Genomic DNA, 72,089 nt, shown 5'->3' on the forward strand with positions numbered 1-72,089 from the left:
CAGGCGTGCCCAAAAGGCCACATCTCATTTAGCATCAGGTGGGATTGTTGCCAAACGTCTGTATAAGAATATAGATTGCCTAGACTTCTCTAGACATCAGATATATGGTAGAAGCATTGGCAGTCGTACGTATTATTACGACTCTGCCAGCTGTAGTCCACTGCGAACCAGCTTTTAATTTTCAGTTTATTAGCATATTTCAGTTTATTATGGCCGTTGATATGAATTATATTTGAATGTCGCTACCTCTACCAACTACTGACAAGATTTTTATGGACTGAAGTAATGTTACGTTTCCTAAATCATGTTCATATAAATCATCATGTCGTTCCACAACCGAGCGTTTTTAAGTTTTTGCCGTGCACCACCACTATGTGGAACCATCTGCCAACTGAAGTATTTTCGTACCAATTCGTCTTAGGGTCCTTCAAGTAAAGAGCGTTACATTTCTTAATATGACAGCAACGCTCTCTCGAGCCTTCTGGCATTGGCCATCCGTGGACACTCCATGGACGGCGATATTACTTAACATCAGGGGAGCCTCCTGCCCGTTCGCCCCCTGCTTAATAAAAAAGGCACTAGAGCAGCTTGAAGGAGGCAGAACAAGAGATGATGAAGGTCACGCAATGACAGATTAGTGAAACAGCTTGTGTAGGCTTTGTCAGTATCGCCGCATGTATGGAAAACGAGTCCTAGACTATATTACTGTAACCTAATATTTGAAATCTCGATCCCCGGCTATATATCAATGGACTTTGTTTGTTTAATTTTTGGAATATAAGGTAAATATAGAAGCTCTGAGGCGAAATATATTTAAAAAAAAAGTCATAAGGTCATTTACGTTGTACAGCAAGCTTGATTCAATTCTCTATGGTATTGTCATGGTCCAGACGCTATATTTGTATTAATTGGACGACAGTATGGGAACGAATAACAGATTAAAGCTGACAATTGTAGGAAATTCCTTTGTGCCAAGGTATGTCTAACAAATCCCGGCGATGAGCGGCGGATGAAAAATAATATGGATTGTTTGTGTCGCGAGGACTTGTGATGAATAATTGGGGTGATTTTTATTTGCCCTTTTATATTGCGCTGTTTTATTCCAAGCCTTTATTGAGGGATATTATTGTTAATGTGGTTATAGATAAACTTTTTGATGATTTCTAACAAGATATTTTGTAAGATTTATAATCTCATAGGATTTGATTCTCCGCTTCTTTTGATGGACTGGTGTACATCATAGAATTACTTCTATTTTGTTTAAGAAAGTAACATTGTTACCTTTATTTATTTACACTTCATTACCTTAAACATACATATAAAATAAGAGGTTGAATGAGTTATTAGGCAACGTGCGGCCTTATAGCTAGTGTTTTCTTCTAGGCAATCATAATATGGATTCTTCTCTAACTTCTTGTACCTCTATACACCTCTAAAAAAGAGAATTAAGTGACATATAACACTAAGTAAAACGTCATCAAAGGAATCCTAATTAAAAAAGCGTATTATAATATCCAAGACTATGTTGACGTTAAAGATGTATGGCGCTAATTCATCTCTGCAAGTGTGTGTATGTCATTTTACACTAATACTAAAAACTCAATTTTCTTTTGCATTGTATAGAATCTCTGTATACCTTGCATTATATAAACTTCTCAGCCGATTATTACTATTGTAACCGAGTCTGTAAGCTAAACCATTGTTGAAAAGAGTGTTCATGGAGTTTCTTTCCGGTTCTTCTCCATGAGACCCACTTTTTGGAACCGTGAAACTAGACGTTTCATGAGAGCCTGCAAAGGCCTATTTGAAATAAAAAACTTTTGATTTTGATTTAAACTAAACTGTAAAAAATAAACCTAATCTTAGGGTTTGAGTGACAATTCATATATTTATATATATTTTTATTTTTTATTTTTTATTAGACAGAAGAGTATTACTCAAAAAGAAGATCTTCTTCGTATAGGATCTTAATATAAGAAACATTCATTTAACCATCTCTGTAGAAACAATTTCAATAGTAAAATCAGTTCAGTGGTTAAAATAAAAGTCACAAGAGTCCCCTTTAATTGCAGACTCTATGTAATAGAATCTATTCTAAATTCCCCGTAATTAAGCGGCGTTTTTCAGTTCAAAGTACCCGTATTCAGGCTATAATCTAAAACACAGCCAATTTAGCCTTGATAGGCTACTTTTTAAGCTTGCGAATATTCCTTTGTACGTATCAGCAGCTGTACATTCATCGAATTCTCGACTGAATAGCTTTGATTTTTATTTTTATTGGTAATTAAACAATTAAACTGGTAGGTACAAAGGCCCTGTACCCTTTTGATAGGGAGAAATTTTATCCCCATTGAAGGCATTGTTGGATTTTAGGTCGTCCATTCATGTTGGAACGCTTCGTACCTTATTTGGGAAAATAAAACTGTTCGGGTATTGAAATGTTTTCACACTATACAGTAGGAATATTTATTTATTTGTTAACACTTAGTTGCATTAAATGATAAGGAGGGCAACTGGAGGCCTCTTCGAGCGATGTCTTCCAGTCAACCACTATGAAAAATTTTAATTAGATAAGGTAAGCAAGAAGCGCAATGAGTGTATAATACATATAGGTGTTTAGAGAAATCTTAACTGATAAGAGGACGCACGAAAAAGAAAAAGGTGCACATGAATCACGATAATTTTAGATCAGTCTCACGTTAGTTTGTACGAAAGTTACTACGGATAGGATGTGGACAGGAAATGTTTGTATAGTAGAAATTTAAGGGAAGATAGAGAAGGATCTAAGCGAATAAGGACGGGAAGTGAAAGCCTAACTGCCTGAGACCTTAAAGGAATCGCCAAGAAAGGAGGAGTTATGAGATGAGATTTCAAGGATATAGTTTTCTGAAGAGCGTAGATTATAGCTATCTATGGACTTCCAAAAAATTAAAATCGATTTTTACATAGAAGGAAGTTTTGGGTTGAACAGGATGGAATATAAGAGATGCAGATGCTCCCGGCATCACGCTAACGAATGGGTAATCAGCCTAGTCGCTTACGGAACGCAGAGATATGGTTGTTCATTTTCACCGACCGAATATAAACCCAATACAAAAATATTCCTAGTCTGTAGTATATTTTTATACGTTATGCAATATTTTTTGAAATCGCTGCAGAGGTTTTTGAGATACGTTACGAAAATATAAATAATTACAATACATATTAACATGAAAGCAAAATGCTAGGAGGATATTAAACCAAGTAATATTAACTGCAATAGAGAAAAGTTTGGGGTAGAGGTATTTCTATTTTTTCTAGGTTATTAGACATGTAATTTTGTATTATACGTAACTTCTGCGTTCGTGGACCGATCCGGATAATCTTGATAGCCAAAATCATATTTATTTTATATAAATAAACTAATTTACACATAAATCTTAGTAATACAAAATCAACAAATACAAATTAAAATATTGTTATTTTAAATATTGCTGAAGCCCACTAACAAATGCCTACCAAGTGAATGTCGAAATTATTCAACTCCTTTACACCACGAGCCTAGCGACAAGATTGAAAAGGATAAAACCATTTGAATTAGTGTTAGTCCACATTAGTATCAAGTGGTAAGTAAATAGTGTTAAGTGGAAAAACTGAACAATAGAACAGTGTGTCTTCCTCTTAATAGAGACTGTAAGTAGTGTTGGTTGGACACTTTAGTCTTATGTTAGACTATATCTTATCCATGTCTCAGTGAATACCAGCCACACTGCCAGATGGCTATTTAAAGTGCTCAGCCTTCTTTGCCTAAGTCCTAGATCTTTGGGGCGAACTCCTATACTGAATCTGAATCTTTGAAATCCTAATCTGAAACTGAATTAAAGATAACATAGCTTAATACAAGCTATATACTTAACACTAATTACTACTTAATGTGATGATGTGCATGACGCAATTTCACATCTTAATTGCAATAGACATTCTATTTGTGTGGGCCTTGATATCCGAAAGCTATATCCAGGATGCTCCCTTCCTTCGGTAAAATAATATGCGCAGGTTCGGCTGTCGCGTGTCAGTATAATAAAAAAAGGAATCCAATAATCGATAAGACTAAAACTAGCATCAACGGTGGCGTATCTCACTCCAAACACTGATGATGATGATAATCCTTCAATGATGAAAAAAAAATGCTTTACGGTATGCGGTATATAATTAGAGCGCACGCGACAGCGGTAAAAATTTAACTCCCTTGCGCCACTACGCCGTTACACCACCTACCATCTCCGGTTCGTGTGACAACGTCAAATCGACAACTGTCATCCTTCTTTGATTGACATCGATTTAGCGCGAGCACTATTGTACGCATCGTTACAAAATACATACAAAATTAAGCCTATGAAATTGTAAACAGCTATCAAACTGAAATTATTATTTCGTCGAGGAATAACCCAGAATTATCTGGTTATGGTATCAACCACTTTACTACATGTGTAGTTGTAGTCGTAGTTGTAGCATTTAATTTGGGATTTATTGAAAGATGATGTCCAGTTTTAAAGTAATTGAAAAAACCATCAGCAATTTGGACGCTTAACTCGTCTGGTGTGCCACCAAAAGTCAAAAAGCCGTACTAATGGCAAACAGTCATTTCTAACAGTCGAACAAATCTGTTCTGTTACAAATACTGATTTAAAAACTTTACTTATAAAAGAATTCTTGTCTTTTTTGATTCGCTGTGTCGTTTCGAAGAAGACTGGCACAACGCAAATACACTGAATGCCTTCCAATACCTTCAAGCACCTACTCACTGTCGAAACAAAATAACAAAGAATTTCAAAGTGCCCACTGTACGACGAAGAACTGGCTGTAAGTGGATAAAAACAACAAGTTGGCAAATGTACAGAAAGATTATTACTATTTATTTATGTCGCCCCCCTACAGCTAATTTAAATTTAAAAATGATACCGCCGCCCATGGACACTTACATATGTATATACAGAGGGCTCGTAAGTGCGTTCCTGGTCTTAAATAGATTTAGAGACAAAACGCCAATGGAGCCTGTGTTGACTATGTTGGCATTCAACCTTCAAAATGGCTTATCGTTAAACTAAAACTGAACCAATCTGTCCATTTGAAACCGTAAGGCGAAGGACAAATTTGCGGTACTTGGCAAAGACAAGGGTAGGTACTGAGGATACTGCCACAGCCGTTGAGACCTTGTAAACTTAATTTAAATTGTTTTTAAAAATACCTTTTTAGCTACCTTCACTTAGATTAACTTAAAATCTCACAGAATGCATTATAAAAGTGTTAACGCTTAACTAACGAGCCAGCGTATGCTGACCTGTATTGGGACCTGGACTTAAATGAAACAAAATTGATTTTTAATATTTAATAAAAATCTCTTTTGACTTGAACACAATCACTAAATTACAGACAAATGTGTAACATTGATTATTCGTTTTAACATCAGTCGAGCTTACAGTACGTACAAAATAATAACTCGCTGATTAGAACAATTATAAATACTATATTACATTTTATTATATAAAGCGTGATAAATAAAATATTTACAGTGTTTGATCACATTGATAATTTCATAGTGCTACGCCTTCTTAATGCTATATTGGTTCGGCATTATATGAAAGCGTAATATTATTTATTTCATACTGTCCTGTGTATTAATTTACATAGACAGTATTTATATCTATTGTAAAACCAAAATATCTCCACTGAATTCATACCACTTTGGCCGAATTATAAAACGTGGACCGGAGACCGCGTTACCATGATTTTTATAAATTATCAGGATATCCAGCAATACTTTAATATTTAATAAAATTTCCGTGTTACCATGGTGACAAATATAGTATGAGGATCCATATTTTATAATTACGTGTACTTTCGTATGGTATATAAAATATTATTTATATTTTATGTGCTTTCATTCAATACAAGATTTAATTATCTTCTTTATTTCTTTCCAATAATGTGTACACAAAGAACTTAATACAAAATACCAAGTGTTTGTCGTATTGAGTAGATTTATAAAATAATAAATAACTTTATTCAGATCTACTTCACACCAATAGTATTTAAAATGGCAGCAATTGTATTTACATAACCATATATCTATTTACATAATATACAAGTTCCAACAACTATAAACAATTTCTGATACAAACTACTTAAGTTTAAGGTTATGTTGGACCATAAGATTTATTAAAAGTGCAAACCTTACTCAGGTAAAAATTACGCATTTTTATTGCTTGTCACAGATATAGTATTCGAAATTTCTTATTTGATGAAAAGTAAATGTTAAAATAATAAACACAATTTTGAGATCGTAAAGTTAGAAAAGCAATTCTCACGAATAGTCTTCCTTGTCTATATAGATGTATGTGTCGTTTTATTTGACAATTTATGTAAATTAACTTCACACTGATATATAAAAAGTATTCCGATCTTACAGTCAATCACTGACCTGGTCTTTAAAAGCAAGTTTAAGATTTTTTATTAAAATTATATCTCAAAAACTGTATTTGTTACCTGAATGTGGCTTATTTATCAGCAAAGCACCAAACATATGTAAAAAAGCCGAAAATAGTAACGTGATTATATTCGTAGAAAATACTATAGAGCCTTTAAACCAACGTTAAATGAACTGAACAAATTAAAGGTTCAGCCTTTCTGATTTATCCACAATTACTGTTTCTATGAAACTTGCAATGATTAACGTATACTTGACGTTTATTTACAATATTTACACGGTCTTTAAGACAATATTAGACATATTTTCGCTACTTGTTTGGAATGTCTATAAATATACACTAATGTCCAAATACATTTAAAAGTAAATTAACCGCCTGATTAGATAGTTTTACGACGGTGTAGCTAGATACAGACCTTCTAATGGTTATCAAAAATGATCAAAGATGCAGAAATATCCCATTAGGAGTAAGGAAGAAAAGTAAATTAACTTATAATTAAATTTTAAAAAGCTTACAATTTTATAATATTATATTCCAATGATAACATCAATTTGTTGCCCGCTTAGGTAATCATGTATTACAATTCGCACTTATCTCATTTAAAAATCGATTTAGCGACTCACAGACCGTAACATTTATTATCCTTTTATTGTTTTTGAATCCAAATAGTATTCAACTCTGCGCTAGGGAATCCAACGGCACCACCAGTTTTCCGTTTGAGTAGCTGAAACAAAGAATAACATTAATTGATTTAAGATAAAAGTGTGACCTTTGTGACCTAACCTAACCTAACAATGTGCATGTAGACTTGTGCAAAAATTTAGGAAAATACCTGTAAGGTATAGTGGCTGTTCTGGATTTAGCTCTGCTTGGCCTACAGGCTTCATCTGGAACCAAGAGAATTCTACTTCAGTTTAACAAAAGATCGACAACTAAAGCAACGAAAAATAAATCAAGTGTGAAGTATGTATATGAAAAGTTGGATAACATTAGCTGTTTATCGACAGGGATTAATTAACTAGAAGTGCATGCTTCATTGTAGAGTAACGTAACAATACTTAAGACAAAGTTTGCAGAAGTAATATCTGCGATACCTTAATGAGAGAAGTTTGTATGGACTTTGTAGCGGTTCCTCCCACCGTATCTTTGTTAGGATTCGCTTTGGTTCTCGGGAGAGTCAGCCAGTTTATGAGTTGTTATAATGGATAGATAATGAAACAATCCATAGTATTGGTTAAAATTGTAGGGTTGTGTTCCATTTATGGAAAGAATGACCGACGTGGACGCGCTCAATTTTATATTGGTTTTTGATGTTTTGTACTTAAACGAATCAGATGTCTTCGGCGCCTACATCTATGGGATATCTTGTACAGTGGACGTATAGTGTTGCCTTACCATTGACCGGCTAACATCGTTGAGAGAGGCATGCATCGCATTTGACGGGCTCAGGTCTTCGCTTGCCTTGAGAGCCCTGCGATCCGGATTTACGCCGGAAAGTGTACCTAACGAGTAGACCTGCAATAAAACGGCGTACCGTTAACAAAACAAACAAAATACAGCGAGCGCGTCCAAACGAAATACGCCCCTGGGCAGACGAAAGCGGACGAAAAAGATTTCATGACTCGATACCACTAGGATTCATTTGCGTTTGTGGGAATTTAATGTATGTAGGATTTTTTGAGTAATTGGAGTGTTACTAAGTATGTACTTGAGCTATATATAGAATGAATGAAATGTTTATGAACAAATTAAAATAATTATGATTTACGCTTGTGAAGTAAGGTATGATTAAGTGAAATTAAAATGAGAGCAAAATAAAGGGACTGGATGAAATCGTTACAACTCACCAGTAAGGCCGGCTTTGTTAATGCTGTTAGAACTTGAAAAACCAGATATCTTTTTCCATGCTTTCTTATTCCAAAAACCTGTTGACTTAGCGTCACCACAACTTGAGCTACGAGGTGAAGGAATTTCTCTAGGGCATCGTAATTGACAATCGTCAGCGCCTAAAATTCGAACTCCTGCTCCGCGGGTTCCATAGGCCACAGCAGGTAAATGAGGCACAGAGCCTGTAGGTTTTCTTCGCAGGCTACCCACATAACTAGCCCCACTGCTACTTCCACTAAAACCACTGTCTAAATCTGGAGGATTACAACTTGCTGGTGATAGTAGTTCATCCGTAGGCCCCACTCTCAATAGTTCCTCTATATTGTCTCTATCTTCAGCCCTTTCTGAGTCAGGTGACTCGCATTCAGGCATAAGCATAGCTTCTACGCTTAAGTTTAACTCGCCTAATATTCTTTTATGTCTTGATTCTACTCGACGTACTTCTTCTTCGACAACACTTCTATCAAGAGAAATAAGAGATTGTCTTGGTGCGTGTCTATGTTTTGGACATGTTCTTGAACCATCTGTAATTTCTTCATAAATATTTTCCTCTGTACCATACCGTGTTACGTAATTATGGCGAGCAGATCGCTCTCTAGGTAAGCCGCGTCCACGCTGTCGATTCGCTTTTCTCGACGACGATGGCATTGATAAATGATGGTCATAATAGGCGTATGAATAATCGACGGGCTCAAATCGCTCCATAGTAGCAGCAATATTGCTACGGTTCCATGATTGCGATGGTTGATCGCGTAATAAATTTATACCGGCGAGTCGGGCGGGTAAAATTTCATCAAGATCACGGGCACATCGCTCATCGAGAGATTGCGCACCATCATCTTCTTCTCGCCTGTGTTTTCTATGCGGTCTACGACTTGTTTGACAACGGGGATGTCCTCTATCACTATCTGAGCCGTGCTCATGATAATCTGGAGTGTGACTCCGATGAAATTCCGAAAGATGCTTATTACAGTCACTTGTGTGATTAAAGTTATGTCTCAGACTGTAGCTTGAATTACCTTCATAATCTGAGCGATCATAACATGGGCTATCATCAGCATTGCTACTATGGGCATGTGGACAGTCTGCTGCAATGCCTGATTCTGATGAGGGATAGTCGTGTACTTCGGCCGTAGTGAAAACTCTTTCATCCGGGCGAGCCGGTTCTGACACTGCATGCCGATGATGAGGTCGGGGCCTTGTGTTTTCTCTGCAGCTCGCAAATGTCCTCTGTAGAGGCGTTTGATGAGAATATTGAAGACAACGAGAGTTGAACACCGCCTCCCCAGACTCGTCGGGGCTCGGCGGCGCACTGCGTGATTCCATGGCTCATCCTCTCATTTCAACATGTATACCTGTAAAAACAAACAGTAAAAATAAACATACAAAGAAAATGTAAATAAAATTTTGCAATACTGTAAGTAAAAGCCCGGGGGCATTGAATCCGAAATTACAAGCCCCTGATAAGGGTAGGGTAAGTGACGATCAACACGGCAGCCGACGTCGATATATCATCATCAGTCGCCGCGTAATAAATTGGGGCTTTGCTCCGTGTTTATTGTTGCATATTGTATAAATAAAAATATTGAATAAAACATACGTGATGTTACCATGTTCGTATGTCTCTATGTGCGATTTTTGTTAGATATAAAACGGACAAATATTGTGAATAGGCATACACGTAATGCAGTAAATCATAATAGCGGGGTTTTTGAAAATTATGCAAAGTATAATGATAACAAATCTTATCATAAAATAATACCGCATTGCAATTTTATTGCGATCTCGCTTAAAGTTATTGTACGCATTCCAGACCAATTTATTACGATAACGATAATAAGTGTCCGTGAACTAGACGCCGAGGGAGCGAGGTTTACCCTCGAGTGTCGCCCGTTGTCATGACAACGGATCTGTTCCCGTGGTATTGTGGCGCTTCCGCCCAATATTCCTTGCATCTAAATCATCATCAACGTTGGGAATAAGGGCCCGTTGACCGCTCGCAATGACAATTTGTTGTAATACACTGAGATTTCTCGGCCCAATAAAGACATCCTATGGTACACATTCTAGAACTTTTTATGAACATCTATCTAGTCGTATTATAAATTGTAGCTTTATAAGAGCATCATAAGCACATTGACATGAAACTGTAAAAAATATATAAAGAAATAACGAAAATAAAAACGTTAATTGATCATTTTCGTAAAAATTATTTAATTTTATCGTGTACTTTGTAGCTTCGTGCCACGGAAGACTACCCTGGGTAATTTGATAATAGTAATTTATTGCTTGGCAAAACACTTCCAAAACCAGCTACTTTGGTAAATGTTTTTACTGAATTAAGCATGATTTATAATTAAATTTTACTATAATTAGATACGATATTGGGGTCTTGGACTTATTAAAGATTCGAATAATATCTTATCTTTATATATGTTAGTTATGTATAGTTATAATTTTTTTTAAATAAATTGTTTGATTGATGCTAATGAGTAATGGTGTCCATGTACATGTCGATCCGTTATGTCGTCGAATATCCATTCTGTATATTTTTTTGGCATGAGAAATGGCCAAAATCTATTAAAAACCTTATTTATCGAAGAAGAGTATCTTTGCGTAGAAGAAACGCATCTAAAATTACGAAGTAAATCTAGTAATATACTGTAAAAATTAGGCCTCTATTAAAATTTAAAAAATCCTATTTCGCGGCAACTAAAATGTTCATGTGTATTAAAAAATTATACTTATTCAACTGACAAGGTGACATATGAATAGAGTTGCAATAAAAGTATGTATTTGTAAACACAGTATATTATTAGATTGCGATATCAGCACATTTGGTCCCCCCATCCACCCTCGCCATATAGACAAGTTATGAGCCTGGTTTGGGGTAAAAATATGCAATATTGCTTTTCAAGTCACATTCACGATCGAATATATTTTAAACATAGATTGAACTTTCTCTTATTCAATTCTACGGATTTAAAAAATATCGCTTCGGAGCACCTTTAAAAAGCGACTTTTGAGTTATGAGTGCTTGTTGTTACCGGTTAGTATCAGTAATTTCAGATATGAACAGCTGTCGTGTTTAGTTTTAAATAGAAGAAATTTTTGCTCTTTTATTAGAATGTATTAAATCATTATTTTTTAGGTCTTGGCCTCAGATTTCTGTTTCATGATCAAGTTAATAGGCAAGTAGGTGATCAGCCTCCCGCTTGACGCAAACACTTTCATTCTGGGTCTAAAGTCGGTTTTCTTCACCGTTTGATTGAATATTAAATGCACACATAGAAAGAAAGTACACAGCCGAGGATCGAACCTACGACCTCAGAGATTTTTCACTTAAGTCCAATATAGTTAAGTATATTGCAAGGTATTTTTTTACAGAATAGCAGTCAAACTGGCAGGTGTCTCACCTGATGTTACGTAATACCACCGCCCATTGACACTCCCAATGCTAGAAGGCGCGCAACTGCGTTGCCGGTCTTTTAAGAATACAATTGGTTCGAAAATCGAAACCTGTTTCGACCTAAAATTAAAATTTTTATCACAGTCGAGTTTCACTCACGACATTTGAAAATCGCTTAAATTCGGCAAGACTTAAATATTTTACTAAAGCTTATTCCTTCGGGGTTTTACCGCTATAATAAAAAAACAATCAATCATTGCTTGATAAGATAATGAGGCGCGTTTATATTTTTATGCACCCTCGGTTTATTTAATGAAATGGGAATTTGGGGCACGAAATGGTCTATAAAATACATATTTAGAATATTAATAATATATTTCCGTTACAGTACCTCAGTTGGTCGTATTCAATACGTTTTAACATACATTAAAGATTATATTTTATGTTAGACTGTTTATTTAAACAAGTGTTGGCCTAGCGGCTTCAGCGTGCTACTATCATCTCTGAAGGTTAGAGCCCCGAATTGGCACAATGGACTTTCTGTCTATGGGCGTGTTTAACACTCGCTGGTAATGTGAAGGAAACTATGGTGATGATACAGGCATATCTTAGACTCAAACGGCGAGTCAGGCACAAAAGCCCAATCACCTACTTGCCTATTAAGAAAATTATATATCGAAACAAATATAGATACTTGAGGCCCTAGCCTATTTTCTTAATCACAGTTTAGCTTAAATAGGTTAGATTATAGTTAAAGAAATGATACATGTAAACCAACAACTGAGATTCCGCCAGAAGCTTTCCATTTTTGTGTATTACTTTTTAAAACAGGGAGCAAACGGGCAGGAGACTCATCTGATGTTTAGTGATATCGCCGCCCATGGAGACTTGCGAGTGCGTTGCAGGCCTTTTAAAAATCATTTTTATTCTTTTCAATCAATTTACAGAGAACGGTAATTATATACGTAAATTTCAGGATGACATTAGGGGAAATATGTACAGATATTTGTTACATTCGGTTTAATAGGAGTCTCCTGGAAAATTGTGCCCTCCATTAGTCTCATCTTCCTTAACTTCAGGGATTTTGGCCAGGTATCTGAATTTAAAAAAAAAATATGTGCGTCTCGGGACGCCCGACAGCAGTGATAACTTAACCTAATCTAAGTTTAACTAATTAATTCGGAGTTCCGAGGATTATCTTCAGCTTCGTCCATTATATTTCTTTATAATCCCATAAGAAGTAATACTTTTTTTTAAAAATCACACAGACATACGCCGTTCATTTTAATGTATATGTTATTGAACGGTACAAATTTAAAAGCTTTTTTTGTTTAAAGGTTTTGATAGCACAATGAAGAATAGGACTGTGAATTGAATTATTGAAGTGAAACTTTTTTATCGGCGTTTCAACAAAATTAACCGTCACATTATTCCGTTACGCGTCACATTTCTCCGTTATGCGCCATATTTTTCTTGTCCCTAACACGGATGATTTGAAGAGATTCGAAGCCATTAATAACAAAAATATATAATAACGATAACAATGATAGTAATAATTCTATTACAATAAATGAAATTCTGTAATAATCTTAGTAGTAAATAAGGTAAAATTAAATAATTGTATTATTTGTATTCATATCTATGATAGTAAAAGTTTATCTTATTTAACTTTATTTAACCAATTGCAGTAAAGTTGCATATAGAAGATCATTTTTCGAAAAAGAATGTTCACTTTTTATGTGTGTACACGCACACATTTTTTTATGTTAAGCTGATAATCAGTATTTTATGCCTCCTATATTAAAGTCTGCTAAATAGTTAACAATTTTCACATATTTATTACATAAGCTCTATATTTTGAAACAATTTCCAGTAAATATCAATAAAAACTTATAATGAGCCGGTAAATAATGTGATACGGTCGAGAATTGTATTTTTTACAATGGGTGTAATGAGAGCGTGCGTGTCGAATGTCATCTTGCTGACTCACTGATTGATTTCGGCTCTTTTGTGTTGGCTTTTGTGACGAAACCATCATTATAAAATGTTACAAGTATTATAAATTAAAAACAAAAACCTCAGCGCTACTTTTATCGTAATAGTTGAGATCGAGGAAGGCCAAAGGAAGGATAAAAATTCAGGATATAATAAATTCTAACGCTGTCTGTATGAACCCCGAGATCGGTCGTTAAACTAGTATAAACTATAATACTAATACCTCTTTTATAGAACAGAGGGTAAACATGCAGGAGGCCTCCTGATGTCAGAGGTTTCAGAAGTCGCAGTTTAAACCTTTTAAGTATTGGTACGCTCTTTTCTTGAGTGACCCTAAGTTGAGTTGGTTCGGAAATACAGCGGCTGGTTCCACATAGTGGTGCTGCGCGATAAAAACCGCCTAAAGAACGCTCAGCTGTGGAACGACAGCAGTTGAGGTGACACGGATGGAATTTGCTATTCTGCGTCGATGTCTGATGATGAACTCAAGTGCAGGTATTAATCCTAATAGGTATTATTATCTACATTTATTGTACGTTAGCTAACATTAATAAATATAATTTTTAAATTGTTTGATTCATTTCATCAAAGACTATTCAATACTGTGGCAACACTGAAATAGCTAAAACCAGTCAATGCGCCCCCAGTGTGTTCTTTGAATAGACTTTTAGTGCTAAATTAACTGGTTCGCCGTAGCGTTTGTTAGTTTATGAGGCTTTTAACTAACCGCCCTGTTATTGTTTTTTTTATCAACATTTATTCCTTTGAAACCATTTATCTACATTTAAATAAAACTTAAATGGCCTTCAGAAAACATAATTACGTTTCCTTTTTAAGCATTTATCTAGATTTAAATATTGTAAATTAAATTTACACTTTATAAAACACTAGCGGATCCGGCAGACATTGTCCTGTACACAACCAATTTAACTTTAAATCGTATATTAAAGTAAAACTGCTTGCTAAGGCCTATATATAATATAAATTAATAATTAAACGATCCCAGAGCTTGGATATTGCTCCAGTATAAAGAGTTAACGCGACTGAATCTCTCGGCTACATTTCCAGACACTGGGGCGATCGTCAACATCCACGACTGTTTTAATGTAAAAGAACAAACCGTGATCCATGTGGTATCAAATTATTTCAGTATAATTTGTATTATTATTATTTTCTTATGTAGCCATGTTCACTTTTGAAGCATAGTCATGCACGCTTAAAAGTCATTGCTTGTGGCGGCGTCCATGCGTCGGGTTGTTTTTGTCCCTAAAATATGGCCAACAGTCCGATGGCTGGCCATGCGTGATACTCGTGAACGGGTGCTACGTGAGTGGTCGTACTTGAATTCATGTATGCGGTCATGTTAGTTATTTCGACTATGTATTTGTGTATTGTTCCCATGAGATCACGCATGCCATTTTTCACCATGCCTCCTGATGATGTCATGTGGAACATGGTGTAATGCTTGCAGCTCCTTACAAACGTTGTGTTATACGAAAAAATACCTGGCGATTAAAAAGCGTGGCGGAGGGTTTATTGCCAGTTCTTCTCTTTCGTTCTACGCCCATGATTTGTAAATGTAAAATTAGAAGCATTTAATGTATATATTTTTCTGACGTTCTTAAGTGTATATTGTGTTACCTATATGAATAAATGATTTTTGAGCTTTTTTAAGCCACTTTTTGCACTGGAACCTGCCCAATGATATATTTCCGAACCCATTCGACTGAGGGTCACTCAAAAAAATAGCGTACCTATTTTTAAAAGGTGTCTTTTAACTTGCGACTTTCAAGCCCTCTCGCAATGTCAGTGTCCAAAGTATCACTAAACATCAGATGGGCCTGCTGCCCGTTTGCCCGGTTATATTTATAAAAAAAAACATGAATTGTTATCACATTCATAAAATATTTTGGTATTTAAGAGCTACGTTACTCATTTGCCTGTCATAAGATAATTCCTTAAGCTTTAAGAAAATCTTCGTGTCGTAATCTATATTAATATTCATAACTGTTAAATTAGGTCCGTTAAAATAACGATTCTAACAGGAATTGTCTTTTAAAATGGTTTCTTCCTAATCGACAGTGGCTTCTTCTCTTGATAGAAGAGAAGATACAATAACAATGTCTATTTAACTATGAAAATTACGTAATAGTGGATGTCGCGAGAATTCATAAAGCGTGCCAGGTAGAGAAGAGATTCAGAAAGCCTCGATTACCGCATAACGTTGGCCGTGAGTTACAGGTGAAATGGATGTAACATTAAAACAGTATATAGACATATTGCTTTGGTGTTATCAATAATTTGGCATATAACTATTGTAGCATCGTCAGACCGAAACGGCGTCTATTGGAGTATTATAAAATCAATCACCCGTTTTACAGTTTCTATCTCGGGACTCGTCTAAGCTGGGCTTAGGACGCAAAACAGTTTATATTTATTGCTGAAATCGACGTGAAATTTATATTAAAGTTTATTTTATGTGACCATACAATATAATTTTAAATATAATTCAACACAAAACAAATAGCTACTGTGTGACCTGGGACACGTAAGCCTCTTTTGTCTCTCTACACTTGATTTCTTACCCCGGGCAAAGCTAGTCAAACCCACGCCGTGGTTTGCAGATCTTGGCTCTATCGCCTGATCTGTCTATCTCTTCTTCTATCTCGTTCGTTCTATTCATCCAAAAGTCTCACGTAGTAGATTATTATCTGGTTATTAAGCTTTATAGCACAGACCATTGTGTCAGATGGTTTATAGACAGAAAGTACCACTAACACCCTCAGGGATGGGTTCATAATGTCACTAGTCTAACGCTGAATCACATTCAAGTAATCGTGGTAATAATTTTACCTGAAAATCATCTTTCTATATCACTTCCCACTGTCTATCTTAGATCTTTTGTACTAGAAGTACACGTTTTATTTGCGAAAGAATGGTTAATAATATTAAATTGATTCATTATTGATATGGAATAATAGGATATAGACATTTTGGCGAAGATAATAAAATGGAGAAAATATATTACAGAATGGCAACTACGAGATGGCTATAGAAAAAGAGAAAGACAGAGCAAGATATAGGCAGACGATATAAAGAGAAAAGGAAGAACAAGAAGAGCTAACAATAGAAAAGAATGGACGCAGCTGAAAGAGGCCTATGTGTCACAGGGCACGCTGATTACCAAAACCAACAGATCTGATGTTACGTTGGGTTATGTGATATGAAGGTCTTAAAAAGCTTGCAATGTAATCAAACACATACATAAAAAACTTTATATAATTAGTTCAAGTTTATTTTTTAACAATCTAACCCGGGAAACATTTTATATAACTTATTTCCAGTGAGAATTTAGTGTACTATTATCATTATTGATCAAAGTCGATGAGTAGTTGGAGAAATTGGTCGTGGTTGGTAACACCAGATGGACCTATCAAGTGAAAGAGTCATCGTCCTCAAAACTATATACTGTTATTAAAGAGGCACTGGACTGAAACCAGTGGAAGGAAATTCTAGGCTCCAGATGTTTACTTCCTGACCACGACATGCAGACGTGAGGTACCGATAAAATATATCATTACAATAAATTACGACCTATTTTCAGACTAACACACACATACACAAAAGGAAGGTTGAAATAGATTTGGAGTGAGTTTCAAGTACAAAAAAATTATATATTTTTCTTACATTTTAAGTATATTTTATTTATTAACACTTAATTACATTACAATATAAAAATTGAACATAATTAAATGTAAAGGAGGGCAACTGGCGACCTTATCGCTTGCGAGCGATCTCTTCCAGGCAACCACTGTGAGTAAAGAAAAAAAAATATTAAATTACATAAGGTAGGCAAGAAGTGCAAATTTACATATAGCTATAAAGAAGAAACTAGACAGGAACAAAAAATAAATTAAACTGATACTGGATACATGAAAAACAAAAAGTAAAAAGTGCACATGAATCACCATAATCCAATTCAAGATCAGTCTCACGTTAGTTAGTACGAAAGTTAGGGATACGATGTGGACAGGTAATGTTTGTACAGAATAGATTTAAAGGAAGATAGAGAAGGAGCTAAGCGAATAAGGGATAGGAAGTGAATTCCATAGCCTAACTGCATTATATTTTCTTTCATGAGATAATTAATGAAAAATTGTGGATGTCGTTGGTACGAAATGACCCGACGAATTGGCCAAGCTATAAAATGTACAGTCATTTGCAATTCAACGTTCATCACTTTGTGTTATGCCTAATAAAATTTACATATTTAAATTAAACAGAGGAATAACAAGATACTTCAGACCGGGCCTATGTCGACTAAAAGCTTACTTTCACGTTTTCACAAAAACAGTTTCCAGCAAATCGTCAGGTATCTGTATATGTCTGGTGATATAACTTCTAATAGGTAGGTGATTAGCCTTCTGTGCCTGACACGTCGTCGACTTTTTGGGACAAGGCGTTGGTACAATGTCCCCATATGTATATTTATACTAAACTATATTAACATTAAAATAAATTACGATTATTTAATGTAAATTTAGTACATCGTGACGAAATTCTAAGTTTTTTTAAAACAAATAAGCCAGTATTTCCCCAGCCAGTAAGTCAATAAAAACAATATTAAACTTTTAAGACAAAGAGGATTTAGACAAGATGCAAACACAAAATAAATATCTTATTTTTTAAATTATCACACTGTTCTTTGAACTCTGTGATAAGCCACTGTCAGTCTGCCCTTAACCAATCAGTCTAAGATAATAAATAATAGGCCAATTATCTTTATATGTTCAGTAGTAAAATACATTACATTCATGCTGTTATATTTTCTATTAAGAATGAGAAAATCATCATCAATCATCTGTATTTATTATAAGTTTAATACAAATTTAATATCTATTAGTAAGAGATCGCTCGAAAGCGATAAAGCCGCCAATTGCCCTCCTATTAATTTAATTATGTCCAATTTTTATATTGTAATGCAACGAACCGTGATAAATAAAAATAAATAAGAAATATTTGTGTTTGTAACAAATACACACACAAACAGATTGATTCAAAAATAACATTTTGGGAACAGGATATTTTCAAAATATGACACTAAATAAAATATTTTAATGTTAATGTAAATTTAGCCAATACTCAGAAACAATAAAATTAGTTTGACTAATTAGTTAATAGTTGGAATTAGGACCTCAGTTACATATATATTTAATTATTCAATAAGCCAAATTAGTTTTTTGTTAATCCAGCGTCGCAACCCCTAACGTAATCTTAGTTATAAGCTCATGTTTTAAACAATTAAACCAAGTTGTTACACAACTTCAAACAAACTGTTTAATTTAACTTATATCAAAACATATCCATACAACAACCGCCAACGCTTAATTCGTGTAACGGCGAAATTTAAGTTCTATCTAGTTATTTCACAATCCAGGCCAGCGTACGGGACGATGTAAATTCTAATAGGGATACCAATATCGACGTGTTAATGCAATTTCGATTTAGTTCTCTCAACATTCGTAGCACAACACTACTCTGGCAACCTCGGGATGGCGCGGTACAAAAACTTAACCTTAAATGTTTTTCTTTGTTTTTTAGCTTATCGAAATGCCTTAAAATTAGTTGTTTATCGGGTACTAGAATAAAAGTTTGTTTATTTGGTAATTTTTACAATATTTTGCCAATTCCTACAAATCGGCTTGACCACAAAATATACCTTTATTTATTTAAGTTAATCGTAAGTTTTAATTTAATTGATATAGTTGCTGTTACTATATCCTGTGCTAATTTTGTTTTTTTTTACAATAATAACTCGTAACAAAACTTCGATGAGGTAAGAAGACCCATCCTCCCAATCGCTATCGAGGTAATTATATTTAATAGAATCAAATGAATGACTAAAAAGGGCAGGTTAAGATAGTTCAGTAATAACCGTCTCTGAATGACAGGGATTAATCTTTGATCTTATTCGTTTGAGTTGTAAATCTTGACGTTTATTTGATTTGATTTCTCTAGCAATAGATTTTGCCAAAAGTAATTTCTTTTATAGTAAAAAGAAGATAGAGTGTCAGTATTTTCACCACATAATACGCAAGGGCGTACCAATTCTTAAAAGGCCAGAAACACACTCACAAGCCCTCTGGCATTGATGGAGTGTTCATGGGCGGTATTACACTTAACATCTGACAAGTGTCCTGCCCGTTTGCACTTTGTTCTGTATATAAAAATAATAATAAGGATAGCCAAACCTGATAGGCGTGAGGTATCTTGGAAAGTACGGAACATCCGAGGGCAGATGGAGCTCAGTAAATCTATTGTTTAGATTGGCAATGATCATGGAATTTCTGTAGTGATTGGAGTAGTACCACAAGAAGTCGTAGTTGTATCATGTCGTGTCTGTGGTGTCTATCTCTAACAGTCTGTTTATCAACAAGAATTTTGTATTACAAGCTTCTCAGAAGCTGTAACTTTTTACAGCCTTTTTTTAAAGGACAGAAAGCAAATGGTCATCCAAGTTCGAACCGCCACCCAAGGACACCTACAACGCCGGGGGGCATGCCAGCCTATATCGATTCGGAAATCTCTACAAAAAGCTATGGTTTGATTCAATGATATGATAGTATAAGCCTCAAAATATAGGACGCACTGGAATTATAGTGATAGCAATATGTTAACGCAATACGTCAAAACTGTACTTGTATGATACTTATAATTTTCGCACGATCTATGGCATTTTCCTTTTTAATTGGGTAAGGGATAATAAGGGTAATCATCGCAGCCCATGGACACCCATAACTGTGGGTGTGTTTCCGGCCTTTTTACGGTTTTTCCCCGATTTAATAAAAAAATGTTGTCTAAATCGTAATTCGTTACGTTAAGCTGTTTAAATCTGAACACATTTTTCCAAAATCGATTAATAATGTTACACAAACATTTACTTCCGTAATCAACTAATGCATTATGTAAAGAAGGGTGGTGTTCCTGCTTAGGGTGCGGCTAGTGACATACAAGTCACTGTTCTAATGACCGACTCTTTTTTGAGTGTACAATCTAATAGGTTTGTTTATTTTTTGAATGGTCACAATATATGCATTTCTAAAATCTGTATAAGCATATTATACTTCTAGAGGACAGGAGTATATAGTTACTTTAAACAATTGGAGGTCTTAGTTCTCAGGGAAGACCCCATCGGGAGTCGATTCCACAGTTCGCAAAAGAAAGTGTCTAGTGAAGCGGACCTTGGAAAACTTTCAGCCATATGATGAAATTTTGAATTGATACTTGTACGATGCTGAAACGAGGCAGGAAGGTTCAACCTAAACCAATCTTCAGAATTGTAATTTTGTTTTCTCCGCCTGACACCCGTAGTAGACAATCCTTCCAAAAGGAATCTTTTTACAGTACATCTAAACGTTAATTGCACAATAAAAGTCTATTAGTGCTGAACCGAGGCCCGAACCCACGGCCTCAGGGCAAAAAAGGCACGCCTGTCCACGACACATATATCATAATATAATTCATACAAAACTTCTTAAATAAGGTCCCTTAAGTTATATCTGAAACAATCGCTGTTTACAATAGTTAACTCAAAATTGCGTTTAACTTTACGATTTCTTGCGAGACACTTTGAACTGATAAAATTCATGAAGCCAAGGGTTAGGATGCGAAGTGGGCAATCAATCATGTCCCATCAAAATTTGATGTTGACATAAAATGGACGAGAAAATGATTGATGCATCGCAGAAACGTCATTTTCTAGGAATATTGTGTTAATTGAATAACTTACACAGCTAATAATATCGTATCGAACAAAACAACAACTTTACTACAGCAGTGGTTTCAACGTCTCTCATCCCTGGGTTCGATCCCGACTTGACTTAAACCCAAAAAATCGACGTTGTGTGTCAGGCACAGAAATGATTTATTAGAAATGATCACGGAACTGATCATAGACCCAGACCAAAACATAAAATAACATTATTATTATTATAAAATGTTGCAGCGCCATTTAACGTTACTCAATTTCTGGAGCGATATACAGTAAATATGCCAGTCGCATAATACAAATTACAATGGTTATAAATATCTAAATTTATTGACACAAGTTATAACCGATTTTAAGTCTAGAAGTTGATTTTAATGCCAAACAGCTTATATCTCAGTCTGTTTAATTTGATGGTTTATAACAAATGCAATTTCGAGTCAGTTATATATTTTACTATCTGCAAAGGCGGTTCATGGGTTTGAAACTAAATTGTATTGGAAATCGATTTCAATTATATAATTTACGACGAAACAATTGTAAATCATGAGAGCGGTGGATTCTTTCTAACATAGGATGCGACTAAAATCATACTTTGGTATAGTATTGTCTTTTGTTAAGATAGCTTTCACACATTAAGGAAACACTTTTTAAACGGATTGAAGCTATGTATTCAGTCACCGTGACCGCGCACGCTGTAAAGCACGCGAAAATTTAAAATTATGTAAATAAATATAAGTTTATAATAATACATAGCTTCAATCCGTTTAATAAGTGTTTTCTTAATACTTTGGTATGTTATCATATAGATTTTTGGATTGTATTGGTATATTATCATACACAATCACTGGTCCATAGCTCGTTTAACTGCAGACCTGGAGTTGTCAGATGGGGCCAAAACTAAAATAATGTTACTCTTCTCGTTAGAAACATGGGAATTATATAGACAATTTTATTATGTACGTAAATGATTGGGTATGGCAAATTACGTTTAGTTAATAAATGAAGGGATATGAACTATAATTATGTACTTATTGTAATTTTAATCTCTATAAAAACTAAGCACTAAGCAAAACTACCAGGCTATCAAATAAAATTTATAATTTATTCCGTTGTGTTAACTGCTAACGACAATACAATTAGCTCAATCGTTCGGAAAGTTCCCTTTTGTTTATATTGATTTAAATTAATAATCAGATAACTATTGGGAATAACAAATAATAATTCAATGTCACTAAAGCTGTAGAGAGGTTGTAGAAGATTCTTTCGACGTTGTCATCGATTTTTAGGAGACATTCTGGTTCCTAAAGATGTTTGCCGTATGAACATACACTTATATAATATTCCATGGGTGCAATAATACAATTATTAATAATAACTCAAACGAACATTTTTAGGGTTAAGAGTCGCATCCTTAAGTCACCAGGCCAACATTAACTATAATATTTAAAAATCTATCAAACATAAAAATTCTTTAAAAATGTTCGTTTGTCTCGCTAAAACTGGCTGTCGACTGGCCGGACTGATTTATCTAATTATGTTCTAGAAATATTTGTGAAGTTCAGGGAAATTAATAAGTAAAGAAAAATACTGAGAACCACAAAAACATTTTCCAATAAAAGCTATTCCTAGCTGTTAAAAAATAAAATTTGTCACTTGGTTGTCATATATTTATAGATGCCTTCAGAAATTTGTGTTTCATAGCTGTTGTATGTAATCCCAATCTCTTGGGTTAAAACAAAATATTTTCGACACAAATATATGTACGTACGAACTTCACCGGGTCATCTAGTATACATAAAATTTGACTTTAAGAAAAATAATTGATATAAAATATATTGTAACAAGCGTACTTTCCAACTAGTCTGTGCAACAACGAATGTTGCCAGACCAACCATAGCTCAATAGAATTTTTTCAGTTTAAACAAGATTATGGCGGATCATAAACTAAAATTTTATGATAAAATACACACAGATTGATTCCTATTGTGAAAGTTAAATTCTAGATTTAATAAAAATAAAATTATACCTGAAAGACTTGTAAAATTATATTGTAATTACCAAATCTGTAGTTCGATTAAGTCAGAAATTAAACATAATTTTATTAAATCAGTAAACACAGGCCAATGTATAAAATGGTCATTGTCAGACAGTGGACAAAATCGCGAGAATAGTCACGCCTTTCCGGAAAAATGAACTTCTCATGAAATTTAATGTGGAAATGTCTTGAAACGAAGCCAAACCTTCGTCTGAATTATTTATGTGTCACTATTTTAATAGCGTTGCTGTTCATTACAATGCTGTTTGTTAATTTTATATGCAAACTCCTTGACTGTTTTGCAATTAAAATTTGTATTTTGAGTTGTATTTTTACTTATCGGTCGCTACTGGAATTGTTAATGAACAGTAATGGCCGCCATGGCTTGGATTCCTTATGTTTTTACGACATACAACAAAGCTTCAGATTTGGTGTATTAAAAAAAATTATCTATTCCACACATACCCCAAGACCGCTGCCTAACAAAGGATAATAAGCATATAAAAATCCTCTCAATTTAACAACAGTTTCGTTACGTTTTAAGTCCAGATTTTTTATTCAACATCCCAGCAGTAGTTGCTGTAAATAAAACAGCTATCATGTAAGAAATATTGGTCAATTTGTCGAACTACCTCCATCTTAAAACAGCTCCAATTTTTTTCTACATATTTTCATCACCCGTCGGCAATGGTGCAACAAGCAATAATGTGGTGGCGCATCTTTAACCCCATAGACATTAATTAAAACATTATGATTTGTGAAATGAATGAAAGAAGGTACAAGTTTTTGTCTTTAACCCAACCTAACGTAATTCACTAGGACCCACTGAAAACTGAGGCAATATCATTTACAGAAAACATTTTTTTACCGGATCGAAGCTATGTATTATTATAAACTTATATAACATAATTTAATTTTTTTTCCGACGTTCCGTTTTAGTATAATAAAAGACAATACTAATATCATTTACATTATGCATGTAATATTATCAGTTTTTTAATGTTTTTAAGGGGTCCAAAGCCATGCGCCTCCTTAATATTAATTTGAGTAATATATACAAAAAAAAAAACATTGGAATTGTTTTAAAATTGAGCCGTGATTCGTAAATTTTACCGTAATTTAGTTTAAGACATTTGAAACCTATTCACAAAGCTTTTTTTTGCGAATATCACGTAAGAATCGTGTCTCCAACTAAAAATTAGACGCCACGTCATTACACATAGAAAAGCCTTATTAAGCAGTGATTTTAACTGAACGATTTTTTTTCTCTTAACAGTTGATTGTTGTATAATTAATAACTACGTTATCATCAATACACTTACGTTAATTGATATTTTATTTATCAAAACAAACTAATAACATAAACCAGTGGCGCTGCAACCGTTAGGTCTGGGCTTCAGATTACTGTATCTAATTATTTCATGTTCACTTCTCAATCTAATAGGCAAGTAGACGATCAGCCTGTCCTGACAAACGAAGTCGACTTTGGCTAGCCGGTTTCGTCACGATGTTTTGCTTCACCGTTTGAGCGAATGTTAAATGGGCACATAGAAAGAAAGTCCATTGGCACTGGTCACAGCTGGGAATCGAACCTACAACCTCAGGGATGTGAGTCGCACCCTGAAACTACTGGCCAATAGTGCTCTTGTTCTGCTCTGCTCTTTCCATACAATTTATGGAAGTACAAGAAAAAGAAATTCAGCTGTGTTTTTTAATCACGTATATGTCGAATGCTAGACTTAATAGGATATAATTAAAAATCGCAAAAAAATGTCTAAAATGAAATATTTTATAAGATTCATATCACGTATAAAACTTATATTTCTTTGTGGTAGTAGGTAGTGACATGAGGGCGTAAGGACTATCGAAGTAAATCAATCGCCTACACAAGGATGTGCAGCGTCTTGTCAAGAACTATAAAGAAACTCAGTGGCGCGGGCGTCGATGTGACGGCAATGTTGATCTGACAAGTAATATATGAGAGAAATATATTTTGCGTGTACATTACATATATATAAGTACAATTTGAAGGAGTTTATGTTGCGGGCTTTGAACAATTCTTATATAATCATTATATTAGAGAGGTCATTAGTGTATCTGTTTGTATATTTAATTATCCATAAATCAAAGAACGAAAATCTTGGTTGGTCTGAATCGTGTAACACTCTTAGTAATTTTTAATTTAGTCTTAATATATGTTTTTGTATTCTTTATTGATACGAAACTAATTTAACTAACAATCACTTATAGTGCCATCTCATTTTTGAAGGTGATTTTCAGTTGCCTTTTACATCGCTGTTTGCTAGTTCTATCAACAATATGACTGACGACTGTACAGGCTTACTAAACTAAATCATAAAAATCCCTTAACTAACATTAAACCATAGGAATAATATTTATTTAAATAAAACCTTATATTACTAAAAAGAAAATTGAAACACAACCAAATTTAAAAAGTTTTGGTCCCCGTGGCAGTGTACCTTATATTAGATTAGTTCAATTTCTATAATAGAGCTCCTAACGAAACCAGTAATTTTATATATAATAAGAAATATATGTAACCGCAAGCTTTAAAAATGCGACCACTTAGCGGTTAGAGCCTGGTACATTTTGCTTAGGCATCAGGTTAACGCAAAATTCAATAGAAACGGTAAATAAATTCGAGGTTCGCAGAAATATCGGTAAGTCAACGTGAACGCAGACGAAAATGTTATGTAAACATCACAGTATCTCCGCTCCCTGGCCTCGGGTCGTTCTACTGAATAAATAACGCTGTAGCGAAAGCAAACTCAAACAAAAGTAAATTTATTCACCAAATACGACGATTAATACACGATCTCGGACAGATTTATATTTCTACAGGATCACCGACAAACCGGTATAAGGAGTTGGTACCGCTTTTGTATAATACTCATACTGAATCGAAAGAAATGTTCAAATATCTAATGTCCATGATTTTATTGCTGAAACCCTCTTAAGGGAATAAAAATCCTTTACGATTTATTTTATATATCACCTTCATTTGTTTAATTGAAATATTTTTAATTAATTAACTACTAACGGGAATCGAAGTTTGTGGTAAAACATGAACCTGAATATTTAATGATTACCATTCAAGTACTCGACGAAGTTAAGTCCTCCTACAAATTCTTCTATTTTTTTTTGTTTCCATTAATGAACCGAGTATTACCGTTCATTTTAGTTGTCTTAAAATTAGATATTTATATGTGATTAAAAGTACATACAGCGAATCCACAAAATTACGTATGTTTTGAATTCTCTGAATCCGATATAGACCGGGATCCAAACCGGTTCCTACCCACAGCTATTTATCCAAGGTATTCTTTGTTTGTGTGGAAATTAATTTTGACGTTACGTTAAAATTAAAATTGAAGATGTACCTTTTATTATTTTTAAAAATATCCTCGGGCATTAAGATCAAAGCTGTATGTGTATTATAACTTCAAAGACACGTCAATGAGTTTAGATAGTTCGTTTTTGTTTAAAATTTGTTGTTTCAATTATTTTGTGTTTTATTGATATAACAAATATCTATCCAATAGTATTGTCTTTTATTAACATAACTTTTACACATTTAAAGAAAACACCTTTTTAACGAATTGAAACTATGAATTATTACATATATTATAAACTAATAATTATTTTACATAATTTAAAAAAAAACCAGACGTTTCGCGTGATTTACAGCGTGCGTGGTCACGCTATAACTTAATTAAGTATTGTAATCTTAATAGTTCCGTAGGCAGGAATTTTCATGAAGTATGCATTCCCTGAGTTCAAGTATTCGAATCCCGGTAAAGCTATGGATGTAATTAACAATTCGTCCGGCAAAACTGGCATGTCTTAGATCCAATAGTGACTCCATACATGAAAATCAGAAATATTTTGCTTTACGACGTAATGGTTCTTCAAACAATGCTACAAGTTATCAAATAGTACACCGAAAAATAAATATAATATTTTAAATAATAGTGTTGAGTTCAGAAATACATTTAATGTGAAATAATAAAAACTCAATATAACCGCTCCTTTAATGCTGATAGAGTGTCTATAAATAAAAGGAATAAAAGGGATATAAAATTGTGTGTATTTGATTCGAGCGCACTCAATATAGTCATAATAAAACTGTATTATGCAACTAAAAACTTTTTTGTTGTGTAATTTATTTTCTTATGTTTTGTATGCCACATTTTAAATTTCTCGTAACATTCATTTGTTTCATATCTTCATACGTATGTACCGTCCACCACAAAACCAAAATGGTAATACTGTCTTAATTAAAACACATTTAATTTCCCTAAAGTTTACGTTTTTTTAAAGTTTAAGTGTGTTTATAAAAAAACACTTTTTCAATTCCGCAATAATAAACCGAAGACCATAAACCTAATCGCTCAAAGGTGGACACTTTTCGTGTCTGTATTATAGATTATTTTAAGGACTACGGTCCTCAGTACCTACCAAATATGCTGACTGGAGATAGATATTAAGTTGTAAGCCATATGCAGTCTACATACGCATACTATATATATCATTAACCTGTTACCACCACATAAATAGTAAACCTTTCCAGAAACACATCGATCTTAATTAAATTTTCCGATATTCCATTAAACATTTTCCATAACCGCAGCCTGAGTGAAAGAGTAAATACCGTGTTACTGTCATAAAGGAAAATCAGCTTTGGGCGGAAATTGAAGTTCCGTGGCCGGGAGCGCGCGGGCGCAGACCGGAACCACCGCCATTAACCTCACTCCTAACAGTGTATGCAATTACAGCAATTACCTTATATTATGATATTTAAATTAAAAGGCAATTTGCAATTTATATAAGGGTGAAAAGCTTTGGAATATAATATTGTCTATGATGCGAGGACCCACTACAAATTAAAAAAACACTTATTTCAAATGCTAATTATACGTACTTTTAAAGTTATAAGAGGCCCGCACCGGCTTCACATAACTCGAGATTTTTAAGCATTTTGAAATCAATATCAGAACCAATTGCAGACAAACCTCGTCTAAGGGATCATCTTGGAAGAATAGAAGAGAGAATTGTTAAAGAAACGTATGCCTTCCCCCTCCCAGATATCGCCGGGCAGAAGAACTTCCGTGAGCGCCAAGTGTTTTCTCTTCTATTCTCTAGTTTCGGATGGCACTTTTGGTCACTGCGGAGTAAGTGTGATACCTCAAAAATAACTATTGAAATCAGTCAACTAGTTTTTCAGCTTATTCATTACAATCGTACAAATATCCTCGTTGTATTTAGTATCTGTACCAAATTGTAATGAACACACTAAAGATATTCTTTGGTTGGATGTTTATGTTGTAATTATACAATCTCGTTTATTCTTACCCACGAAATGGTTTATATATTATATATGGGTTTTTTTTGTCAAATGACCACATAGAGAGTACCAAGCTCGCGTTTTAGATTACCTAACTAATGAGGAAGAAAAATAAAATGTTATTGCTGTAAACTAAATGAGGCATAACGTTGTTCCTCCCTTGACAATTATATAAAAACTCAAAAGGATTCGTAGAACCGTTATAAAAGCTAATTTCTACGTATTTAAATCAACCGTACCGCGATAGACTTTTATTTACAAACCAGCTACTGAAATTTACAATAAAAATATTTTTCCCACATTTAAATTTTACCCTTTTACGGGCTAAGATAAATAAATTGTGTGCATGTGGTATTTGTTATAAACAACCGAAACTTGTGTTACCATGTGTGATGTTGATATTGAAATTGTTTGTATATAGTTTAAAGTCGCCAGCCGGTTTGATATTTCTTTAAATTTAGTTTATCGAGAAATCTAAATACATCTGTTCTTTAAGAGGGTCTTTGTTTTAGTTTCCTATGTATAGTTTCTAGTCTTGTGTTTTCAAGTGAATGAAAATTATTAAACGATTATTATTTCGGGGTATAAAGATATATTTCTAGATATATATGTATGACGTGTCGTCGAAATTCTGAGATCGATTCTTGGACGGAGGCTTTGCTTGAACCGCTCCGATGTTTTTGAAGTATAGGTATATCGGATACCTTACTCTGCATGGAAGGCTTAGTGTCTAAGCGTGCGATTTTTAACCCTGATGTTTAACGATTTATGAGACACGACTGTGTGAGACTGGATTTATCTTTCTATGTGCGCAACACTTGCTCGTAATGAAACACATATTTTTTCTTAATAAGCAAGTGATCAGCTTGCTATGACGAATGTTGTTGGATCTAATAACAGTTTCATACCGATGTTTTCCTTGAAGGTATGAGCAAAAAAAGTTCATTGGTACATACTCTATGTGTGTCTGCTAAGCAACACAGTGCTTTTAGTCTAAAAGAGTAATAATATCAAAGTTTTTACTAATTTTGAAAAGAATTATGTAAAAAAAAATCTTATATAATCAGATCAGTTTCACTCTGTAACTAAATAGATTAAAGCCGTGACGAAAAATTCGTTTTGGATAAACTAATTTAGGTTTTTACCTATTACCAGCTGCCAGAGTCTCTCAGTTGTCAATTTTATGTCTTTTTCTCGTTGTTTTATTATTCATGCTCTCAAATGCCTTTTATATTTAATGAAATTTAAGGAGCATTGTTTCCGGTATTCATAATTGTAAAAGTAAGTTTGGTAACACAAAACTGTTCTGCTCCATTTCATAACAGTGACGACGACATCATGACCAATATGAACGAGTACTCAAGTCAATGTTAGTAAATGTTTTTTTACGAAGAGGGAAGTTACCTTGATTTATTTGTTCTGATTCAGAAACAAATTTTTATTTCTATCTATAAAAATATCCAATTATTTTATGAAACATTATTAGCATTAAGAATTGAAAGGATTTTTTATTTAAATTTAGTTTTATTTATTTAGTTAGTTGCACTATTTATACATATATTAAGGAATTAGCATTTTACTCTTTCTTTGTGTCATTGCAATATACGCGTTGTTCTGAAAGATATTTGTAGATTATATTCAGATAAATCGGGTTATATTAGTATGCTACACACTTTTGAAAGGCAAAATTACAAGTAAAAAGTATTTTAAAACTTAGCTTCATATGGAGAAGAATGGGTAAGAAGCTCCAAAATTACTCTTTTATAATTGTTTTTTACAATATTTATATACATTGTTTCGATAATTATATATGACTAATTCTATGCTAAAATAAAAGTGCATAGTGTTATAAAAAATGCAATTAAAACCTATATTATTATGTAGATACATGGTGCTCACGTGGTGTTTATAAAAATACATACATATACAAGAAATACATATTAGAATTATTTATTATACACTGTTCTGTTCACAGCTCAGCTGGTTAGGGCAGCGCTTGGTGAAAATTGTCTGAATTTTAAATACGAACGAATATCTCCCTAGATACTTTGTTGACTTAAAAATTCGTTGTACCATAAAGTAATTTTAAGTCTGATATTTTTTTATAAGAAAGGACGGCTTACCCAATATTAAATTATATCACCTATGGGCAAAAACTACCGAAATATGAAATATAAAACAGTGTCAAATAGCAAGATGCACAGAAAAAAATATTTAAAAGACAACTTACTATATGGAAAGGACTAAGGGGTAGGATAAGATGTCAATTTCACCCTTAAATAGAAGTTATACAAGGGTTAGGAGGAAGCCAATTGAGAAAGAAAGCCATGGATGTTTGGAAAAGGCTGGAGGAGGCATTTAGCCTTGAACCGGTTCAGATCAATGATACAGAAGGAAGTCAGGATATCGAGTGACACGTGTAAGGATTGAAAATAAACGGGTTTTTTTCATATTATTATGTCAAATTTAGTATGTTTTTAAGATATAGTTATCACTAAAACTCGACTCTAACAATTACCCACACATAACAAGGCCCACAAGTTGTCGGCCGCTTTCAAGTTTATCAAAACATTTTGCCCACAGTTTTTAATCACGCAACGCTAAGAAACCTTACGGCAACCCAGTGTACGCTTTCATTAGTTAAGTCGAGTTAACGGTCGGTTTGTCAAAACAGATTTAGGACGCAGTTGGCGGTCTTCGCGACTTCCCGCAACACTAAACCGCGGTAATGCCCTTTATATTAAGTCGAATAATCTTTTAAGTTTCGCTCTAATTTCGGGGAATGACACCAATTTGTTGTTCACGTGTTGGTTATAAAAAAATATATCGAGGGGGGTGGGCGCACAAAGGTCAGATGTCTCACCTAATGTTAGGTTAACCTAACTAATCTAACCTAACCTAAAAATCTGCATTCTTAATTCATCGAACTATCGTTATTAACGATTAAGATCAAAAAGTTTTTAAAAGTCAACTTAAGGACTTAAGGAAAAAATGTATGTATTAATGATTTGCGTGAACATTATATTTAATATTAATTGGAAACGTAATAATATACTTTCATAATCTGATGTTGTAGTGATATAATAATATAAAACTAAACGATAATGATATGAATCATAATGTAATTGAAACTTTTAAGACAAATTGCAACGAACGAACGTATATATACATTCGAAGTAAACTGTACAGTTTACTTGACACCAACTAATTGAATTGTAAAATGACACCACCTTACAATTCAATCTATTATTTTTACCAAACCTGCTCTAATTTAATTAATAACATCTACGTAACCAAATAAGCTTAACATTATAGTGCAATGCCAGAGGGCGCGCAAGTGCGTTGTCGGCCTATTAAGATTGGTTCGGAAGCCGTGTGTGCGTGGACGCACAGGTTTTTCATTAACAAAAACCTATTCAATAATTTGAGTTTGCGTAACGTTTTTTTAATAATTTAACTAATACTAAGTCAGTTTAATGCTTTATAACGTACATTGCAACTACAAAAGGAAAGAAAATCGCCGGTTTAGACCGATTTAGATATGAAGAAGGTGGATTATTCCGTAATCTCGAATGCCGATGCCCAAGCACGTCTGACTCGAAGGCTACATTAAAGGCACATTAGCGTGAATCGATTATTCTATACCTACACTATTGCTTCAAACATTTACAAACAATTAGGTCACGATTTAGAAAGAAATAAATACAGGATTTCAGGATATTCTTTGTTATTTCTTTATGGTTATTATTGATTATTTACTTTATTTGGGATTTGAAGTACGACTTTCAGTTGCACAACGTAACGCCTTATTTTTCACAGTAAATGTACAGCACACAACAGCCTATCAACTGGGTTATGTCATTTTAATATGTTAAATAAAAATATATATTAAACAGTTATGGTTTATTATTATATACATTTGACATTAGAATAACGATTATTCATTTTCGGTGTCATTGTGGCGTGAGTTGCAAATACTGCTAGAAGTTCACGAATATAATGTATGTTTTACGTATAGGCCGCGACAACATATAAATTTTTGTGTTAGCTAATGTGACTACTAAAGTACCTAGGCGGATCTAGAAAAAAAATAGGCTACTCGAAGTACCTACTAACATTGCGCAGACGACATCTCAGGCAGAAGTTGGTAGTTTTATGACTTTTGATATCTGAAAGAATTATGGTGAACAGTTCCTTCAACCTAAAGGAACCTCGGCCAGTCTAACTGGATTATTATTATATGTAACACAATATTTGGAGAAGTTTTGGTCTGGTAGTTTAGCCTGCCATTCTCATTCCTGAGGTTGTATGTTTGATATTTGGCTGTGCACCAATGGATTTTCTTTCTATATACGTATTAAACATTCGCTCGAACGGTAAAGGAAAACATTGTGAGGAAGCCGGCTTGCCTTGCTTGGAAGACCCAAGAAGTTGAGAGGCGTGTATCAGGCATACAGAATACAGAAATCTGAGGCCCAGACCTAAAAAAAGCTTGTAGCGTCACTGTATAAGTTTTAGTTAATAGTGAATTCATTTTAATACATACAATGGAAAAGAAAATTTAAAAACGATTCCTTGCCGATCGATTGATAGAAATCTTTAAAAAATCATACTATTCCCACAATATTAATCTTAAGTTGACTTCATTAAAGTTGCGCCAGGCGAAACATAATCGTGTCCTACTTAAAATAATTAACTAGAAAACGTTTAGGGTATGAGATTTAGAGCACACTTGACAGGCATCGGCTAGTCTCAGCACAAAGCTATGAAAGCGGCTTACTAGAGAAAGGGGATTAGGCCATAATCTGCAACGGAATGGTTGACATATGCCTCAAGCGAACTTCCCTGTTTACCAATGTATATGTATACTACGTTGTGAACCGGTTCCGAGGAACTGCTTTAAATCGTTTATCGAAATTTATCGATAACTGTAAATATGGGCTGGGTCATCTGGGCTTTAAATAATACAGGATTTTCTTTTTACTCCATATTGATCATTCACGTACAACAATATAATATAAGAGGAATAATGTTAAAAAATATATAAAACTAAGAAAAACTCAAATATACAGCCAACGTTCAGTAAATCTTCTGTGAATATGTCTTCGTGAGCTGCTTTCGCTATCGTTGCCTATTAGAGGTCATCCCGGTCATCAGTCCGACGCGTAGGTGACCTTCCACTTTCCCCTGGATGACAAGGCGTCCTATACAATGAACAGCACGTTGAGCTACGTGTCCGAAGAATGTAAGGATGCGAGATTGTACTGTTGAAAACACACGCTGCTTAATACCGAGTTCTTGAAGTATCGAGACGTTTGTACGAAACTCGGACCACGAAACCCCAAGCATTCTCCTCCACCACCACATTTCCAGAGCGTTTATTTTCTTTCCACATCTCGCAAGGTCCTTACAGAAATATGGGGAATATATATCGACACAATTATACTTTTATATTTGTTAATTGTGACCAATTTAGGTGTAGGCATTTTTTTAATAACTTAGCGAACTATTTTTTGCTTGATTTATATTGTTATATTATATTTATGAGCTCCCATCCTTAACATTGGTTGTCTATTGCATTATAACAATGTGATCCTTAATATGATTTGTGAAACCGTAATCGGTTTTAAATAATAATCGATATCGCCGCTAAGTTTTACCGGTTTCTCAGACCCCCTAAGTTCATGGGTATCCAAACACAAGGCTAGACAGGTTGATCCAGACTGGTCTAACCGCTTCCTAACTGATTCTAGAAATGCTTTTACATGATTGCGCACTTACTATAAATTTTTATTAGGTGATAATGCGACAGTCACAGTACCAGCGATTTGCCGATAGCGATTTAATGGTTTAGGATATATTTTATTATTTAAAAAGCATGTTTACGGTATTTTTACGATGTTTAATAATCTTAAAAGCTTGTAGCATACATTGTATTAGTTTGTCGACTTGTTAGCAGTTAATTACGTAGACTACGAGTGTCGCGAATCGTAACGGAAATTACCAACGTTCGTTACAACGGATATAACGACAGTTTAACGGATTATATTCTCTATGAACATGCATTAACTTAATCAACGCTTGTAATGTATGGAATTTATTAACTTTACATTGAAACACAGTTTGAAGCGAGTCACTACTAAATACAGATGTCTATTAATATTGACTTTGGTTTGAGAGAGTACTACACATTTCCAAAATTACTTTTAATGGCATAAATTATATTAAAAAAATATTAGCAAATATTGATAGGCCTTTAATTGGCTGTAACAAGAAGATTATTCAAAGGAGACTATATGAAAATCTATCATTCGTGAAATAATAGACCTCATAGAAATTTAAATTCTAAGAATTACCTTACGACATTGTAAGCCCAGCAGTCTGTGTCAACTGAAACAAAAAAAATCAAATTTAATAATGTATTCTTTTATAAATTACAAGTTAACAAGTGACCAGTGGTCAATGGTGCCCAATTGATGGATAATTCACCCACACAAGGGTATTGACTGACAATAACTGTCACATTACTCTTAATAGAGCAATGCAGGCTGACACCTTCAATTGGTAGCGTACATGCTATCGTTAATAAATTTGGCTTTGTTGTTTATTCTACTTCTAAACTAACACTGTCTCTGGTTTCCGCTAAGAAACCTTCAAATGAAACTCCTTTTAGTCCCACTAACCATTCTAATTCTAGTATATTTAAGTCAATCCTCTCAAATCAAATTAATTGCAACATACTTATAGAAGAATTGCCGTTCATGTTCTGCCTACCAGACTTGTAATTCGTGTTTTGTTTTACGTTCCACACATCAACACGAATTATTCAAACAACTCGGTTTTGATTCGCGCAACCCGGACATAAAAACCAATATTTAAGCCTTGACTTATTTAAACTATCGCGGAATACTTAAAAGGAGTATAAAGAATATTCATAAACCTAAATCACCTGCATCATGAGCACACATTCACAGACATACCCCCACTTTTACCCACAATACAGCCAAAAGGTTTTACTTAGTTAAACAAATAATTTTTATCGTTTTTTTTCTTTTGGAATTGTTTTTAATATTTACATTCCATCTTTTACTATATGTTTAGTATAATTGGTTTTTGTTATATATAATTTATGTTGCGTATAGGATTACAAAGTAAATGATTAATATAATCGATATGAGTAATTGTAGATCGCGAATTGGTAACAGTATTGACTTACAGATTTTTTAAATTGAAATACGTTAAACGTTCCCAAACATATAGAAATACTTACCGGTTTTAAATATTACTATATATGTGCAAATTGTGTCATCATACATCGTTTAAGATTTTTTTTATAAATCGGGCAATCGGGGAGGAGGCTCACCTGAAGTTAGGGTAACCCCCTAACTTCCGCCCATGGCCATTTTGCCAGAAGGCTCGATAGTGCGTTGCCGGCCTTTCATGAATCGGTACGCCCTTTTCTTGAAGGACCCTAAAGCGAATTAGTTCAGATGATTATTGCATGAATCACTTCTGTTCATAATCATATATAATCTATACAGAAGTGATGATAATACATAGTTCTGACAAAATATATTTCATCATACGACATTACTTTGCAAAGTATTATTATGTCTTTGAATAATACAAGATCTACGTGCACGTTGTGAATATTAAAATATATTGAATTTTTCCATGCATTGCCATTTCAATCGCCGAACTGGATAACTACAAGTTTCATGAGATAGGGATCAGAGATTTGCATACAATATTACAACTGTACAACCAGATTTGCAATTTTATACCTTCTTTAATAAATAAAATTGTATTGGATGTTTCAATCTAAATTTATTTATTTATTGTATTATTTATAAGACTTTTTTTTCGTAATACAACTACACCTATGACAAATACGTGACACGAGCTGTCATTCTGTTTGACTAATGACAATCAAACGAAACGAACCACCCGATCGTCTTTAGTTTAACATTCTAACCCCATACACACATTTCTAAGTCAATCATAACCTATGCGATAGTCTAGAAAAGTCATTTATTAAATCTATTGTATCTTCCTCTGAAGTCAATAGTCTTATATTAAAATGAAACTCGTAAAAACTAAGAATTCAATAAAGGATAATGACTAGTACCACATTATTATTTATACCACAATGCATTCATTTCCGCCCTTTAATGAGATATGTTCACGAAATGTGTTAAATAATGGAAAGGAAAATTAAATTAATGTGTTTTGTTACAAAAATTCACGTTTCGTCACGAATTGAAGGCTTTTAGAATAATAATACAGTTATATTGAAGAAAAAAAGGGAAACGGCAGACTTCTGTGGATGCACAACAATATATTATGTAATTATGAACCCTATTTTAGGTTTCGGAACTTAGCAGATAATATACGTTCCATAAATGGGTAAATAAAACATGAAAATACATATCTTAACTAGTGAAAATTAAAAATAATTAAAATTAAAACAAATTTAGAAAAGTTTGGTCCCTCTTGCAGTGTACCTTTAACGCTGTATTGCCATACTTATTCGTTAAGCGAGGAAATTACCAGCTCTGGGGCACCGGTACTATCTACCAGGCTCCAATTTAAACCTTTAATTAGGGCCTGCGCTCTTGAACCCGACCCAAAGGTCTCTACTCCAAAGGAAAAAAAAACAAGTTGGAAGAAAGACCCTTATATTTGAGTCGTTTATTATTTTCCCCAGCTTTTTTGTATGTCCAAGGAAGGCGAGACGAGGCTAACGTGTCCACACAAGCATCCTGAGCCCGTCTCATCTTCCAACGACATCCCATCCGGCCTCCGATGCCTGTTGGGTCCAAAATTGCTGGAATATTGACGGATGCAACAGAGCGGCGTATTATAAATACAAATCATACATTTATTTTAATATATATTCAGCTTCTTACTCCAAAAGCGAATACATATAACCAATAGGTGTATATTTGAAGGATTTATATTACAAATAGTTGTCTAGTATTACTCACTAAATAAATAATGAACACCAACGTCGAATTAATTCAAAGTTGTCTTATTCGAGCTTAGCTATTGTAGTCCTATTGGATTAGTTCATGAATAAATGACGCTACGAATTACTTGCCTGCATGCCTTCAAAGATATATATGTTAGGTAATACTATTTTCATTAATAGTAGTGATTAAGAATGTATTATATCATATATAATTTAATTCTAATATAATATTTTGTCTAACTGAGTCCCATACATTTGAATTTCTTTGAGTGTAACTCTTAAGGGAAAAAAGTGTATTATGCTATGTATTACCATTTATGATATACAGTCCTCATTATGTTCACAGTAAGATTCTACATAAACCACTCTTAATTTTATATCCTAACAACGTTCAACAATTGTGTCGTCAAATTATCTACAAACATAGTGATTATACTCTCGCTAATAATATTAGAACCTTCTAATATAATACAATAACGTCGTAAATCTCAGTCAACCCCATGAAAATTCACCATCAATCCAAATAGAAATTAATGTGCCTTTAAAGACGCTTAAAAGGCATCGGAGCGTATAATGATATATCCTGTTCGCTGACCGATGGCATTACAATAAGCCGGTAATAGATAAACCTTTTTCCATTTAAGCGGCGATAAGGCCCTTTTAAATTTCGTTGCTCTTCGCCCACGCGAGCTGCTAATCGCTCATTTCGATTATGATGGACGCACTTATCTGCCCTTAAAATAGAATTAACTGTTGAAATTTATAGGTCTGTATTTCGTGTACAAAAATGGTTTCGATATTTTTCTATTATTTCTCAGTTGACATCTTGGCAAACGTATACGTAAGTCGTTTTTAGTTTTAATCGAAACAATTGTAATATTTTTATGTATGCAACGAAGTGTTAATAATGAATAAGTTAATAAGCAGTTTTATACATTTGATTACCTATAATAAATTCTCTTTTATATCGTATCTCTCAACAATAATACTAGCAAGGACGGGTCTGGGATTGTTCACACTCTATACGGACGGATCTCGATGCGTTAAGGAAACAATACTCTCAAAGGCACGACTATGAAAAACTATAAGTATTATTAAACATATGTGTTATGTTAAAAGGCACAATGGTTCTTTTTTATAATAAGAAACTATTTTAAACAAAACAGTGAGTCAGTCTAATTAATTGTGGGCGAGGAAACCGCAAGTCGATATTTAAATAAATGTACATTGTTGCGGTTTAAGGAACGTTCGCCTGTCAGGACTGAGGCCTTGTGGCTGGATAATTTATATTCTATACGTTAACGGCCATTGCTACTTTATTGATTTTAATATAGCAAGTGTTCTATTGGTAAAAGAATAATGGAATGAGATAATTAATAAATTATTGGTAATGTTATTACAATCCCAAGGGTCGCTTTCTACCGGTTTTAATGTATTTATTATAATTTTGAATAATTGCTGTTAAAAAATTCGGTTCTTAACATTTCTTAATGTGCCTAGTATTGTATTTCACCCTAAAAACCTAAGTTTTTATGAGAAAAGGGAGAGAGCGATTGAGAGAAAGGGCGAACGTAGAATGAAGCAAATAGCCATGAAGCGAGAGTAGGGAGCAAGCATGTGAGAAAGATCGAGAGAAAGATTAAGGGAGATCATGAAAAACTACACGCTATTGGTTGATGTATTCGTTTAGTACTTACATATTAGAACTTTAGATTCTGTCGCATAACGTCTTATGGAGTAAACGCAGATTTTTTATTTCTCCCTTTCTCACTCCCTCAATCGGTTTCAATCGCTCTCTCCATTTTCGTCGACAAAAACGCTGCACATTTCGTGACAATTCCTTCAAAATTTTACCCTCATGCGCCTAAAGAAGTTTCACTTAAAAAATCGTTACGCTATGGCTATCAAAACTATTTAATCACCTTCCTAGAAGTTATAGATCGCTGCCGTATAATGCCATTATGAAAATTAATATGACATTATTATGCGGATTTTTATAATTATACAATTTAAATGTCCCACTTTCTGTTTTCCATGATTTATTTTATTTATTGGTTCAAAACATTTTTTTAAAAATCAGCTGTGCATAGCCTTATTTTTAAATACTGGAAAGGAAAATGTTATGTTCCTTTAAATTTATGATACCGGCTTTATCAGTTAACTTATCAACGATCTTCGAATACATAAATGGCCAATGATCGTCACATGTTTCATTTAAAATTAGCATCACGTGTGAAGGGTTCGTGATAATTTTATTCGTTGTATCAAGAAACACGCTTTCACTTAAGTGCTGAGTGCACTTTGTTGTGTTCGGTATCGCTTAACGTTTATACATTTTATACTAAAAGCTTGCCTTGCTTTCTCTTTCAAATACAAAATAATAATAACTTCACATTAAAACATTATTCTGAATTGAAGATGTGTAGTATTCATAGTTTATCTAGTTGTTAGTAGGTAGTTATTGGTAAGAATAAAAAAAATTGTGTATAATTCAAACGTAACGACCGATCGCGTGTTTGTGATTCGACAAGACGCTATTGACCAATCACGATCAAGCGAAACACTCGCACAGCCACACACAGCTCGCTTTGCCTTTTATAATACACTCAACTATGCGATATGTTAAAAAATGTAAAACTATATCCAAAATTAAATATCAAATCACTTTTATTCATTGTAAATATTTGCAAAACATGCTTGATTCACATAAAGGTTTTAGTGTAGGTGGTGTTTACCACGTGTTGTTAGCGAAGGGATTACGAAAACTGTCAAAGATGACCACGATGTCAAAATTAAAATATGTAATTTCAAATAGAATCAGAAATTTATAATTTAAAATACAAAAAGCACACATACACATATGTGCAATTTTTAACAACATCAATATTTGTATTCCTTTCTTTATCAACAATGTACATCGTCAACAATTTTAACATATGTATATAATGTAACCTTTTTATACGAATTTCGAGTGATCATGTCCATTAGGGTAAAAGTACGATAAGGCTGACAAGTATTATCGGAATTGAAAGGTACCGGAAGTGTGAATTTTATTTTATTTAAATTTCGAATGACAGACGTGATAGGACAACTGATATGAGACTCACTCGAGTATATTAACCATGAGTATTGAGTAGACTTGGTATATAGACTTTTCGTAGCTCTAAATATTAGAATAGAAAAAAATAACTTTTAATTGTGATACGTTTTGCCTATATTCGATTTATGATTTGCGTAAATACGAATCTACGCAAATCATAAATCGATTGCTTTTGCGTAATTTCACACTATCTTTTTTGACTTGAAAAAGGTTTCATTAATAATATTAATACAAATTGCTTGTTTTCATTATGTTCACGGAAAATGGGTAAATTACGTCGAAAGCTCCGTTAAAGTCACGTAATTCAAAGAGAAGATGAAGAATGTAATTTGTTTTAATGAAACATACATTTTTTTTCTTCTAATTTTAGTACAACTTTTAATAGTATTTTTTACTTACAGGATTAAAACAAAATTTATTTATTTATTATCTTGACAGTTATTACCAGCAGTGCGACTGTCAAAAAGCATTGGAAAAGTAATAATAATAATAAAAACTTTATTTATGGTAAATATATTGGTCAAAATTACGCTAGTCCCACACTAGAGTCCCTATATTGTGATTTGTGGGTAACTAGATACAAAATATTCTGTGGTACAAGGTACATGTTTAAAACAGTTTTTTGAGAAAAAGTAATTGTTACAACTAATTAAAGACAAGTATCAATTAAGTCAGTATGCATGAATATGTGAGTGTGTGTGCGCATGTATTTGAGACAGTAGATTAAAGTTGTTATAAGTTTGCGCTGTGTTGTTGTGTTGCATGCTTGTGCTAGTTTTGGGAACCTCAAGAATAATGCCAAGATACGTAGTAATAGGCTTATGCTTTATAATTACAACTTATTTATATTTTTCAACAATACATGATATACATATTCCATGTCGATTTGTTAATTCACTCTGCGAACATATAATAATTTGTTTCGGACACAATAGGTATTATGATATGGCGTCAGTTCATTAATAATAGGCAAAAAATATTAACGAGATGTATTTGACTCTGACCACGATTGCTGAAAAGCACTTGGAACGTCGAGTTATGTTAATTAAGAATAATCACGCTTATTTATTTATCAGTATTCCTACAGTTACTTATTATACAATATCTAAAAAATTACATTATACACAAAAGATAGAAATACATTCAAACATAAACATAAAACCCAGTTAACAATTATAACCTATTTATACAATTTATATATATAAGAAGTTTTATCTTTTAAAAAATAATAAGCATATCTCGTGTCACTCTTTAAACCAACACTACGAGGCATTCTTCAACTAATTGAGCCTTATACTACGCTTCAATGAAACCATAAATAATGACTACACAATAGGTCACTAATAATTCCTAATTAAAAATGTATGGGTCATTTGTTTGCGTTTTAAAGAAACATCGATTTTACCAACAAATTATGGCGGATTTAAAATTCTTTGTAGACGCTTCATTTAAACCAAATGGTAATTTTAATTTAAATTAAATGAACGGAAACTCTAGGGTCTCGGTATTAATTCGGAAATCTATACTTTGATGTATTCAACAGCTTTTATATTTGCGTTTTTTGTGGGGATTCCAAGCAGATTTATTTAATTAAATAAAGTATATTAAGCTCTCTGGTTAACCTCCAGTAATGGAGAAGCACAAAAAGAAGTTTTCTGCAGATACAACACTATCTATTCCACATTCTCGTAGAAGATTTATGTGTCCGACAGTAGTGCAGTCCTATACATTTTAATGATATACACTGTAGAAGCCAGTATATGAAATTAATACAATGAATTGGAGAAAGATCAAGTGGAATCCAGAGGCTGAAACCCATAGCCTCTGGATTACGCAGTTACGTACATGCTAACACGTTATCAACGTTAATGAGATTTCTTTTCGCAATGACGACCTCCATCGGGACCCTAATGTAGAGGACATCTCCACAATTGCTGGTTCCCATCAAAGGCTCCACCAACATGTGAATGTCAATTCAACTTCTTGACACCACAGGCCTAGTGATTAGATAAGTAGTGTTATTGTACACTTATGTTAAACATTATTATGAGATTAGGTAAGTTTTACATTACTTATTAATCTTAAGTAAAGCTAGATTATAATGTTAAATGTCTTTGTGTAGAGACAATTTATAAAAAATAAAATATATATTTTTTCGTGTAAATATAATTCGAGATAATTGAAATAAAATGTGTGACATTCGCTTTCGTGTCACGCGAGCTCGGATTACGTTGACTTATTTTGTAGTAATGTTCTGAATAATTCTAAAATATTACCTTTTTTATTCGCTCCCTAATGATTCAGCTTATCGTAATGGGGCCAGTGAATATAAAATATGACCTAAATAACAGGGTTTTGTTAAAATAAGTAGGTTCAATTTATATTTTGCAAGAGTTTAACAAAGGAAATATATAAATGGTAACATCTAAAATAACTATTGTACATTTAAAAGTATTTTTATTGTGGCGGAGTCAATATGGGACTAGCATACAATTTTGCAACTTGTGAAACTTAGACGCGATTCAGTGTTTAATAATTAAAAATTGAGGTCGTAGGATCAAAAAGCTGTTTAACAGTTAAATTTTGTTGCGATATACGAAATAAACACAAATCACAGATTTTTATACAGACAAAAATCATGTATTCATATAGGTAACACAACAATGTACAATTATGAACATCAAAAAAAGTAATCTTTATTTATAATTAAATAATTGATATATAACAGCTGGAAATATAAATTATATGACCTACTTAACACCATTCCCCATTTTTCGACATAAGGCGATTAAAAAGAGTGGTGAAGAGTTTATTGTTAATTCTTCTCTTCCATTCTACTTCTTACTTTGAGAACTGGCAGTGGAAATCTAGAAAAGATTATTTGACGTTCATCACATTTTCACCTATATCCATTAATTTATAGTTATGATTAAATATTAGGTCCTTATTATGAAATTCGCGTTCTCGTCATGTGGAACATGGTGTAATGGTTGCAGCTCCTTACAAACGTTGTGAAAAACAAAAACTTGGCGATTAAAATGTGTGGCGGAGTTTCTTGCCAGTTCTTCTCTTCCGTTCTACGCCCCAAATGTAAAATTAGAAGCATTTTATATACATCTTGTTTTTGACGTTCATAAGTGGACATTGTGTTACCTATTTCAATAAATGATTTTGAATTGAAGTGAATTGTATGCGAGGAATAAAAAGTAGATTTTTTAATTGAATATGTTTAATTGATTAAAGTATGTACCATTGCTATCTATGTATTTTTGCCATCTTAGATGTAGTAGTAGATGTAGATCCCTTTACAGAAAAAAAAGCTTGATAAACAAGCCACTATTGACTAAAAATCAATTACATCCATAACTATATGTGGGCACTGCACTACATTTCTCCTATCTGCAAATATCGAATGGAAGTAATTTTCTCTTAGGATACGACTTACTAGGTTCGAATTATCTTGTCGAGGAAGGATCCTACAAACTAAATCCAATTCGAAAATTCGTCGAAGCCAATATGCGAACCAGGAGTGAACCAATAATAAAGTCTGCCACTCCACGTCTGATGGCTCTTCAGGACTTCTTTTTAGAGAAAACGTATTTGGGCTTTTGGGCTTTGCATAGAAGTAAGAATAACATTATTAATCACCTTATTACAAAGTATTTATGATGCGAATCTTTCTAATCGTAATCGATTTAATTGCATATATATAAATAAAATATACATATACATAATATAACTCTTAACAGTTAAAGGGGATGTTACAATAGAATTTAGACTGTCTTTTATGTAGAAGGTATGTCTGGAGAAGGCTTTGAAAGCTAAACAATAATGGAGAGCAATATGATTGAATACTATAATTTTTTTGCATGAAATAAATAAGTAAGATTACGTTATTGAACAAGGCATTGTTACTTATAAAATTTCTAATTTAAAACTGTGTCTATTTTCTTAAACGAACACTGAATAACAATGTTCAACCTAAAATAAACGACAAAATCTATTCGAAAATTATAACATTAGTATCGTATGTATTTATTTAAATTTCACTAAATAAAGTATTCAACGGTTACGAGCGATGAACACAGCGATACGAACAAAACACTTCCTAGTTCACCGCTTGCCCACGAAAATTATGATCAACAGCCAACAGTTAGATGAAAACGATAAGCTGTTATTAAACTATTACAAAGAAATATTATTAATGTGGAAGTAATGAAGATACTTTCACGGGAAATTAAGCTTTACGTGTCAAAAAAATAAAACATTGTATTTACGGTAAATGCGTTAGAATGTTTATTTGAAAAATGACATTATCTAGAATCATTATAACGGCACGTTCGACTATAACTTCTTTATGGATAAAATTAGAATCCTTAATGTTGAGATTTAAGATTGACTTGGCAACTAAACAATCTAATTTTATATAACATGTACTTGTCAAACAGTGTTTTCATGCGATGGCCAAGCCAATGTATTTATAAAGATTTGTAATATTGATAATATTACAGTATATGATGTTGTTAGGTTAGCAAATTACGTAATAACTTAAGACAGAAAGTCATAAAATGAATTAAACGACTTGGTATTACATAAATCTTACTTTTTACTGTAGAATTGTGTTGGCAGACTTGTTTTTTTTACAAGTTTTTGATAACATACCTATTGTCCTTATTATTTATGAAACTTTATTCCTTTTTTCAATAAATCGTTCAATCTTCAACTTTATAATAGTATGGATTGGGATGTAAATGAAAATTCAAATAATGAAAAAACCAACTTTTAATACTTGTTTTACCCGAACAAAACCCGACTCCTTAGTATTCCTCCTCCTCCGTATTTCACTTAAACATATTCGTTTAGCCCCCGGCATTAGGGAAGATGATTAATGAAGCGTTCCTTAGGTGCCTGATGGCGTCTGCTCCTGATTCGTGCATAAATAAACAAGATTTAAAATTATAACTGGATTATGGCTGCGTCTTAGGGAAAATATTTTCTTTTCGATAAAGAAGACAGATGATACGCGTACGAAACATATTGAGCGTTATGTTTTTTGAACATAAAATGAATACTGATAACAAGCGATCTTATTTTCTACTGCTAGCTTACTGACGTGGCGAACTTATTACCTCCTAACAGTCAATAGATGTCGTGTTACAGATTAGCTCAATTTAATTCATTATTTAATGAAAGTAATACAATAATTACATAACATTTTTTTTTAACAGTATTTGTGATGTTCGGGACGAAGACACATACAATAAAGCGTAACCGTGACAAAATACAGTAACCATGAAAATCGTTTCAGCTGTTCTCGAGTAAGTTCGAAAAAACCGACTTTGTTTTTCGTGCCGATGTGTGTACGTTTACATATTTGTGAGATGACGCGATATTGGCAAAACAGTTACCACCTACATATGACTTATAAACTATATAATAATTGACAATTAACGTTGTTGAATTTGAAACCAGAAACGAAGAACTAATCAATTAAAAAAAAAAAAAACACAATAACGATTCAAGCACTAAAAACTAAATAACTATGTCGCTTGACTGTGATTGGTGAGTTGCTGGTGACCAATCACAATCAAGCGATAGTTGTTTCGTTTCTCAACTGTACGTTCTAATTATAATTGCGTCTTATCGTTTTTACATTGTTTGGACATGTAAGCTTGTTTTAAAATTTGTTTTTTATTTTCAAATAATGCTTATGCTTTTTTTGCGGATGAGTAGGGATGTCTACTGATTCAAATTTAATGACATGGAATAGGTGATATCTTATATTCCATAATAAACATATATTATTTATTTTAAGCGAAGTAATTACTAAAAAAAGTAAATCATATCTATATTATATACCTTCGAGAGATGTATAAACATCAGAGCAAAACTACTGAATGGATTTTACCATTAAACATTCACTAACTTTTTGTCGTCAAGATACGGGGTACTGCTCATAAAGGCGTATTGTTTATGTATGTAATAAAGTGTAAATAAATAACCCAATAGGTAGGTTTGAAAATATTAGCACCCAAGCTGTTATATAATTTTATATCGCGTGCATTGTAAGCATATTCGTAAGCATTTGTTACCCAAATGCTCTGCTTGGCGGTTGTCAGTTGGCAAATTGAATACAATTTATCATGCGATACGCTGGTATTTTTCGCCCACAAAATATTATAATCTTTATTTATATTTCCTACGATTATTTAGCAGGTTTTAGATTTAGAATCTAGCCTTGAAATATTTTAAATTATTTCTGTAAAATAGGATCTTGTCTCTTTCAGTAAATAATATAATATATAATTTGCTTATACAGAAGAATCTCGATAACTCTTCAAGTCGAAATCCTCAGTAAGTCAATAAAAATGCCAGTCACGGCCCCGTACCCGGTATCTGGAATTTATTTAGACTTTGTAACTCGAACAAAATGTTATTTACCTACGAAGTATTGTTAATACTTATTTATACTCAATAGCTATAATTTCGTAGTTAGTCAAATATAATGACGTCGTAATAATTGGAATTCTCCGAAATAATAGCAATAAAATCCAAAATGTATGTTCGAGTTCGGGGATTCTCATCTATTGTTTTTGTCTCGCACACGTGCAATGAATGAATACATTCATATTTTTGTAGTGTTCAGTTTACTTAGTTTATATGTTATTTGTTTGAATATGTAATAATATAAAATAATTTTTTTATTGAATTGTTATTCAAATTTGACTCTAAAACAACAAAGAAATCGTGTCTCTGTAAGTCGTTAAGTCTTGTTAAGTTCTAAAACTCGTTAAGTTTTTTTTTTCATTTCCCTTGACATTCGAGTTATCGAGATTCCACTGTATATCTATCACCCTCAAAATCCAGGCGACCCTTGGTACCTAATGAATATTATTATATATCCCTAATGACGAGTTTCACCTATAACCAACCTTTTTTGTGAAAAAAAAAACCAGTCCCTATTTGTTTTATCAGCACAGTGCATATTACGCTCACACCAGACTAATTTCAAATAGCCAAGTTGATAGAGCTACAAATTGTTCTTGGCGTAGAATGTTATTTCACGAACAGTAGCTGTCTGTGTTCTCAGATAACATCGAAAATTTTCTAGTTCTGTAAAATTCGCAATAATAATATTATCTCCAACGAAATGCCGTATATTATGTTGCCTCCGACAAAATGAAACTCCACTGAATGTCTGGAGAAATTAAGCTTAAGTATTTCGCTCGAAGAAAAATATCAAATGTTTTCTTTTCTTGCGTACTGTGATTTAGTTAAATTATGTTTTTCAACACTCAGGATTCAACGGCTAACTAAATAGTCTTAGCAATAGCTTTTCATTATCCTGTGCTTGTGTTTGTGATGAGGAAAATAGAATAAATTAAAAATCTGTGTAATATAACAAATATAATAATAAATAGACCACAATTTTATTATTAAACTGTAAGTGTGTTTACTTACATGATATTAACTGAATGGCGTACTCGAATTTGTAATAAATATTTACTGTAATTGATTTTAATATATACAAAAGTAGTGTCTTACGAACGCAATTCTTTGACATTTAACTATCGCAAAATCTTGCGATATAAATGCGATAACACAATAATAAATAAGACTACATAATACACTAGTAATATTATTTAAACCACTTACTTACTTAGTAAGTAATCTGCCAAGTTTAATAGTCGATTGGTTGATTAAATATAACTTTAAACCTTCCTGCAAATTACTTGTAAACTTGCACAGTTAGAAATCCGATGTATTCTCAGAACACATCTAAAAGAGCAAATCGAAATCAAATCCATGTCTCATTTAATTGACTGAAAGTGTTTTATGGAATAGTTGCGTTCACAATAAGAAGTCATTAGGCACTAGGGAGCAGTTTAATGGACCATTAAACGAACCTATAAATTAAACTTAATCATGACTAATTGGAGTGGTACAAAAGGGTACACATATCGGAATTAGTTTTAAAGCGTCCGGGTGGTCCCAAACTGGCTTGTACTATGGATAACATAAAAATTTTGATAATACAATTTATTGACAAAATATAATCTGACAAAACGTGAAATTAATACTCCGAAGCTATTAGAATGGAATCTCATTAACGGAGCGAGGCAATCACCAAACAAGTCGCTCGTATAGGATTTAACAACCCCGAATCTGGGTTACAATTCGATTTTTTGAGTATGTCCGCGTAGCAACACAGGTTTTGCCTTAGATATAGTTTAATCTCTAGATATGTTTTAGGACATCAGTTGAAATGTTTCGTAACCATTCTAAATATCATACAGATTTGGAGACGGTTTTTTAAAATTATTTTTTTATAAATTAAGATTATGATTCAAAATATGACTGTGCTGCTCGCTAAGTGAATGTAATTCTTTGAGAAATAAAGTATCTTTGAACCGAATGTTATTTGTTGTGCAGTGGTCTCGAATTTGCATAAAATTTAATTTTAATTATAGTTTATTTCATTTTGAAGGTTAGAAATAGTTTATTACAGTTTCTTCGTGCAATAAAGCAGTTCAGTGAATACGCTGTGTGTTGAGTAAGGGGACTGTCACGAAACACTTTGACAAACATGATGGTGCGTATGGCCACTTAATGAAATTAAGTAATTCGTCAAATGCTTTGCTTGCACCCTTGTGGATATAAGATGGGGTGACCAAATTGCTAATCTTTAAGCATGCATGTGTCACACAGAATGGTTTGGTATCGTGTTTTCGTACAAAAAGTTTGCGACTTCTTTTTCTTTGTAACAGGAAGCAAACGGACATAATACTCATGAACACTTACATTGTATTGTCTTTTCTTAACATGACTTATACACATTTAAAAAAAATCCCGACGTTTCGCAGTTCTTGACAGCGTGCGTGGGCACGGTAAAAAATTAAAATTATGTTAAATAATTATAAGTTTATAATAATACATAGCTTCAATCCGGTACAAAAGTGTTTTCTTTGAACACTCACATTACCAGAGGAATGTTTAAAGGCTTTTAAGAATTGGTACGCTCTTTTCTTAGGTTCCTCCTAATTGGTGATATATATGGCTAGGCAGCTCCACATAGTGATGATGCGCGGCAAATACCTTTAAAACGCTAAGTTGTGGAATGACGGACGTTGAGATGATACAGGTCGAACTTCGTGTTCTGCCTTGAAGTCCCATAATCTCTTCTTCAACATCGACTTTTCTTTGGGATCTTTGGGTTTCCTCTTATTGTCATCACTGTTCTTAGTACCGATGTCAGCACAATCAACCTCATTATTATCAATTGTTGATATTGGTATTGCTTTTACAGATTAGCGGAGAAACTACTAACATTTAGTTTTTTTTTGCAATTACACAGAGCTTCCTTCACCATCCCACTGTACTATTTTGAGCTACTTTCAAGTATATTCAATAAAAAGTTTATAAACGAAGAAGACACCAGATATAATTAAGACATTAACCGTTTTATATCCATCTGCTCTGACAGTCTAATTAATGGCTGCAGCGATTGAAGCGTGGTGTTAAATCAATCCCGAAGTTTAAGGGAGAAATGATATTTGTTCTTGTTGCTAATAGCTCGTAAATATTTCAGCGCTAGCGGACATATGCACTTAAGACAAATGGCGGTTGAAATATACATGCACCGCCACTTTGAACTTTTCACATTCGTTATGTTACCGAAGACTGAAATAACAATAGCATTATTGAGTGAGGGTTTAAAACTCAAACGGAAACCGGAGCCATCAATTATTCTGCGGCTTGACAAATATAGCTCTTAATGTCTGAAACACTGAATCGCTTTTTCTGTAACTTAGATTTTCGTAATTTAGATTATTATTTAGACATGAACATTGAGCACTCTGACGTGTCAAAAGTTTAATCGTTGATTTGATTTTCGAAGACGATGATGCTTTAGAATTAATTAATTCTGATTTTATATTTGATTTACTTATTTAAAAAAATATTCAGTCCGAAAATCGTTACGAGAGTAGACATAAGTTTCTACATTATATACATACATACTCATTACAAGCTTTTAGGTAAGTAGGCTCCTCTGTGTCTGACAGAAAGACAGTCGGTTTCCTCACGATCTTTTCCTACACCACATCAGCAAGACGCGTACATTCCACACAAAAAAATTGTTTGGTGTACAGATTAGGAATCGATAAAAACTAGACTATAAATATACATTGCTTATAAATAGATATTAAAACTGTCAATGAACTTACTAAGTATGGATGAAAAATCAGATCTGCAGTAACTAAAAATATGAACCAAATTGCATTAAATTACATTGAAGAGTTAACTCGAGAAAAGTTCACGTCGGAATAGGGATTTATTTGTCAACTTTTCTTGGATAAAACTTCGTTTGACAGTTGATTGTAAAGCCTTTTAGCTTTTTGCTGTTCGAAGTATTTATAACTGATGCTCTCGAAAGCCTCCGATTTAAAGTTTATAAATAATCAATCTCATTAATACCTTGTACAATTGAATTGTGTTGTGTTGGTATATACTTCTAGTCGTTGCAAATGGATGTTACAGTAATGATGCAGAGATATCTGTGATATCTTAGACCCAAGAGAAGAGAGAGTATATGTTAAATGCGCGCTTTCAGGTAATACTATCAGCCTGGAGCCTCTGTTCTGTGGGACAAGAACCAAAAAATGATATTAGAGGCTGCTCAATCTACTTGCAAAGTAGAAATTATTAATGTGCAGACAGATGCAGATGTGTCTCTGATAACGATAATAAAAGCGCGCTTTTAGGCATCGTGACTATCCTTAGGCAGCGGTATCACTTCATGTTTTTCATTTTCAACCTGATGTTAAATGATACCGCCCCCCATGGACTCTCACATTGCCAGAAGGCTCGCAAGTGCGTTGCCGGCTTTTTAAAAACTAAGACTAAATTAAAGTATTAAGTAAATTAGTAAAACTACATATAGATATAATCTGAATTATAGTTTCTCACTCATATACATGCCGTTTTTTTTAAGAATTGGTACGCTCTTTTCTTGAAGGACCCTAAGTCGAATTGGTTCGGAAATACTTCGGTGGCCAGCCGGTTCCAAATAGTGCTGGTACGCATCAAAAATTTGCCTTAAGAAACGCAAAAACATCAGGCACTTACCCATTTCCCTTTGATCTATAAAAAAATGATAGTTGAGGCTTCTACTTTCAAAATAAAATCACAGATGTCTCTGACCCATGTTACCGGGAAATTATTGTCTAATAAATCAAAATGAATAGTTCAGTATAAAACTAATGTTTGTTTATTTTTAAATCAGATGTTGAAATGTGACATAAATATGCCGCGGAATTAAGAGGTGAAACATAAAAGCGTCAACAGATCGTGATTACTATAAAATCTCAAAACAAATCGCTAAAAATTATATTCAGACCACCCCAGTAAACGATATTTCACAGATGCTTAACGTCGCATTTACATATAATCTCGGCTCAAAGGAACGCCGTGAGGCTCGGAAGTTGACAAATCTTTCGCGTTATTTCTGTACTAATTAGAAGCAAACGTGGGTGTCGTATGACAAACGCTAAGACATCCGAAAGTGGGTCCGAAGATAAATCTATTGTTGAATGTTTGGGATAACTTGTCTGTTATTGGAATGTGCCCCCGAATATACAGTTATCGGAAATAACATCATTAAGATCGACATTACATTGTGTGTAAATATAATGTCATGACTAGTACCTGTTAATCATTACGCGTGAATTAATATGAAAGTAATACGTAACGCTAAAGTATCGATTTAGCTTTAGTTTTATTTATATAATAGAGGGGCCACGGGACGCCCGAAAATGGCAGTTATCGCAACCCATGGACACCCATTTTCAGTGGGTGAGATGCCTTTGAAGGAGGAGTACATTCTAAATTTGAATAGTTGGAGGTATCTCTGAGGGTAGACCCCACCGGGAGTCAACTTCACAGTTCACTAGTTCGCAAAAGAAAATGCCTTGTAAAACGGAGTGTGGAAGACATCCAGCCATCAATGTGATGTTGATGAAATTTTGAATTGATACGGCTCGTACGGTTTTGAATCGAGGTAGGAGGGATCAATCCAAACAATCAAATCATTCTTCAGATCACTAACTTTATAAAGCACACAAAGAGACGCAATGTCTCTGCGAAGAGAGAGAACGAGTGAGATTCAAGCCGATCAGTAATATATTGGAGATTGAAAAGCCCTTCGATGAAGTTGCTCAAAAGTAAAAAGCTGCTACATACTTATATTAGCTTAAACAATTTTGGTTTTTTCTGTGTTGTGTTTTGTGTGTATACCTTTCTGAATATAGTTAAATTCATCTTCATAACATAATGATGATTGGGATAATTTTATATTACATAATTTCAATAAATTACGTTCATTCTCTTAAATAATTATATTAATTATAACAGTACTTACGAATTCTCCATCAATTATACAACTGGTTCATGCTTCATTATGTATGTCGTATATAAAGTTCTTACCTGAAAAAATAATATATAAAAATTAATATTAATTTAAGATCTAATCTATTATGCAAGTTTTAAAAGTATATATATATATATTATATTTTCGTATATATTTTCTTTATGATTCTGTGTCCAACCTTTCTATTTTTGTTTGTTTACTTTCCTTCATGTATTAATTACACACACATATCCAGCTGAATACACACGACAAAAGCCCAGAGTTAAATAAAAATTCTATAGTAACATAATGCCAAGATTCCCGTGCAATTAAATCCCAACAAGTACAAACTATTCAGCTACTTTCATACATTCTCCTAATCCTTAAACAGATTGTAAGGATATCTGATACGGACCTGCTTTAATGAGAACGCCTTAATTGGATATTATACTGTATAAATATAACCATACCAGTAGAAATGCACTGGATTTTGACACACCATTTATTTGATTCGATTTTTGAAATTAACCAATAGATTTTTTGACAGATTAAGCAATGGACAGACTCATTAAGGTTTATATCTGTGTACAGCCTAAAACAAATCTGTCAACGCTTGATCTTAACTCCGCGCACGCGGTTAGTAAAATTTAAATAAAACATGTAAAATGCACTTCCATACACTATAAATAACTCCATTTGAGACGAAATGAGTTCGCATACGTAATTAATGTTAAAACAATGCATTCAAATGGAAATAAAATGCTAATATTGGTTTAAAATTTATTACTTTCTTTGAGGTACAAGCAGGGATTTATTGTTATGTTCGTAACACGAGTGTTTTTACATACAACAGCTTTTAAATAAAAGGAAGCTTTGTCTAACGATAGGAAAATTAATGTATGTGTGTAAGTCCCGTAGCCCCGAGAAATATATTTGTATTACCGACTGGCTACGAGGCATTTACCATAAAGCAGCATCTATTGGTCAGATGAAGGTCAGGTACACAGCTTGGTAAACAAATTTATGTAATATTCAGCAAATTAGTTGTTTCAAAGTTTTCAATTAATACAATCAATCTATTAAACGTACATGACATACATAAAACTGATATGTGGGTAAATTAGAATTATAACGAAAAATAACTTACAATAATCAATTTTGATATTACATTTAAATTCAATATTTCTTCTGAGAAATAGTTGAAATATTATTACATATAGATGCGAGTTACCACAGAACATAAAGGCGAATGACAGATCGCGCGATGACGGATTAACATCGCGCCATAAATACCGCGATGCACAGAGCAGGTTGGCGCATAAACACAGTGTAATAAAACCGGTTTAGTTACTATAATTTCCGCAATATCGACTATAAATATTTACCATAATCCAATTACTCCTTGAACAATACCATCAAAAACAATTAAACACTGCGGTTAAAACAAACTTATTATAATAATCGTTTAAGTATATCCTCAGTACCCTTTGTCTTCAAACCACTTTCTTCCATTTCAATGGATTTCATTATAAATACATAAATTATGTCGTTTATGTAATTAAGGGTTTGAAGATAAATATTATTATTATTTTAGCCCCTTTTTTGTAAACAATGGTTTTGGGGACGGCTGACTATCTAATTTCTTTATGTTTTATTTTTCGTGCTTTCTTGGTTAGCTGCGTCAATAAAATAAATAAGCAGTGTGGGTACACTTTTAGTTCAAGGTCTCAGATATCTGCATCTGTTTTATGATAATTTATCAATGTAATAGTCAGCCTCCTTTCCACACTCCATCGACTTTTTAGGTCTTACCCAAGCCGGTTTCCTTCACCATTCGAATGTTAAATGCGAACATTGGCAGAAATTCCATTGGTGGACAGCGGCGGATCGAACCTACGACCTCAGGGAGGAGAGTCGCACGCTGAAGCCACAACGCCATCGTGTCCATGGAAATGATAAATAAGAGAACGATGGTGACCAAAGACGGACAAGACTAAACCAAGCTGATTGCCACAAAGAGAACATACCTATTCTTCTGTTAAAACCTCGCCTTAGTGCGAAGCTTGGATCAGCTCATAGCGATCAATTTTTGCCTTTGTTAATCCATTGTACCAACAGGGAGCTTATTAGGCTATTAAACGAAAATATAACAGATAATTATCATCCATAATTCGTTCTTTACATCAAATTTATTACGATCCATGGAAATTTTACCGGCGTTGTAATTAAAAAGCTATTAGTGTGTGTAATCGTAACAGTCGGGAGCGCTTGTTGAAATAAATTCATTAGGTAACAATATAATAAGAAATTTTTCAGTGTTTAAGCTCAAAATGCTGATTGAGTTTTTAAAATGATTTAATGAAAGAAGACTTATTGATACTGTATAGGATTTTTCCACAGCTGTAAGTTTTTTATTCGTCAACTACCTATTCCTTGACATGTTCTATGTCGATGTCTGTACAAATATGTACTATCTACCAACATCTTATAAAAATCCAACTTAAATGTATTTAGTATTATTTCTCGAATTATTAATTACAATGGCAAAGATTTAATTATCAAACTGTTTTTATTGTTAGGTATCTTAAAAGATTGACTTTTGTTAAAATAGCTTTTGTTAAAATAGCTTTAGGATTTTTGGTTGTTTACTTTCCTTCATGTATTAATTACACACACATATCCAGCTGAATACACACGACAAAAGCTCAGAGTTAAATAAAAATCATAATGCCAAGATTCCCGTGCAATTAAATCCCAACAGGTACAAACTATTCAGCTACTTTCATACATTCTCCTAATCCTTAAACAGATCAAAAAATCCAACTTAAATGTATTTAGTATTATTTCTCGCATGATTAATTACAATGGCAAAGATTTAATTATCTACCGTTTCTAATTGTTAGATATCTTAAAAGATTGACTTTTGTTAAAATAGCTTTTACACATTAAAAAAACACTTTTTGAACTTCATAATAATACATAGCTTTAATCCGTTCAAAGGTGTTTTTCTTAATCTTAAAAGATATTATATTAATAGTACAGGTAACAAAACCTATCACATCAGTTGTTCCTAAGTTTGCGTCGAATTTATTGAGGCCTAGAACTGTATTTTCTAGATTTACTAATATACATTATTACATTAAGACATTTCAATGAATTATTCCCCTTACAATAGTTTAGTTTATTAACTGTCAATACAATAATCCATGACAGCGACGCTTTTACCGGCTAAGAAAAGTATGTGGCACTGTATTTTAGTTTAAATCAAACTGTGTAGGTCCATTACTTGACTCAGTATAACATGTGAAGTCAAATATTTCCGTTTACAGTAAAACATCGTTAGTATATGAAAACGTTGTAGAAATTTGACACCATGACCTGGTGAAGGCCATGTCTCTCGACATTTGGATGTTATCGTATTCCTTCACTGATTCCCTATGAAATTTAAACACACAATGACAATAAGAGATCCCTGTCGTGTCTAGTTGATCCTAAGCGTATGATTGCGGTTAAGAGTCTTCAAGTAGGTAGAATATATTAGCAAAGTTCGCTAGAGGTTTGCAATCTTCGGATTATAATATCCGTTAGATATTAATGTTCAGAATTGGAGCTTATATAGAGGTATTAATAGACTTTTTCTTATAAAGATCTTAATTATATTTGCCGACAAAACTAATTTTGAATTTTTATAAATATGACTTTGCTGAGACTTAGAACAATACGGTCTTGTCTAATTTTAATCTGTAAAAGCAATTTAAGTCCTAATTTACTTATAAGGATATTTAACATATGAAAGTACAACTAATCTAATAATACAACATACTCTCTTAAAGGAAAGACTCTGTTCTTGTGTTGTATTCTTCCACTTACCAATGTTTAACACTTCAGACAAAAGTGCTTTAATACAAATTCAAACAGTTCTGTTCCCTTTATAAGTGACAAAATAATTCTCTTCTCATCAAAGGTAGGATAGGTTTGTTGGTGACACAAGTCTATAAGCAATGAGGCGGTAGATTTTAGACACAGAATTGAAATTCAATAAATAACTGGCCGTAAAGACTTTGGTTTTCTCTGTAACATGACAAAAGAGGTTTTATCAAAAACAATGAAACTACAGATAAAAAATGTTCATTCGGAGGCTAGAGAGCAATCCGTTTAGCCGTGTAATTGCTAATTAAGTAAGTGTATGCTCCGTATTTAGCCGCTCAATTAGAATCACATTACTTGGAGCAATTTACCGCTAACCGGTCGGCGCCCGGTGCGCTCAGAATAACAAAATGGCTATGGGAGTGTTGCAGATAATATAATTTTAGACGCGAATTTGTTTCATATTTTTACAGAATGATTTTTTTTAATTAATCCATTTGTGGTTTTGTTTCGTGCATAGTTGTCTTCTTAATTTGTAAAATTTTAATTCACGTTTTATTTTCAGAAATACAGACATTTTAACGTACGCAAATATATTGGTTTTACTGGACACATATTATTCATACGCATACACTAACCGTCTCAGACAATGCGTATGTTGCTATATCAAATAAGATAGTTAAATGAACCCTCAATTTGTAAACATATTAAACATATTGAATTTCGTATTTAAAACCCGCTTTCAGTTCAGACCCGCAACAGTAAAGTTGGTTTATTGTTAAAGTTTTGATACTAAAGTATACAAATTTGTGTGGATTTCATATCATGATTTTTGCGACCTCTTCCATAATAATAGTTAAATTTAAGCCAATTTAAATTAAACCATAACAAATATGCGAAAACACAGGACAGGAAACGTACAAAAACCGTCGGCAAGACCTTTAATAAAAATATAGTTTTATCTACTATGTTTCGAAATTATAATAAACATCAATTTTAATAATCTTAAATGTTGTCCACTGTGGTATATGTACTATTTGAGTAAATAGTATTTTTGTACGTAAACATAACTTGCCAAATAGGCCTAGAATGTAGCACACTAAATAAAACGTATGTGTAATTATGTACACTTTCATCCTTCGTTTTATTCTACGTTTGAAATAAATAAATATCGTGAATATAGTTAGTGAGTCAGTAATAAATAAAACAATATACATATAATACACAATAAAATAATACACAATATCCTTACTTTTATTTTGTTTGTAACTTTTAACGTTTAAAAAAAAACTAAGAATAATATATAAAATGTTGACTATATAACTAACTTCAGAAAAAAATACTTTCATAATTTTTCCCTAACGCACCAAAATAAGTTTAACTTTAACTAAAAAAATTACCACCGATGACCTAAACTGCTGGCATTACGGCTGGCTCGATCTGGATGCAACGTGCCTATGTGATGAGATACCTAAAGATCCTTAGAGGAGGCCTTCACCTGCTGAGGGGTTCAAACCAACTAGAAAATTGATATTTTATTTTCATTTTAAAATTATAATGGGATTAAGTTCATTTTTGCAAGAGGCTTTTAATTATTATATTTATTATGTTATAATAATATAACACTGATTAGAGGAACCGGGTAAAAATCGGCGGAGGTCTCTTACGTCCTACAAATCATTCAATATTAATTACTGTTTACATAAAATGTTTTTTGTATCTTAGATACTATGTTAGAAGTATAATAATGATAAATTGAACAATAAATCAGACCTTGCCCGTTATTTAAATTACTTTATGAGTAAAAACCGTTTATCAATTCGCAGTTCTATGGTACAATCAGTGGAACGTATTTGTGAACTGCGTCCAGTAAATCGTGATCGGACCACCCACCGGCGCCGGGGCAAATAAAATAAAACGAATAAATAACAGTGCTCACGCATAATTGATCACAAATTAAAACTCGGCCCAAAACGCCGAAAGCGAAATTAGTATGGTATTCGCGAAGCGGTCAAACGAGCTCTTTTAAATGCATGTTAGGCATATGCTTGATAAGACGCATATGCCAAAACATGTCAGGTTAAATCGGGTTTGAGAACTACGTCGTAATTTAATAATTGGGTGGTGAAATTAAAAAAATACTCAGGCATACAATTTTATTATATCTAAGTTTGATTTTTTTTCTTTGTGTCAAAGACATAGACATAACATTTATTACTAACAAAACACACACAGAAACACATAAAATAACAATAATACAAACAGAAAAATAAATAAAAAAATAATAATTATAGAGAGATAACAATTTCTTTTTAAGAAAAAGTTTTAATTGTGTAATGCGTGTGTGCTGTGGTTGTAATTGGGCTTGGCTCAGCATTATGGGCAGAGTTGTTCGACAGCGCTGGTCAGTCTGCCAGAGACCACAGCAGCTAGTTTGAGACTTAAATGTTAAAATTAAAAGTTAAAACAATTACTGACTACCGTTTCTATGGTTAAGTAGCCCTATGCAAGTATGTATTGTAATTTTTTAAAACTTTTTAGTTTATAAGATCCTTTTGATTCCAAGGATTAGGGGGAAGAAGCTGAAGAGGGCGCACCGAAAAAAAATGGATAGAAGAAATAGAAGCGGAAGGAAGCGAATAAAGAAAGAAAGCCATGGACAGTCAGTTGGAAAAAGCTGGAGGAGGCCTTCACTACTGAAGGTAACTAGGATATAGGATAACAAAACAAGAGAAAAAGAAAAAAGATATTTAGTTTTACATTCAAAGAATGTTATTTTCACGCTGCTTAATTATTGTGGATTAAATTAATGTATGAAATGAACAAAACCTTAGCTGTTTATTATTATTTTCTTGTCATGATTGGAAATTAAACGGGCTTTTATTGTTAATAATTTATAAGGAACTTAAAATTTGTAATGTGGCCTTCGGGGAACCTAGTAACCTAGTAAACTTAGTCTCTTTGGTGGGTACCTTTTTAATATAAAAAAAATACGTTGATAATTTTGTAAAACAAAACTTGTAGGAAATTTAATAAACAAAAACATGCACGGTCTGTCTCACAAACCTCCAAGGTGCCATACATTGTTTAGTTAATCTGATTTAAAAGGGTCTTCCAGAGGCAGTATTTGTTTTAAACGTAATAAAACATTCACTCAAAGTACACCTTACAAATTATCAAAGGGGCAAAAATAATGTTCCTTATGTAATCGACAGAGAGAAAACATTTGTTAATTATAGGAATAATCTAATAAATTAATTGCTAATTCGATTAGATAAATCATTTTATGTTATTCCATTTATAGAGGTATACGACAATATACTATTATACTTTATTCCAAAGAAGCGTATGAATAAATAAAAATACTTAATAAACATTATGTATTTTTCTTTAATTTCTTTCTACTAGTTGCCATATTTGGATAACCCCTACCCTGTGTTATGGATCACTAGATTCGATAGCGCATATATAAAAGTATTAAGGCATGATAATTATGTAAAACAATATATAAAGAATTCGTGATTGGTGTGTTTTGTGTGTGAAATGATAAACCCAATATATTAAAAAGGATCTCTAAAACGTGTAAAACTCACATGTTGAACATCCGCTGAGATTCTTCAAACAATAATCTTTGTTCCAACACTTGTGTGACAATAAATTATGTTTTATGACAAAGTACTCAGGGTGAACTATTTATTATAACGGCCATAATTATTTCGACGTATAACAAAAAGGTCTGTGATGTTCGTAAGATTTAGTGTTCCTGTAATAAGAAAATAATTAGTTTTATTCAAAAACTTCTAATTAATTGGAAATTGTTTACAACCTTAATATAACTAGTCTGGCAATAAATACTGATACATAAAAACTTTTCTTTTTTGGAACTTTTTAATTATTTTGAATTTGGAACAAGTATATTATTTTAAAATCTTTCGATTTTGCGCCATTTCACTTATATTTTTTCGTATTAACTATCAAATTACAATATGAAATGCCTTGCACTAAGTTGGTATGAAGCCGTCAGTCATATTCCAAACTCGTCAAAAGCTTGGTATCAGCCATACGTTCATATATCGTAATATCAACAGATACAACAACACATCGGCTGTCGAAGACCAGAATAGATTGGAGCGTTGCGAAGACAGCCGCGTGCTGTTAGAACAACAGATGCTGTTAATGCTGTTAAATCCAGAAATCTTCGTAACTCATTAGGGAACAAAAAATCTTATCGCGAGAAATGTAGATTCCAGCTAGGACTCTGTCGCGTATTATAAAACAAGGCCTGAGGCTCGGTGCTTATCGTTGATATAGAGGTAATGTCCAAAATCAAATTGATTCGTGGCCAAACAGGTTAAATGCCTGTATAAAATCCAAAGGTGGCCATTTCGAATAGACTATTGTTTTATTTTTTGCTGGGGCTTTAATAAATATGAATGAATAAATTTTAGTAATATTATGAACTTATGGCTAGACTAAATATAATGTAAAATAAAATAAATCAGTGGCGCTACTACTTCTTTAGGTCTGGACCTCAGATTTCTGAATCTGTTTCATGAACATTATTCAATCTATTAGTCAAGTTGGTGATCAGTGCTCTCTGTATAACGATAAATATATCTTGTACATGATTATTTTGTTATAAGCACGTGTGTTATCAGTTTTGCACTTGACACATTTCGTTAGACCCGAATTACTCACACTTGAGAAGTTGCAAGCTTAATTTATACTTTCTCCTAAATACAAACAGCCTAATCACAAACTATATTCACGATGAACATAATTTGAAAGCGAAACATATTATTGCAAGGAGGCTTTGCGTGACCCGTTAACCTTTAAAATTCCTAAACCTACCTAATGAATTATTCTAGGAATTACTGATAATCGCAATATCAGTTTACGAGTTTATCATGAATATATTTTATATAATATAAAAGTGAGATTAGACATAATATGTTGACTGTTAAAGCGTTCGTAAGAAACGTTTTTGTTCGAACGCTTTTCTTCTAGTTGCTTTGTTAACACAAAAGTACTTTCACATTTCGGGTTAATATAGATAAGGTATAGTACTGTTTATTATAACATTAAAACTTTGACAGGTTGCAATAGAATAAAAATTAAATATAAAATTTATTTGACAACAATTCATTACAAGATTTGGAACACTGCGTAAGGTGTGTTCACAAGTAAGTCCTTTAATCGTATTTATAGATAGTGGACGTTGAGCGGGTAAATATTAGACAGGCTATTTAATATTTTACAGATATAGTCTCCCTGCATATTGCGTCTGGCGAAGTCAGTCCTTACAGTCTGACAGACGACAACATACATATTTATTTTTAGTATCAGTCTATGTATAAAGAATGAAGGTATACATTGTATATTTATCTTAATATATATAAATCTCCTGTCACGATGTTTGTCCGCGATGGACTCCTAAACTACTTAACCGATTTTAAATTAAATTGGCACACCGTGAGCAGTCTGGTCCAACTTAAGGGATAGGATAGCTTTGATCTTTAATTATAGTCGCAATTTTGTTTTATTGCAAATTATTTGTCTATAATTAATTGACAGTCACAATTATCTGTTAACTCCAAAAGATTCTAACAGATATCGATACTTTTCGACTGGATTGAGTGAGTAATCAATAGATGGCACTGCTATGGTAAACCGACAAAAATATAAGCTACAATTCAATATGATGATTACCCCGTGTTATTGAGGCTAAAGTATAAATTAAATTTATTTAGTAGTTAACGAAATACCGTGAAATCCAATTATTTCTATTTTAATTTTTAGTGTTAGCATAGCCAACCACGTGTTACTTAGACCGAAGTTTAAATCAAATTCAAATTATAGTGACGCTAATACAGTGAAATTATTATTTCGTGTCACGGTGTTAAGGCTAACTAAAACCACATTAAGGAGAAACGAAGTTCGCGGGGGCAGCTAGTTATATTATATATGCATGTATAGCTGTATGTTATCTATATACATACAGCACATTTATGATATAACATAGTTTTATGTTTTATAAGACGTGACTACGAGTATGTAGGGTTATATTTTGTATGAAATGTTTCCTACTTCCTTGTAATACATATACGTATACCCAAGCGCTAGTTAAAAAATACGGATTCGTCATTTTTTATGAAGATGTGTTCATTTATTAAGACGCAAAATTTAGCCCATTGTCTAACAACGAGTTACTTCACGGAAGTTACGATGAAGGTATTCTATAATTCGAATACAATACAACAAAAATATATTCTTTGCGAGGAAGAATAATATCAATCTTCCTAACACAATCCTGTGCAACATTTTTTTAAGCTTATCTTCCACATAAATTTGTATTCATCTGCCTATTAGTATTCATAAAAAAATACGAGTTAATATGTCAAGTCAAGGTAAATCTTTATATAAATTACGTCTATTAAAAAGACACTTTTGAAAGTCATAATTACAAATTAAAAATATATCACAAAAGGACTCTAGTTGCCCCTTCCAAAAGGTAGGTTAATATAGCTGATAACTATACATATCAAAACGAATTACATATTAATGAAGTAAACGGTACAAGAACGGTATAAGAAAACTCCGTAACCTTCTTTTGAAACCCCGAACTCGAACATTAATTTTGGATTTTATTGCTATTATTTCGGGGAATTCCAAGTAAGACGTCATTATATTTTACTTAGTACTACTAACGGAGTCTCTTTTTTGAAATTCCAGTTATAGAGTATACATATGTATTACCAGTACTTTGTAGGGAAATAACATTTTGTTCGAGTTACAAAGTTTAAATAATTCGACATGCCACGTTTTTAGGAGTTCAGCAATTTTTTCGACTTACTGATGATCTGGACTTGACGCTGTTCGAGTTATAGAGATTCCACTGTACTTCGATTTTGTTTCATAGACGTGCCAACTTCGAGATCTTTATCAGAGGTACACGGGGCTTTAAAAGCACGGTATGGTTTCAACCAAGGACAGGACGAGGTAGGATAAGTAGGCGAATAGTGCAATTTATGACTTCAAATCCACATTAAAAGCAGATATGATCGTATAAATAAATTTATATTTCATTAGATCGCTGGTGCATCCAATCAATCACTCACACGTATTCAATAGGCGTGATTCTGAGTCGCAATTTCATTAAAATTCATTTAAAACTTGTCTAATGTGGCGTGACGCGCTTACTCGGACGAGTCTTCGACGGAATACGAAGATCTTTTACGAATATAGATTTCATACGATATTGATATATTTGAAAAAGAGTAGTGAAAATAATTATGACATTGGATTTACAAATGTTTCCTTGATAACTCGTAAAAAGTATTTCTTTTTAATTTTTCCTTACTAGGATTGCTTGTTAGCGATAAGGCCGTTGCATCCATTATAATGTTTATGTTATTTATTTTTCTTCTAACGGAGTATACATAAAATAAATAACTCTTTATAATTAATAAAACCAACTTCAAAATAATAGCGTTCCGATTCTTAAACAATGCACTTGCGAGTCCTCTGCCTTTGTGCCCAAAACTTTGTTGATTTAGTCGGTCTCACGATGAAGTTTTTTTTTGGCCTTTTTTTGTGATACCAAACAGAAAAAGCTATAACCTAGCCATGCCTACGAATGCACAACCTCAGGGTTAAGAATTCCATTTATTAATATGTTAAAATTTTATAACTCTCACTACATAATAAAAGTGATAGGTTACAATGACGTAGATGAATAAAAAATCGTGACTTTTCTCAAGGAAGCTAAGTTCCGTTTCATTGAATATTCATGGTATAAAATCACTGCTGCAAATTCATTTACGGGTTCTAGGCGGGATTAAATACAAGTTATAGAACATAACAAAAATGATGGCATGTAGACATGGCATTGTTCAAGTATTTACAAACACACAACTTTTTCAATGAAATGTATAGTATTAAATACGGTAAAAAATTGTATGTAAATATTTGTATAATACACACTGGGTCTGGGTCTCAGATTTCAGAAGTTGGTGATCGGCCTGCCCGACGTACACCGTCGACTCCGTTGGGTCTAAGACGGGTTCCACACAATGATTTCCTTCACCGTACGAGGAGCGTAACATGAGCACATATACATAGTTTCCTTTGATGCACAGCTGGGAATGGAACCTACGAATTTACAGATGAGATATAAACTTTATTAAATTGAGATATAAACTTTATTGAATTGAGATATAAATTTTATTAAATTCAGATATAAAGCTTATTAAATTGAGATATAATACTTATTAATCTGATAAATAAACTTTATTAAATTGAAATATAAAGCTTATTAAATTGAGATATTAACTTTATTAAATTGAAATATAAACTTTATTAAATTGAAATATAAACTTTATCACCCTGAGATATAAACTTTATTACCCTGAGATATAGGTAAACTTTATTTAATTGAGATATAAACTTTATTGAATTTAGATATAAAGCTTATTAAATTGAGGGAGTAGCACGGCCATAACACACGTAAAACTTTAAAAATAGTTAATATATTTTTATTATATAACGTACTTGCACGTACCTACTGATAACAGTGTAAAAAGAAACCTATCCAGCCAAAAGTGAGAAAGAAACAATGTAAATAAATTGAATTTAATGAACAGACTTCAATATGAACGAAAATATGTTAAAATATTTCCCATTTCATCGTATTACCAAGATTTATTTATATACAAATTAGAATTTTTTGCCGTCGGTGAAAAAGGAAGGTAGATGTCATCAAAACCAATAATCCTCCAATCCCTATGAATACATTCGTAGCGGTATTATTTCAAACGTTTCATATCTTTACATAATCCTTGTGATGATAAAACAAAAGTTATACAGTCCCATCGCCGCGTCTGAGAAATACTATTTTGTTATTTTTACAGTAATGTAGATGAGGGAAGAAATATTACGAGGTTCGCCATTAAGGCTTTATTTATTACCAAGCTTCCTAGATTGTGTTGAAATTATTTACGATGCTTTTCAATATCAGAGGATGAAATTATAACGCTTATTCAAATACCAACCTATTTAAATTTTAAAATATTTTCGTTCATTTAAAGCTTTAGAGGTTTTGATTATGTCCATTTATTTATATAGAAATCTTTCCATGAAATCGCTATTGACATTTGTAGCAATCTTTATTTATTACGTAATTAATGAAGGAGTCCATTTGATAAAAACAAACTATGTACAGATATATTTATATTAAATAACAATATTTAAAAAAAGCAGTGGTGCTACAACTCTTTGTGTCCGACACAGATTCCTGTACCTCTTTTATTTATTTGATCTTAATAGGCAAGTACGTAATCAACTTTCTGTTCCTGAGACTCGATTTTTGGGTCTAATGTATACTTATAGATTGAGTCACACAAATAACATCGACTATGCATTTACAAGGTCTTGCCTTTTACAAAATTATGATTAAAAGAAATTAAAATATCACATGTGTTTATTTTAACGAACTTCATACCAACAGCACTTAAGTGTAATAAAGATAACAAATACAGCTCTTCCAAGAGCGTGTTTAACACATATTGTTTTAATAATAAAATCGCGTTAAAGTCCTATTTTAAAAAGAAAAAAGTGATGTTTCATCAATACAAAGCACATGTCATAAATCAACGAAAACAATGGCAAAATTTCATGGACTTCGAATTGCTTTCGTGTCCACCGTATTTCAGATTTGCTCGCTCGGCAGAAGTTGTGCTCTGACGAAGAGGTAATCGCTGAAACTAAGCCTATTTTTATGCTGAAAAGAATTGTGTCCAAAAATTCTATGACCGTTATAACCGTTGTATCGATTTCGGCGACTATATTGAATAATCAAATCAAATTCAAATGTTAGCTTACGAACTTTTAAGGCCACCACTGAGACTATAACGTCCTTCTTTCGCCTATTATATACTTTTTTACTCCCGAACAATATTACCACCAATAACAATGTATTGATATTGAGACCAGTGTCTGAAACATTCAGTATCGCAACTGAAATAAATTAGCGTAATTGTAAATTTCTAACTTAAGGAAACCCAAAAGAAGTTTTATGTTTCTATGTGAAAGTTTTCCATTGTCTATGTAAATACCTAAACTAATACCAAACATTGAAAGCGTATTTTCCACTTTATAAGTTGGTATTATTTATTCGTAAACGTGTTTTAAGTTTTCTCTATTTCAAGATGTCAGTTCAAGCAGAAACGTTTATGTAGGTAAAACGACAGGTATAACAAAAAGTGACTTTTCCTGAATTTATAGTGATCGCTTTAACTGATGACAGCGCGATGAATGTACTGTCGTAACTACATCAACACAGCTATTGTACGTCTATCAACTTTTTTAGTCAAGCTAAAATAGCATTCCGTGAGTCATGAGACAGTAGATTGCCATTGATAGAAACAAAAACTCGGCATAGCAAGAACTTTTTGCGCTTTGAGTGGGTGTTTTTTAAAAGCTTTTACGGAAAGAGAAGCGACAGTTTCAGTAGAATTATCTCTAATATATATAAACTTGTTCTGTATTTAAATATTTTAAATTGAAGAACGATGTAATGATTCATTGTTTTTATATAACAGGCCTCAAAGCATAATTTTAACATATGATACGCTTTCTTATCTCTCGTCTATGATACCAGTTGCCTTTTAAGCTTAGCCTTACTAACCTTATCTGTGCTTAGAGATAATCCATTGGTCCATTTGGTACGACTAGGGAACAAACACATTGCCAGAGGGCTCGCAAGTGCGTTGCTGGCTTTTCAAGTAATTTAACTTTCATCATAACTCTTATTCATAAAGTTTAATAAAATAACATTTAATTTCGCGCTTTCCTTGTTTTTACTGAATCAAATTTGCAACTATTGGCTGAGGATATTGGAACTTTGCCATTGGGTTGTGGCTTGGCGAATATTCTTAACCCTTATTACTAAGTGAGAAACATCGCATAATTGTCTAACAACTGAAATAATTTGCTAGTGTTTTATTTAAAGCAACTATCTGTTATATGTACTTCTACTGAATAAGATATAAAAATAATAGTTGCGGTTAATGCCAGAGTTCATTTATTTATTATATATATATATATAGGAGAGTGTTCTAGGCCTAGTGTCTTTAGCGTGCGACTCGCATTCCTGAGGTCGTAGGTTCGATTCCCGGCTGTGTACATTGGACATTCTTGTGTGCGCATTTGAACATTCGCTCGAACGATGAAAGAAAAAATTGTGAGGAAACTAGCTCACCTTAGACCCAAACAGTCAACGGCGTGTCTGATTGTTACCTACTTGTCTATAAGAAAAAACTAATGTAAACGAAACAAATACACCAATCTGAGGCCCAGACCTACTTAACTAATTAACATATCACAAAGTATTGGAAGAAAACTTCGTTAGGTTAAAAATTTAATAAAAATAAAGAGCTGAACTTCCTACGGTAAATACAAGCACTTTTTCATTTTGAATGAAAAGTTGTCAAAACAAAATGTACGTTCAACTATACAAGAAAAAAGCTTTACTAGAAAGCTTTAAAAAAGCGAAATATAGTAATAAGATATTGTCGTGTCTTTTTTTATATTTGAAGGCATTTTTAAACTTGTTTATATATAGTGATTGTAGCAGATAAGAGAATTTATAAGAGACAGTGTAAATATGAGAGGATTCACAACTTGGACAAGAAGAGATACCGTTAGAAAATAATGGAAGCAGCTGGAAGAGGCCTATGTGTTACAGGACACAATGATTACCAAAACCGGCACTGATGTATGTATAAAATTAGGTTATATAACTAAATATATATATAGATAATACTGGGGATCAGCAATTAAGGCTTAATAATAATAAATATATTTATTATGGAACAGACGGCAAAATGTTTGGAAATACTTCAGTGGGCAGCCGGTTCCACATAGTGGTGGTGCGCGCCAAAAACTGGCTTAAAAAACGCTCAGTTATAGAAAAGAATAATCTTAATTTTCTGAAGCTTAATTCCATCAAATTAAATCCGTGCCACTAACGACATGAATTCAATCAATATATTTAAATGTATAAATCCTCCAAAGCTTAATTGAATATTATCAATAAATTCACGTATAATATCTAGTTAAAAGTAATAACTCATATCACAATTCTCATGAATGTTTTTATTTGATAGGCCGTGGCTACTCAAAATTAATGACTCAAAACTCCCTCATGAATTTACATAATAAAGCAAAGAAAATGAACTACTGATCCTCCAATCTACATTGAACTTTGATCTCGAGATAACATCGGCCGAGAGATCTGATTTATGCTAATAGAATCTAAATTAAAATTAATTCAGAGAATATTAAACGAGGATAATTATTATAATTTCCCTACAGGTGGGAGTCGTTTGAGTTTTAATATTGGGCCTTCTATACATTTGTGTCTTATAATTCTATACAAATTCTGTTTCGAAAAGACCTTATAGATATTTAGTATTATATATATATATAGTATTGATAATAGAGTATTGGTAGCCGGTGAAAATCATTTATAATTTCAAAATAAATTTAAGTAAGACAATGTGCACTTATGAACGTCAATAAAGAAATACATATTAAATGCTTCTAATTTTACATTTACTGCCAATACTCACTGGCACTCTCCGCCACTCTTTTTGTTTTACAAAATGTTTGTAAGGAGCTGCAACCATAAAACAATGTTCCACATGATATCTTAAGTAGTTAATTAATAATAATAAAAATAAAAAAACAAAATATTTGTCTTCTATCAGCAGTAGGCATGGTGAAATAGGAGCACGCACTTAAATTCTCGTGGGAACAACACGCAAGCAAATACTGTATGTGCTATATTCTTTGTACAGGTTCAAATAAGTATTTAATTGGAATGGCCCAGTAGGCAGAAAAGGAGAGACAACCCACCAGAAACATGGGATAATAAATTAAAGAAGATTGCGAAGATTTGGAAAATAGCCTAGATGACAAGTATTAGTTATTAGGTTCTTCGGAGGTCGTGAAATATGAAACTTACGTAAATTGAAAGCCCAATTAGGGCTTAAGTATTATTATAGTTTTGTCATGTTCCTATATGATTTAATTTGTATATATGTAATATTTCCATTAGACAAATTGTACACTAATACTCTTCATAAACATTACCTTACTTTAAGCTATTCATTAGTATTGTAGAAAATTAAGTCAACATAATATTACTAATTAGCCATAATTATTGTATAGGCTAGATTCTAATTCTGGTAAGTGTCTTTTGTGAACTCTATTCTAGGATAAAAGTATGACTCGGACTCTTCAATAGGTCAAGCTTTGTGTTAATCCGGCGTCGCAACTCCACTAATGTTATCTTAGTTATAAGCTATTTAAAAATTAAAGCTAGTTTGACAATTGGGTAACCTCAGCTTCAAACAAAGTCTTTCATTTTACATATATCTGAACATATCCATACAACAACCGCAACCGAACTTAACTCGAGAATAGTTCAATTTTCGTAGCTAAAACTAATTAACGTTGAGCGATAAATTTATTACTTTTGAGGTATCATGAACCTTTCCCATAACATATTCCCTAAACGTAAACTTTCCTAACCTGTATAATTGTAACGTGGACTTCAAAGCGCACCAATACTTCGATTCTGACTGAAGTCTTATTTACCATACAATGCGGATGAAAACTTAGAGAAACTTAATAAATTAAGTTTATATATATATATATATATATATATATATATATATATATATATAAAGATAACACTGAATCACTTATTTCAATTTCCTAAGTCTGTCCCGTACAAGCGGGTGTACATGTATTTTATCAGCCGACAAAAAATCTAACATCTAATTGACTGTCATGTTTCGTAAACACTTTTGACCTACGACCTTAGATATAAAATCTTTACGACTTAAGCCACTTTCACACTAACCGTTATGAGACGTAACATGCCAAGTGTACACGGACAAATTATTTGAAAAATAGCTTACACTGATAAATCATTCCGAATGGGCTAGACTCTAGACGCTGAATCAATCATGATTAAGCAACGCGATCTACACTTTATTTTATTTTACTACGGTTTAGGTGCCTAAAAAAAGAGCGTATCAATTATTTAAAGGCCTGCGACGCACACGCAAGGCCTCTGGCAATGTATAATACCAGGCCGTTTGCCCCCTGTTGTATAAAAAAATAGAGGAATTGACTATTTACAACGAATAAATTCAAAAACTACTGAACTAGACAATATAACACGTTTCTTAATGAAGTGAAAATGCACTCACGCAGGCCCGCGCCATGGTTGTCGAGCTTGACTCGAAGACTGTGAGGCTGGATCTACACTTAAAGCCTGCTATTCAGAGGGATAGCGAGACCCTATCCACTAAAAACACCTCAGCCCACCACACGCCATTAAGATGAGCCCTCGGGGTTTGCCAAGGCATTTTACCAAGAAAAATAAATGTTGCATTGCCAACCACTTGCAACTATCCTCAACCTACGATATACTGTTACATAAAGCTTACAGTCTAAGGTTTCATGCCCTCCGTGCTTTAGAAACTTGACCGTGCCTGCCATGTACGGATAACACTCGCCTGGTACCGTACAACCTTACCAAAGACAGAGAATAAATTTAAAATGAAATAAATATGCACACCGACAGGGTCTCGAATGTTCGTTACTTAAAACCGCTAGGATACAAGGCCCTTGGACAATATATTACTACATTACCCTTGAGTAAGCTATATGTTCAGCCGTGCGAAGCCAGTACTTCCGCTAAGAGTTCCGATGTTCACAAAGCGATAAAGGCTGTCATTGTCAAAATC

The 72,089-nt window shown here is 33.0% G+C and overlaps 1 protein-coding gene across 4 annotated transcripts; it reads right to left on the minus strand.

Moving 5' to 3' along the window:
• Positions 1 to 5,353: 5,353 nt before the first annotated feature.
• On the minus strand, positions 5,354 to 35,318 carry LOC123710350. 4 transcript variants are annotated; one of them, XR_006753817.1, is made up of 5 exons: positions 35,283 to 35,318; positions 8,315 to 9,709; positions 7,863 to 7,982; positions 7,300 to 7,354; positions 7,153 to 7,191 (listed from the first exon to the last, which is right to left on the minus strand). XR_006753817.1 is itself a non-coding variant. In XM_045662178.1 (4 exons), the coding sequence occupies exons 2-4, from the start codon at positions 9,678 to 9,680 to the stop codon at positions 7,140 to 7,142; spliced, it is 1,473 nt and encodes a 490-aa protein (XP_045518134.1). In that variant the 5' UTR covers positions 9,681 to 9,709; positions 35,283 to 35,318; the 3' UTR covers positions 5,354 to 7,139. The 4 variants fall into 4 exon arrangements, 3 of the variants coding, with proteins under 3 accessions (XP_045518134.1, XP_045518133.1, XP_045518135.1); XM_045662178.1 differs by lacking the exon at positions 7,863 to 7,982 and having other exon boundaries at positions 5,354 to 7,191; XM_045662177.1 differs by lacking the exon at positions 7,300 to 7,354 and having other exon boundaries at positions 5,354 to 7,191.
• Between the last annotated feature and the right edge of the window lie 36,771 nt (positions 35,319 to 72,089).

Source organism: Pieris brassicae, chromosome 5 (assembly GCF_905147105.1).
Source record: "Pieris brassicae chromosome 5, ilPieBrab1.1, whole genome shotgun sequence".
In the NCBI taxonomy this organism is placed as follows: domain Eukaryota; kingdom Metazoa; phylum Arthropoda; class Insecta; order Lepidoptera; family Pieridae; genus Pieris; species Pieris brassicae.

Coding starts and splice junctions, on each gene's coding strand:
- LOC123710350 (XM_045662177.1), bottom strand. CDS start 9,680: ATGGAATCACGCAGTGCGCCGCCGAGCCCCGACGAGTCTGGGGAGGCG. Junction 7,983..8,314: donor TAACAAAGCCGGCCTTACTG/GTGAGTTGTAAC, acceptor GTTTTATTGCAG/GTCTACTCGTTAGGTACACT.